At 41.8% G+C, this 72,089-nt stretch overlaps 1 protein-coding gene across 2 annotated transcripts; it reads left to right on the top strand.

Moving 5' to 3' along the window:
• The first annotated feature begins 16,471 nt into the window (after positions 1-16,471).
• On the top strand, positions 16,472-61,527 carry LOC106577131 (probable E3 ubiquitin-protein ligase HECTD2). Of its 2 annotated transcripts, XM_014154887.2 has the most exons (22): positions 16,472-17,177; positions 21,853-21,982; positions 23,149-23,287; positions 23,685-23,787; positions 25,855-25,944; positions 26,111-26,175; positions 26,459-26,504; positions 28,399-28,508; positions 28,820-28,968; positions 29,283-29,406; positions 30,089-30,185; positions 30,332-30,439; positions 32,343-32,475; positions 33,169-33,257; positions 38,249-38,407; positions 39,926-40,000; positions 46,986-47,073; positions 49,588-49,694; positions 58,299-58,414; positions 58,780-58,923; positions 59,201-59,358; positions 61,201-61,527. In XM_014154887.2, exons 1-21 carry the CDS (start codon positions 17,100-17,102, stop codon positions 59,319-59,321), a joined length of 2,271 nt encoding a protein of 756 aa, XP_014010362.2. In that variant the 5' UTR covers positions 16,472-17,099; the 3' UTR covers positions 59,322-59,358; positions 61,201-61,527. The 2 variants fall into 2 exon arrangements, with proteins under 2 accessions (XP_014010362.2, XP_045556911.1); XM_045700955.1 differs by having other exon boundaries at positions 59,201-61,527.
• The last annotated feature ends 10,562 nt before the right edge of the window (positions 61,528-72,089 follow it).

The raw sequence follows: 72,089 nt of genomic DNA, 5'->3' as shown, positions 1-72,089 counted from the left end.
AGCAACCAATCATTCAATCAAATGTATTTATAATGCTCTTCTTACATCAGCTGATGTCACAAAGTGCTGTACAGAAACCCAGCCTAAAACCCCAAACAGCAAACAATGCAGGTGTAGAAGCACAGTGTCTAGGAAAAACTCCCTAGAAAGGCCAGAACCTAGGAAGACACCTAGAGAGGAACCAGGCTATGAGGGGTGGCCAGTCCTTTTCTGGCTGTGCCAGATAGGGATTATAACAGAACATGGCCAACATGTTCAAATGTTCATAGATGACCAGCAGGGTCAAATAATAATAATCACAGTGGTTGTAGAGGGTGCAACAGGTCAGCACATCAGGAGTAAATGTCAGTTGGCTTTTCATAGCCGATCATTCAGAGTATCTCTATCCGCTCCTGCTGTCTCTAGAGAGTTGAAAACAGCAGGTCTGGGACAGGTAGCACTTCCGGTGAACAGGTCAGGGTTCCATAGTCGCAGGCAGAACAGTTGAAACTGGAGAAGCAGCACAACCAGGTTGACTGGGGACAGCAAGGAGTCATCAGGCCAGGTAGTCCTGAGGCATGGTCCTAGGGCTCAGGTCCGAGAGAGAGAGAGAATACTTTAATTCACACAGGACACCGGATAAGACAGGAGAAATACTCCAAATATAACAGACTGACCCTAGCCCCCCGACACATAAACTATTGCAGCCTGAGACAGGAGGGGTCGGGAGACACTGTGGCCCCGTCCGACGATACCCCCGGATATAACCCCACCCACACAGCCCCCACACCACTAGAGGGATATCTTCAACCACCAACAAGGCCGAGTATAGCCCACAAAGATCTCCCCCATGGCACAACCCAAGGGGGGGCGCTAACCCGGACAGGAAGATCATGTCAGTGACTCAACCCACTCAAGTGACACACCCCTCCTGGGGATGGCATGGAAGAGCACCAGTAAGCCAGTGACTCAGACCCTGTAATAGGGTTTAAGGCAGAGAATCCCAGTGGAGAGAGGGGAACTGGCCAGGCAGAGACAGAACGGGCGGTTCGTTGCTGCAGTGCCTTTCCGTTCACCTTCACACTCCTGGGCCAGACTACACTCAATCATAGAACCTACTGAAGAGATGAGTCTTCAATAAAGACTTAAAGGTTGAGACCGAGTCTGCGTCTCTCACATGAATAGGCAGACCATTCCACAAAAATTGAGCTCTATAGGAGAAAGCCGTGTCTCCAGCTGTTTGCTTAGAAATTCTAGGGACAGTAAGGAGGCCTGCGTCTTGTGACCGTAGCATACGTGTAGGTATGTACGGCAGGACCAAATCGGAAAGATAGGTAGGAGCAAGCCCATGTAATGCTTTGTTGGTTGGCAGTAAAACCTTGAAATCAGCCCTTGCCTTAACAGGAAGCCAGTGTAGAGAGGCTAGCACTGGAGTAATATGATCACATTTCAAGATTCAAGATTCTAGTCAAGATTCTAGCAGCCGTGTTTAGCAATAACAGAAATGTATTTATTGCTTTATCTGGGTAGCCGGAAAGTAGAGCATTGCAGTAGTCTAACCTAGAAGTGACAAAAGCATGGATACATTTTTCTGCTTTGACAGAAAGTTTCAGATTTTTGCAGTGTTACTTAGATGGAAAAAAGCTGTCCTTGAAACAGTCTTGATATGTTCGTCAAAAAAGAGCGATCAGGGTCCAGAGTAACACAGAGGTCCTTCAAAATTTTATTTGAGACGACTGTACATGTCACGCCCTGACCATAGAGAGCCTTTTTATTCTCTATTTTGGTTCGGTCGGGGTGTGACTAGGGTGGGTGATCTAGGGTGTTCATTTCTATGTTGGCCTGGTATGGTTCCCAATCAGAGGCAGCTGTTTATCGTTGTCTCTGACTGGGGATCATATTTAGGCAGCCATTTCCCTACTGTGTTTTGTGGGATCTTGTTTTGGGTTAGTGCATGTAGCACCTCTGATGTTATGGTTAGTTGTTTGTTTCCTTTTGTTTTGTAAGTTTCACTAAATAAAATATGTGGAACTCAGAGCACGCTGCGCCTTGGTCCGTCTCTCCACACAACCGTGACAGTACAACCATCAAGATTAATTGTCAGATTCAACAGAAGATCTCTTTTTTTTTCTTGGGACCTAGAACTAGCATCTCTGTTTTGTCCGAGTTCAAAAGTAGAACATTTGCCACCATCCACTTCCTTATGTCTGAAACACAAGCTTCCAGGGAGGGCAATTTTTGGGCTTCACCATGTTTCATTGAAATGTACAGCTGTGTCGTCCGCATAGCAGTGAAAGTTAACATTATGTTTCCGAATGACATCACCAATAGGTAAAATATATAGTGAAAACAATAGTGGTCCTAAAACGGAGCCTTGAGGAACACCGAAATGTACAGTTGATTTGTCAGAGGACAAACCATCCACAGAGACAAACTGATATCTTTCTGACAGATAAGATCTAAACCAGGCCAGAACTTGTCCGTGTAGATGAATTTGGGTTTCCAATCTCTCCAAAAGAATGTGGTGATCGATGGTATCAAAAGCAGCACTAAGGTCTAGGAGCACGAGGACAGATGCAGAGCCTCGGTCTGACGCCATTAAAAGGTCATTTACCACCTTCACAAGTGCAGTCTCAGTGCTACGATGGGGTCTAAAACCAGACTGAAGCATTTCGTATACATTGTTTGTCTTCAGGAAGGCAGTGAGTTGCTGCGCCACAGCTTTTTCAAGGTTTGACTTTTTCAAGAGAGGCTTTATTACTGCCACTTTTAGTGAGTTTGGTACACATCCGGTGGATAGAGAGCCGTTTATTATGTTCAACATAGGAGGGCCAAGCACAGGAAGCAGCTCTTTCAGTAGTTTAGTTGGAATAGGGTCCAGTACGCAGCTTGAAGGTTTAGAGGCCATGATTATTTTAATCAATGTGTCAAAACATATAGTATTAAATATCTTGAGTGTCTCCCTTGATCCTAGATCTTGGCAAAGTTGTGCAGACTCAGGACAACTGAGCTTTGGAGGAATACGCAGATTTAAAGAGGAGTCTGTAATTTGCTTTCTAATGATCATGATCTTTTTTGTCAAAGAAGTTCATGAATTTTTCACTGCTGAAGCAACCTTTCGGTTACTGGCCCAACGCTCTAACCACTAGGCAACCATAAAAACTAAAAGTAGTTTTTATGTTGTTAGTCATTGTTACAAAGTTAGAACTTAGAACTTAAATTGTTAATTGATTGAGTAATAATCTATTTAAACACATCTCTTTAACTTTATGGAAATATAAAATATCCTTAAAGATAACCCCATCACCAATGAATATGGTTAATAAATTGTATTATATCTGTTGGTCAATAAATGACACACACAAACACACACACACGTGCGTGCGCTCACACACACACACTGCAAGAGTCTAATGCAATAACAAAAAAACACCCCTTTTGCAGAACCCCTTTTGATTTGAACGAAATCTTCCATACGTGTTTGCTCATTGTAGAAGTGCTCAAAAAGTGACTTTTCGACCTAAATGCCAAAACATTCAAAGAGACAAAGGTGCTCAAAGTTTACCTATTTTGCATAGCCTACCTTACCATGAGACATCCATGTCTTCATCAGTGTAAAATATAAACTCTTGAGATTACTATAATTTAAAAGCTTATAAACAGGGTTGCCAAACTATTTATAATTTCTTGAAAATAAATTGTAAAAATGCTTAGGCCTATATAAAAACGTGTAAAATCAGATTTTCTTCATGTTAGCATATGTTGCAGTTTAGACCCTATTTTACATCATCTGAGGTTTCTGTGTTGTGCCTGCTAGTGGTGCACAGGTAAGCTGTTTGTTTAAAGCCAATTTATGCTTGATCTGGAAATGTAGTCGAAGGCTCCGTATGGAGGGTGTGACGCAATTGTGGAGTCTCCGGAGGCATGCAGAAGCCAAATTGAGCTCCATACCTCATCGCCGTGCGCCTACACATTTTTTTACAATGCGGAGGGCTCCGTATAACTCCGCATTGACATGATTGGTTAATGATAGGGGGGGTGGGAGGTCCTGTATAAACACAAACTCACTTCCTTTACAACTTCCTTCACAACAGCTCTGCTCAACAGCTCTACGCTGCTCCGCGAAGCAAGAAGTGTGAATGCCCTGACTTCTGCAGAGGCTGTATCACCGTAAATACTGCATGACCAATGCAGACCTCGGATTGACCATGTGGTGCTTTTTACCTACACCAGCCCGCACTTGCTAGTAACTCATCTGTAACCGCCTAACTATATGTGATAAAGTGAAAATGTGAGGCCTGCACCAGACCCTAAAAAGCACTGCATGGTCAAATCGACATCTGCATTGGCCGTGCAGCATTTACGGTGATAAGGCCTCTGCAGAAGTGAGGGCATTCATAATTATTGTGCTTTGTGGAGCAGCACAGAGCTGTTGAGCAGAGCTGTTGTGAAGGAAGTTGCCAAGGAAGTGAGTTTGTGTTTATACAGGACCTCCCGCCTCCAACTACCATCAACCAATCATGTCAATGCTGAGCTATATGGAGCCCTCCACATTGTTACACAATTTGGGAGGGGCACAGCGATGCGGTACAGAGGTCAATTTGGCCTCTTCATGCCTCTGAAGGCTCCGCAATTGCGTCACACCCTCCATATGGAGACTCTGACCACATTTGCAGATCAAGCATAAATTGGCTTTAACACTAATATAGAAAATAGGCTAGCTACAGTCAGAGACAGCAGAACAATTCTTTGACAGGGAGAGCAGGATTTGTTTTTGTTGCCTGAATTAGACATGTTTCTGCTTATAATTTCCGACATTTCAGTAGCCTATTTATAAGTCAACTTGTCTATAATTAGAAACATGCAGCTTCTCTTCTGTCATTATATATTGCCCTAGAATATGAAATAAACGTAACCCCTTGTACAAAATAATGATGTTATAAATCTATAGAATGAATGCTTTTATCTAGTTGACATCGGTCAAGTTTTCTGTCATCTCTGCTTCTTTCGCAGAGCAAAGATGTTTAAGGACCAGGGGATGAAATGCAATAGCAATTTTTTTTTAAATAATACCCTAAAATAATGAGAAAAAAACCCTCAATGTAGCCCATAAATATAAATTGCACAAGAATGACACATTTATGCATTTAAGATATTGTTTTGTCTTTATTCAACCAGCCCTCAAGCCACCGACACTTCGTAAATGACATGGATATCTCATGGTATGGTGGGGTATGCAAAATGTGTGAACTTTGAGCATATTTATCTCCTGAATGTTTCAGATCCAAAAAGTCACTTCCTGACAACTTCCTCCATTGGCAAACATGTATGGAAAGTTTGGTTTATATCAAAAGGGATGCTGTCAAAAAGTGATTGAATTCCAATGGATTTAGCCTACCCTATGATATCACACACTCTTTATGATTTGATTCAACATTTTGTTAAGTGCCTTTTTGAGACTTGAGTCAGCAAAAGCCTACATTATATCGGTAATGCCAGCAATAATTCAGCAGGTGTAGCTGTTTCTTTAAAAAATGATTTACTGAGGACAATGCATAGCAGAATGGGACTGGAATGAGTCGGGTGCAGGATCTATAGTGGTCCAAGTAGATGTGAGGCTTTTTTAGTATTTCCCCCAGAAATGTCACAAAAATAGTTGAGGTTCGTTAGAATAGTTCAGTCTGGTTCTATATTTGTGCAATATTAAAAGCAACTGTTCTCAGTTTTCTTTATGATGGTGGATGTAATGCATCACGTTTTCTTATACTATGTAAGCTACAACCATTACATAATATGCCAGCTTAATTACTCAAACAGTCACAACCAGGCTATGAACTGGAGTAACCTTGTGCTTCTGTGTGCACCTCTGCCCTACACAATGAACAAAGTGTGCTGTAAGAAAAAGTCACTGGAGGCTCTGCGAACAGACTAAGCTCCCACGCTTTTGGGGTTGCTATGAATCAAACTAAATATTACTCCTAACAACCAACCCACCCACCCACCCAGGAATGGAGTGCACCTCCTAACCATCAATAAAATACTGCAGAGACTAGGGTATAACTCTCTCAACAGTATGATGGATTTAACTTCAGCGCTAATACTCTCCTCCACAAAACTAAACCTATTACATTCCTGTGCCTTGCTTTTTATCTGTCATGCTTTGACCATGTCTAATGATGTAAGCTACAAATCAGCTTGATGTCAGTGAAAGTATTCAAGAGAAAAAAATGATATTTGTATATTTTTGTAGTTTGTGCTCAAACAATAGGAGTAGAGGTGAAAGTATAGCATTTATGATCAATTTAAACTAGGTAGAGGACCTCTTCCATCTGCAGTGGGTGGATGTCCATTGATTCCTCCCCAATGTAACCATTGTACGACTCACATTTGGTATAACTATAGTATTTCCACAGAAGTTAATCTATTTTCAAACCACTTATTCAATTAATGTTTATATGTACTTGACTTCCATGTATGAGAGTTGCAAAAAACACATTGTGACATAACCTTTTTTTTGGTGGGGGGGCAATTGGTGATTAACTTAGTTTATGTCAAATAAATCAACCCTAAAATGTACTAGACAAACATACACTGTATTTAAATGATTCATTCTCCCTCCATATAATCTCTCTTATTCAGCAGTATATGAACGGGGAGTAAAAAAAAAGGTATGAGAGAAAATGCTCAAACTGTGACACATTTGAAGGTATGGCCGGGATGCCGCTGCTGTTGATTGGTTCTATGCCTGCACTGTTTTCACACCTGGTCCGCAAACAGTGGCCCAGTCAGGAGCCAGTGGGAGAGAAGGGAGGGATGGAACGAGGGAGGAAGGATGGAGTAGGAACCCTGCCACAGACTCATCCGTTTGGACACAGTGGTTTTGGGATCTCCTTCCGGCGGCCCTTCCCTTCTCTCCACACCCGCACAGCAGAGTCAACAGGCACGACTCACGACCGGGCACATCTGCAGTTATGCAACACAAGGCATAAAGGGAGACGAGAGATCCATATGGACAGTCCACATGTCAGAGAGAGGCCTGAATCAAAAGCGTGTCCTGAAAAGTGAAATTGAAGAGAGTGAGAGTGAGTGAGAGAGTGAAAGGGAGATAGATACACTACATGATCAAAAGTATGTGGACACCTACTCATCGAACAACTCATTCCAAAATCATGGGCATTAATATGGAGCTCGTTCCCCCCTTTGCTGCTACAACAGCCTCCACTCCTCTGGGAAGGCTTTCCGCTAGATGTTGGAACATTGCTGTTGGGACTTGCTTCCCTTCAGCCACAAGAGCATTAGTGAGGTCGGGCACTGATGTTGGGCGATTAGGCCTGGCTCGCAGTCGGCGTTCCAATTCATCCCAAAGGTGTTCAATGGGGATGAGGTCAGAACTCTGTGCAGACCAGTCAAGTTCTTCCACACTGATCTCAACAAACCATTTATGTATGGACCTCGCATTGTGCACGGGGGCATTGTCATGCTGAAACAGAAAAGGGCCTTCCCTAAACTTTTGCCAAAAAGTTGGAAGCACAGAATCGTCTAGAATGTCATTGTATGCTGTAGTGTTAAGATTTCTCTTCATTGGAACTAAGGGGCCTATCCCAAACCATGAAACAGCCCCAGACCATTATTCCTCCACCAAACTTTACAGTTGGCACTATGCATTGGGGGCAGGTAGCGTTCTCCTGGCATCCGCCAAACCCAGATTAATCCGTCGAACTACCAGATGGTGAAGCGTGATTCATCTCTCCAGAGAAAGCGTTTCCACTCCTACAGAGTCCAATGGCGGAGAGCTTTAGACCACTCCAGCCAATGCTTGGCATTGCGATCTCAGGATTGTGTGTGGCTGCTCAGCCATGGAAACCCATTTCACGAAGCTCCCAATGATGTTGCTTCCAGAGGCAGTTTGGAACTCTGGCTCATAGATCGTAACAACAAAAGGAGACCGCGCATGATACAAATGTAAAAGGAATACATTTATTAAACTCAGATTAATTGTCAAACGTACCCAAGCCAACCTATCAAACAGTGCTTGTATACGTTGGACATACTGAGAGCAGGTGTCACTATAAATGACCACGTTATCCAAGTGCACCGTACATCCGTCCTGACCAAAGACAACACAGTTCATGAGGCGCTTAAATGTTGCAGGTGCATTACGCAAACCAAAAGGCATAACTGTATAAGAATACAGTCCAGAATTTGTGATGAAAGCACAACTCTCCCTTGCTCTAGTAGACAAGAGGACCCTTTAAGGAGATTGAACTTGCTCCGAAACTTTGCAGAACCCACTTCAACACAATCAACACAATCCTCCATATGAGGAAGAGGAAAGGAATCCCCAATGTTTCTGAATTTTTCAAACTACCCTCAGAAGCTGAACTCTTCCTCATACAAAGTATGAGGCGAAAAGGAGTCTAGGGCAACTGAGAATGCAGAAAGGGCAGAACTAAGTTAACTATCACCTGACTTAACAGGAGTCGATGCCGATGAACGATGGTAGTGAGGTTTCAACAAATTCACATGAAAAAGTTGGGAGGCCTTCCTGCGCTTAGTAGTTGCAACCAGATAGTTCTGTTCAGACACTTTGCACACCACTCTGAAAGGCCCAGTGAACTTAGCCTGAAATGCAGAACCTACAATTGGTAACAGAGCTAAAACCTAGCACCAGGGCTAAATTGTCTACGTTCAGGCCGACGGTCATAAATATGCTTAATATTTACTTGTGCACTTTCCAGTTTCTCTTTTTCCATTTCACCAGCTAAGAACACTATTACGAAAACCATTAACATAACCAAGTAAATTTAGTGGTGACTCTACTGTTCCCCAGCTGTCATGCAACACAGCCAGAGTTCCACACACTGCATGTCCAAAAAACTGATAATTTGGCTAAATCCTACACTCTCCTGGACAACTTCTCTAGCTGCCAACAGTAACCATGGCGAACCTTCTTCCCAATCACAATCTAGCTCTATACAGTATGCAGGCAGGAGAGACTTTAGGGTTTGATGAAAATGCTCCAACTCATCCTGGGACTGTACATGACTGGTTCTGCTAGACACAAAGCTGCTGTAGCACTTGTGCAAACATGAAATGTTTGACTCCTCAGATGCAATGAGAACAGGGGTTTGACTCCTCAGGAGCAGGGAGAACAGGGGTTTGACTCCTCAGGAGCAGGGGTTTGACTCCTCGGGAGCAGGGAGAACAGGGGTTTGACTCCTCGGGAGCAGGGAGAACAGGGGTTTGACTCCTCAGGAGCAGGGAGAACAGGGGTTTGACTCCTCGGGAGCAGGGAGAACCGGGGTTTGACTCCTCAGGAGCAGGGAGAACTGGGGTTTGACTCCTCAGGAGCAGGGGTTTGACTCCTCGGGAGCAGGGAGAACCGGGGTTTGACTCCTCAGGAGCAGGGGTTTGACTCCTCAGGAGCAGGGAGAACCGGGGTTTGACTCCTCAGGAGCAGGGGTTGGACTCCTCGGGAGCAGGGAGAACAGGGGTTTGACTCCTCAGGAGCAGGGGTTTGACTCCTCGGGAGCAGGGAGAACAGGGGTTTGACTCCTCGGGAGCAGGGAGAACAGGGGTTTGCTGTGTAGCCACATAAGGTGGTGGCACCCAAGCCCTGTACAATGAGATCAATACCCTCCACTGGTAGATGAGGACGCACCACAAAACACACATTTCACAAGATCTGAGTCAAGTTGCTATGTATGCACAGGAACAGGAAAAACAAACAACCCTATCCCACGAATGAGTGTAGAATCACCTGTATCCAGTGGCGACCCTACATTTTTTTGCATAAAATAAAATGTAAATAAATATGTGTATATATATTTTTTTTCTTTCTTTTTTTGGGTGGGGCTTGCCTGTTATGTATGTTATTTTGGCATTAATACGTGTCAAATATCAGTTTGCAAACAATGTAAAACAAATATATATCATTGAGTTAATAAAGCCACAAACAAACTTGGTCTCTTTTTTGTTTTCTTGAGTAAGGCAGCTCTAAAATGCTGGTGTTTCAGCCTAGCTCAGTGCTTTCTGTGGTGGTGGGGCAGGTCAGCAGAAAATAGGAGCATTGCACCGTGATTGGCTCAGTATTGCATCATGATTGGCTTAGTGTTATGTCACTCATGGGGACACATGTCATCCGCCTTTAGTAAGGGTAGACATCAAGAATGTGAGCCCTTTGGGTCCTGCCATAGACTTAGATTAGAAGTGCCCTTCCAAGAAGCCTCAAGGTCATTGGCCACAGATAAAATGATTTCAAATCACATATCTACAGTAGCTTTGATTGGACTGATTGGATTTACTTTCAAAATTTTAGCTAGCAGTCATCATCATAAATCAAGTAGACAATCTACTGGCAAATCCATTTAAACCTTGTTATATGAAGAGAAATAACGAAGACAAATTGTAGATAAAATGTATCGATGCTCATTGGCCATAAAGATTAGACAACAAGTTGGAAATTGCAAATTCAACAATGAGTCGTTTGGAAGGAATCAGTGGCTAACTGCAAGCGTTGCAAAGAAATCACTAACGTTAGCCTGCTATTCAATGGAGTGGATGTGTTTTTTTTCCCAGAGTTCCCACCATGAATCCAGAGAGAGCCAGACTTTGTTGACAAAGTTTGATGACAAAATTTGCCACCTTCACAAGATGAGTCCAAAAATGTATTGTGTGCTGCTGCGTAAATGATGTAATATGCAAGGGAGAAATGTATACTGTAGCTAAGAAAGTAATACTAAGTGTATGTTGTGTAGTAAGCTGTTAGTAGCCCATGTACCTCACCCTAATAATTTGGTCTATTTTCACCAACGCGGTATTGTAAACACATTGTTCATGGCCCAGTGTGGGCTTGTTTGGCTACTTTTTTGTACAGTTTTGACAGTGCTACTGCACACACAGTGCTACTGCACACACAACATTCTATAATAGAATTGTGTTATTTGAGGTGTCAAATTAAAAGCTTATTTAACGCGTCAAATAGTGTTATATTACGGTATCTTTTTTGACACACAAAGACCCAAATGGCGTTCAATGGGCCTCACCCTAATAATTTCACCTACTGTTCTAACTTGGTGGTGCACATTTAGCCTATAACCTGTTTTAGAGAAATGTAATCATCGAATATTGTAAGAGCCTTCATTGTCTGTTTATATGCCCCCTTTATTTATCCTACGGTTCTGACTTCTACAGGGAGTACACTGTAAGAACGGCGCATGTTCTAAATTCTGTTGCTGTTCAAAAGTGCTGAACAAATAGTTATATTGACTACGTCCATCGTCGCTTGCTCATTAATGTCTTAATCAAAATTACAGATTGCCTCTTATCTGTTTCTCGTCCCCTTATGTCATAGTTTGTACATCTCAATTGTCAGTAGAAACCACATTTGTTTAAGCAAGTCTGCCATATCAGCTATGTTTTTTGTTTAAAAGGCAGTAAATGAGGCTGAATGAACTGTTTTGCTGCCAGACAAAGCTCTGCTGAAAGCCAGGTGTAACAGTGGTAAGGTTTTGGCCACCAGAATCTTTAGCTTTCAGGACATACATTTTTCCAGTGTCCCTTACCTTGACAGTAGTTACAAACTCTAATTAGATCATTTCTACCTCGTATGCCACGATCAACCTTAGGAAAATATTGATCTGCTCCCAATGTTGAAAACTTTTGGCGAGGGGAGAAGTATTCTGTACTTTCTTATAAAGTACTTTATAAAAAAGCTTTTATGGATCAAGACATACTCATCTGATTAACTCCTAGTCAGTCAGCAGTTCTATCTTGTGCTCACTAACACGCTCTGGTACTGAATTCTTAAACTGCTCAAGAACCAGCAGATCAGACAATTCCTCAAATGTATCTACCTCTGAGGCAGAGCACCAATGATTAAACTGAGACACTAAATTACGTGCAAATTCTACATAGGTTTGCTTGTCACCTCATTTCCAATTGCAAAAACACTGCCTATAAGCCTCTTGGACCAATTCTTCGGCTTTTAACACTGCCGGTGTCACCGTTTCATAGACTAGCGTTACCAGTTAACACACACTGTAGCAGTAAAGTACGATCTGCATCAGACCAGATTCTACTACTCGTCAAACAAAGAGAAAAATGTTTCTCGGTCCTTCTCATTAAACTTAGAAAGTAAACACATTTCTTACAATGTCCTCAATTGGATAGTTGGTTACTGGCAAAACTGATGACTTGACTTAGCGTACCCTCTCTGACTAGGTCTAGTTTATACTGTTCCATCTGTCATTTTACCAACCCAGTTTGTTTAATCTGCTCTATTTCTAGTTGTAGCATTATCTCGTCACTCAAAACTTAAACCAGCGACACCTAGTGATGCAACTGGTGTAACAAACTGTGGCTCTCGAACAGTTAGGATTCCTTCCTCAACTAGTTAGGCTTTTAGACTGGCTTTCATAATATCTTTCAATCCAATATTGTGGTGTTCAGTAATCTGTGCCATCTGCTCTTTAGTGCACTGCTCCAAAAGTGCTTCAGATGGGCACTAAATAAACTTGTCTACATTACTAACAATGATAAAATCAAATTACCAATTTCAATTGAGACAAGCCTACACAACTAGGGCTGGTACATAGTGTACACTAATGTGAAGGACAATCAACTCAAAATGGAACCTCCCCGGCCCCATTCTAACTAATACGCCTATCAAACTGACTATCTAATCTCAACCCTAGTCTTCGTGCAGATACTGGCAGGGGGTATTTATGCACTGGCTCCATCGGAAACAGAAAGACAAACGGCAATCCAGTGACTGATCTGAATCCAAGGAAGTGCTCCTGAGGCAATTTATCACAAATTGGCTCTACCCGCGGTCTCCACGACACTAGAGAGAAAACAAAAATGGTCACTGAAACCTATAAGGGGATATGTGGTCCTACCAACTGAAGTGGCTATCCTTACCAAATCAATGTAACAGCACCTAAAACCGCAGTGATTAGGAAATAGGTACAAACAAATGGCTTTGTAGGCCAACATCCAGGGGACAAAAGCTGCTTCCCTTCCAGAATCCACCAAAACAAAACCCCTGAAGCCTACACAATTAAGGAAAACCCCTGAAAAAATGAATGCTCCCAAACTTTGGCTTTAACGAAGACTGCCAAACAAATAGCACCACATTGCACTTAAAGAACTGTAGCAACACAGCTGAACCCAATCTAGCACCAATTACTACCCCTACACAGTGCTCCAAGCGAACCATGCACAAAACAGGGAGTCCAAACCAAATGCCAACCAAACAAAACAAAATAGCCAATTTTACAAATAATATACTACTAAAACTGCCATATAAGCAAAATCTCCAATTGGTCGAGCCCCCACTGTGTTACGACATGACTCATAGTTCATAACAAAGGGAGATTGCGCATGCTTTAAATGTAAAAAGGAATATATTTATTAAACTAAATATAAAAATGTAACATAAGAGGTGGACAACTGTAGGACCAGTAGTATGTGGCTGAGTGGAGCAGGTGGTAAGAAGTAAAAAAAATTAAAAAAAATAACAACTGCTGGAAGCCAGCCTGCCAGTCAGGGAAGAGAGAGAACGTTGGCTGATGTAGTCACCCTTTATAGCCTGCAGACCAAGCCTGCCCAGGTGTGCCACATCAGCTGACGATCCTCCCAGCTCTGCCCACTGGGCTCCTGCAACAAGTGGACTACCAAACAGGAGATCACAGCAGACATACGGGGAGGGACATCACAGTAGTGAGTGTTGCAACCAAGGACAGATGTTTACACGCTTCAGCACTCGGCAGTCCCGTTCTGTGAGCTTGTGTGGCCTACCACTTGGTGCCTGAGCTGTTGTTGCTCCTAGATGTTTCTACTTCACAATAACTCACTTACAGTTGATCAGGGCAGCTCTAGCAGGGCAGAAATTTGACAAACTGACTTGTTGGAAAGGTGGCATCCTATGATGGTGCCACGTTGAAAGTCAATGAGCTCTTCAGTAAGGCCATTCTACTGCCAATGTTTGTCTATGGTGTTTGCATGGCAGTGTGCTATGGCTGAAATGAACGAATCTACTAATTTGCTTTTGTATATACTGTATATTGTAGATAGATAGATGATAGATAGATAGATCTTTCTCTGGAACAGGGGTGTCAAACATATACCATTATAACACATTTTTAGTGCGCCAATGGGCTAAGACCAAATGTGACCCCGGGGAAAAATGAGTTTGACACCCCTGCTATAGAATATGACAGTAGCCTAATCAATATTGGTGAGTTTAATTACAGGATAAGGATTTTGCTGTTATAATGGTGTGTGGTACTTGTTGCCAAATAATGACATTAACATACACTGAACAAAATGTAAACGCAACAAGTATAGTGTTGATCCCACGTTTCATGAGCTGAAATAAAAGATTCCAGAAATGTTCCATGCGCACAAAAAGCTTATTTATCTCAAATTTGTTTACATCCCTGTTAGTGAGCATTTCTCCTCTGCCAAGATAATCCATCAACCTGACAAATGTGGCATATCAAGAAGCTGATTAAATAGCATGATCATTACACAGGTGCACCTTGTGCTGGGGACAATAAAATGCCACTCTAAAATGTGCAGTTTTGTCACAACACAATGTCACAGATGTCTCAAGTTTTGAGGGAGGGTGCAATTGGCATGCTGACTGCAGGAGTGTCCACCAGAGCTGTTGCCAAATAATTAAATGTTAATTTCTCTTCCATAAGCTGCCTTCAACGTCATTTTAGAGAATTTGGTGGGAACGTCCTCACAACTGCAGACCACGTGCCCAAGACCTCCACATCCGGCTTCTTCACCTGTGGGATCCGGATCGTCTGAGACCAGCCACCCGGACAGCTGATGAAACTCTGGGTTTGCATAACTGAAGAATATATGCACAAGCTGTCAGAAACCGTCTCAGGGAAGCTAACCTGGGTGCTCGTTGTCCTCGCCAGAGTATTGGCCTGACTGCAGTTCGGTGTCGTAACCGACTTCAGTGGGTAAATGTTCCCTTCGATAAACCACTGGCACAAGGGAGAAGTGTGCTCTTCAACTGTACCGGGCAGATGGCAGAATGATGTTGTGTGGGTGAGCGGTTTGCTGATGTCAATGTTGTGAACAGAGTGCCCCATGGTGGCGGTGGGGTTATGGTATGGGCAGGCATAAGATACGCACAATGAACACAATTGCATTTTATCTATGGCAATTTGAATGCACAGAGATACCGTGACGAGATCCTGAAGCTCAATGTCGTGCCATTCATCTGCCACCATCACCTCATACAAGCATTTCGCTACACTCGCAATAACATCATGTGAATGTGACCAATACATTTTTATTTGATTTGATGTTTCAGCATGATAATGCACAGCCCCATGTCGCAAGGATCTGTACACAGTTCTTTGAAGCTGAAAATGTCCCAGTTCTTCCATGGCCTACCATGGTCACCAGACATGTCACCCATTTATTTTACCATGTCAATATCTATTTGTTGTCAATATTTTGTTGTCAAACTGGTGGCAGTTGCAAAACAAGTAAATAGTTGGACGAGTTGCAGAGGTAACTGAAAATAATACTTGTTAATTAGATGCTTTTTTCATTAATTAGGCTGTTTTCTCTTGAACCATAGGGTCTGTCTACTAGAAACTCATAGACTATATGAACACAGATATAAAAACATGAATACTATAAATGAACACAATTTTTAAAAGTTATTCAAGTATAAATTACCAAAGTTACAATAGATTGCCATAGATTTTCTGTTAATTACTGACGATTCCAGTAACTTTGGTAAATTATCGGTTGCTTTGCAACCCTAACCGTGAACAAAGAGGTTGTGAGTTCAAATCCCAGGTGTGGGGGAGAACGTTTCTTTGGGACCATCAGGCGAAGTCCTGACAACTGATACACAGAAATGTTCCTGCAACATTCCCATGAAAGTGTCTAGAACATCAATATCTTATATTATAAGAACATTGCAACCATGTTCTGTGTATGTTGAGTGTGATGTTAATCTCTTGTGGACAGATTCCAGTGTAAACAAGAAGTGACAACTTTCATGAGAATTTTACTTATGGGTAACAAAGATTAGTGTGATGTTGATGGTATGTCCTCCTAACCCACAGAAAACTGGAAACACAAATGTTCTTGCAACTTTACCATGAAACTTGCCTAGAACATTGATATATTAATATTCTGAGAAGATGGCAACCATTTTCTGTGAATGTTTGGTGGGCTGTTGATGGAATGTTCTCCTAACCCACAGAAAACTGGAAAAATGTATGTTCTTGCCATGTTCCCATGACACGTGTCTTCAACAATATCTTAATATCTGACAAATTGGTAACCACGTTCTGGGTAAGTTCTATTTTAAGGGAATGGTCTCTTGGAAACAATCCTTGCACGTCACAGGAACATTCCTATGAAAACGTTAGTTAATGACCTAATGAGACTCTTAAGGGAACACTTTACTAAAGTTGTGGAAACGTTTGTTGTTAGCTGGGTAGGGGAGTTCTGCAAACTGCTGCGAAACTGGCATATTCAGGACTTCCCAGAGCGCCACGAATTAAATATCCCATTAATAGGGTATGACTTTTAGGGCGCAAATATCTAGGTTATTTCTCTAATTATGGATGTTAGTTAAATTGCCCCGATGACGCAGGATGTCTCATCTTGGAGACTGCCTCCGTTTCCAAGCTCGTTTCCATGCACCGCCTTCTAACAACATGGCGCCAGTTTACAGCGGTGCTGCCTTCCAAAGAGATGCTAAAAAACGCACCGTAAGAGGAAAATATGATTATTGAAAGTAACAGGTAACTACAAAAAGTATAACGGTACCGTAGTTCTTATAAATAATGCTCTCTTATAAATAATGCTCTTTTCATGCAAAATTCTGGAATTTGCGTGCAGCAACAGTTTGTTAGTGACAGGTTGCGCATGAGCCCACCTGCCAGAGAAACTGTGACGACGGTGGACCAATATGAATCTCCTGAACCTGACAATATAGTGGACGATATCCTTTGATAGAGACCTGCAATATTATGTCTATTCTTCGACAGCGAGGTAACGCGTAAACGTCTCCGTAGACTCATTGTAGTGCAATAAATAACTGTCTCTTAAAAAAAAAAGCTCACACTATAATGAATGAAGAGAATTATGCGCAATCGGAGGTGGAAAGGGAAAAGCTCCCTCCAATATGCCATACGTCACCAACTATGGTAAGTGCAAAATTGTTTACATTCAATCAGAAAATGCTTACAACTTGTTGCTGTAAAATATAGTTAATTATTTGAGCTCTTTTCTGTAATGTTTTTTTCTTACACAATATTTCCTTTATTCAACTTCATCCTAAAGACATTCCTGAACTGGCCCAGTCAATCAATGTGCAGTATTTATTTTGCAGTATGGGCTACTATTATAATTTGTTATTGTAAGCATCCCTACTGTAAATGGCATTATAAACTGGGTGGTTCGAGCCCTGAATGCTGATTGGCTGACAGCGTATTCAGGGGTATGACAAAAAATATATTTTTACTGCTCTAATTATGTTGGTAACCAGTTTATAATAGTAATAAGGCATCTTGGGGGTTGTGATATATGGCCCATATTCCACGACTAAGGGCTGTGTCCAGGCACTCCGCATTGCGTCGTGAAAAAGAACAGCCCTTAGCCGTGGTATATGGGCCATATACCACACCTCCTCAGGCCTTATTGCTTAATTCTCCTATGGAACAAGACGCTTAGTGAATTAATTCACAAAGTAAGTGGACTCAAGGACTTAAAGTATCAGAATAGGACCTATACCAATAATCCACACAGTTCGGTGAACCAGGATATTTGTCATTGGAAAAAGCATTGACATTTGTTCCCCAACAGTCCCCCTCAAAAGAGGAACATTGGAAGAGTTTTTTTAAAGGGGCAATCTGCAGTTGCTACATCAGTTTTTGGACTTATAAATGAATTGATTCTTGAAGAATATAACTTGTAAATTCCTCATGAGCTTAGTTGAACTGTCATACCCCATCAGAACCCAAAATATAAGCTTGTTTGAATCCAATGTTTGTAAACATTGTAAATGTAAACAAACAAATGCTTAACTATACTTTTTGTATCTTGGATGGTCAGTCCTTGCATCAAAAGCTTTGTCTATGTATTTAAGAGTGGTTAGATTTCTCCAGGCCAATCCCTCAACTTTTTACCGTGCAGAGGCGGGTGGGACCGCTTTGTTATTGTTTTGACTGCGGATTTCCCCTTTAACTATCCAATATGGAACCCATCATTTTTCATACTATTGTAGGCATAATGTCTGGAAATGTCATAATGCTGCTTCTCGCTCTCTTGCTCTCTCTTTCTTTCTCCCCCTCTCTCACCCACCCACACACACACACACATTCCCACCAACACACTCATCACACGGTAGCATCATTGTGGTGATGTAGATAGTAAACGTCCTGGAAGAGCAACATGGGAAGAGATTTAGGAGTGAGGCAGACTTTTCCACAGACACAGACTGTTATTCTCTCATAAAGTGCTGCATTTTGGCACAGCCATGAATAACAGAATAGAAGGATAGGAGTGGTCGAGGAGGGAGGAGAAGAGGAAAGAGGAGAGTGATGTTTTTATCCAGAAGTTAGGGTTGTAATATAAAGAACAATTCTGTAATTCAGAGGAGAGGAGCCACACCAAGAATTGCTTAGCCCGTGATACAGTATGTGTTATTGTGTCACATCATCATTTTCAGACGAATCTAGGCCTAATATCTGGAAATGTCGTAATGCTGTTATATCTGTCACACACACACACACACACACACACACACACACACACACACACACACACAAAGTCCAGCCCAGCCTGGCCCTGTGTGTCATTACACATTATGCTGAACACAGCGACTGCCTCGTGTGTCTCGCCTCACTATAAATAACACATTATTCCTGTTTTTCCTCCGTAAACAAAAACATTATTAGATCCTCTGAGTCCGCTTGGGAAAGGAAATGTTTAACTGATTTTTTTAAATACCAAACGCACACTTAAAGCAACACTAATAAAGTTTAAACAAACTAAGCAGTTATTTCGAACGCATGGAAAGTATAACCCAGAAGTTATAGGCATTTCTGGTTATTAATGTTGTTAGGAGAAAAATGTGACCTTATTATGAGCAATGGGTAAACTACAACTCTAAAATCAACTGAAAGGTTGGTGTGTGTCTAATGTATGTGTGGTGTGCATGCGCGTACTGTTCTTCTTTTCTTTAAGAGGGTGTCCCGTGTAGCTCAGTTGGTAGAGCGTGACGCTTACAGTGCCAGGGTTGTGGGTTTGATTCACATGGGGGACCAGTACAAAATAAATAAAGTCTTAACACTAAGTACTGTAAGTCTCTCTGGATAAGAGTGTCTGCTAAATGACTAGAATGTACAAATGTAAATGCATACTTCTTTAAGAGCGTTTTAATATGAGAGATGGAGAGATAATACACACTAGGTGTATCTCTGTGTGGCAGCCTCTTTTTGTATGTTAATGGGGTGTGCTGTTTGGAGATATTGTTCCTGTCTGTGTCTCAGATGAAGAGTTTGTTTGATCTGCCCTTTTGTACACACGAATGTTGAATAGAATCCATTGGATCGAATTAGACAATGGGATAAGGGGGAGGAGATATCTTTTATCCCTCTGAAATTAAGCATCTACCATATTCCACTGAGGTGTATTTTTTTTATAGATGTCAGTTTGATTAGCACAAACTGACATGTTTTTGAAATTGTGCTAAACAATAATTTTTAAAATATGAGACATTGGAGACAATATTACTGTCTGTATCAGAGTAACTCCATGTGGAGTGCTAATGGCATAATCAGGGAAGATCTTTATGGATGTAATTCTAATCTCAGTGATCTCATTAGGATTGTCTGGACTTGAGAAGTCCCTCTCCCTCTCTCTCTCCCTCTCTCCATGTCATCTGTAAGACGTGTTTTCTCCCCCTCCTCTTCGTTCGGTGGAGAGTTTTAAGGTGTCAGGACCTGCTGCTGTGCATATGCTGTTAGTTGGCCCTCCTCTCTCTCAATCTGTCCACTGCACTCAGTTCCTACCTCCCACCCTGTCTGCTCTCTGCTGCTAGGAGACCTCACCTTGCTGTCTGTGCTACCGGAACAGTTGGCTATAGGCATTGGTGAGAGCAGCAGCAAGAAATAGGAAATTGACATCATATATATTTTCTAAACTGGTTGTTGGATTCACCTTGGGTGGAAAAATCACGTGTGCCACTTAACTGAATGAAATAAACGCCAATTATATGATATGGTTTTCTGTCCCTATGATTCATGTTGATTCATGAGTCCAATGTGTGGGCCTAATAGGGTTTCCTCTGGCAAAGGATAAAGTGCAAATCTTTTTTTATTCACAAAATAACGGTAGCAGTAATAGCAGTGGTTAGGATAAATAATGTTGGCAAAAATGGACTTACAAAAACAAACAAATTATGACTAAATAAATAAATAAACTTCTAACAAGAAATTGAGGAGGCGAGGGGTACAACCTAACCACATGGGGACACTCTCCCCAACAGAGTTTACAGAACACTGGCAGAGCCAGGTACAAATACCTTGTGCCACTTCCTGGGCTAAAACATAGCCATAATGAGCAGTGGTGCACAACTGGTTGAAATCAATCATTTAGCCAACACAGTGGCTATAGAAAACTCTAAAAGCAGACTAACTAGTCTATCATGGCATCACATTCATAGGTGTGTGTACACTTACATGTTCGCGTGTCCAATTGGAGCTCTGAGAAGCAGCAACAAACAAGAACACACACAGTAATCAACCTAAATAAATGCACAAACTGAAGGAAAATAACTTCACTTGATTAACAAACATAGGCTAATGACAAGACGGAAGTTTAATAGCAACAGAGCTCATGATTCAGACATTCAATTATTAAGAAAGTGGGGGCAAATCAGACTTAAAGGCCCAGTGCAGTCAAAATCGTTTTTCCTGTGTTTTGTATCATATTGTACAACAGCTGATGACACTAACACTGTAAAAGCGTGACTTTTTTTATCAGTGTTATTTCCTGATATTTGCTGGTTTAAAATACAATTTACACTGGATCTTCTAATCAGCAGGTTTTGCATGGGTGGACATCACCAGGCATTATAAGTTAATAGACCAATAACAAAGAGTTCTAAACCTCTCTACCAATAACAGCTAGTTTTCACTCCCTTAGGCCCCTCACTCAGACTACTACCAAACAGTCCTAGAAAAATGATTGCTTGAGAAAGTGTTTTTTGCTAAAAAGCTATTTTAGTTTCTTTTTGACTATTTTAATGGAACAATATTACAGTAAGGTACCTAGTTACCCAGAAATTATTTCATATTAAAATAAAAATGGCTGTATTGGGCCTTTAATTCAAGTGCACACAATGGAGAGCAGAGCTTGAACTTGAGCACGCCTGTCACCATGACAAAGTCAGGTAGCCTTGTGGTTAGAGCGTTGGACTAGTAACCGAAAGGTTGCAAGATCGAATCCACGAGCTGACAAGGTAAAATCTGTAATTCTGCCCCTGAACAAGGCAGTTAACCCACTGTTCCTAGGCTGTTATTGAAAATAAGAATTTGTTCTTAACTGACTTGCCTAGTTAAATAAAGGTAAAATTAAAAAATCATAATTCTGGAGCAAAGTTAACCTCTAATTCCTATATGAAACATTTCCCAACAGTACAAACTGTAGCAGGAGTTCCATGACTCCATAGCTGTTAAAGTGTAAGACTCAAAGGCCCTTTGAACTCTGAGCCCACTACAAGAACACACAGGCATACATACATACATACATACATAAGACACAACTGTACATTGTTTTCAGTTTTCCTCCCATAATGATGTCATCTTATTGTGACAGGATTTGGGGCGTGGTGCGAAACATCCCTTTCCCTCCCTCAGCACGTTCATCTCCTCCCTTAACCAGCGGAGGGAGACGGGAGGCCGGTTCAGCGTGGGCACAAACCAGTGTCTACCAGGTGGACGACATGGTGAGTTAACAACACAGGGCAGATTCACACACTGTGGTGGTCTACAAAGACACTGGAGAAACGTAGCCCTCGCGTATCCTACAAGAATCTCTCCTCTTTCCCACCAGATTCCTGATGGGCTTCCCTATACTCACACAGAAGCTGGTCTCTCCACTGGATACAATGATATGTCACTCACCACTGTACAGCAAAGGAGACATTGTTTATTTAGTTAAATGAAAAAATGACAGTATATTAAAGAACAGTTGTCAGGCCTGCAGTGCACACTCTAAATCTATTTAGTCACCGCTGCTACTGATGCCAAAATAATTATGCGAACATCTCTGTCAAATGAAAGCCATATGAAGGCTTATTTTCATGGCGTATACATGTTGGTGGAGAGTAACCGTGCAGCAAGAAAGCATTTCCAAGCATTTGTCATGTCAAATGTAGTTGTTTAGATTCCTTGCCTGATTTATTGTTATGCACAAACTATATGATTGCTCTGCCGTTTATGCAATCAATATGTTCCATCACTTGATATTTGTGTAACCTCACAAAAATGTAAACTCTGCTACCAATGTAAATAAATACATGATATTTGGCAGAGTTTAAGATTTTCTTCTTCTGATCTTCAAATGAGATTTCTATGCATAAAAGGGTTTTGATAGGAAAACAAAAGCATGGGCAACATGAATAGGATGAGATGAGATGGGTCAGCTATCTGAGGTAATGATGGACGTCATCAATTGTCATGACCTGGCAACAGCCATCAGAAATAGTTTAACAACTTCATTGTGTCTTCTTGTGAGAATGCTGTCATTAGTCTGAATACACTGTTTTCTTGGCCTGTTAGGTCCTGAAAAAGATTGGTAGAGACAATAATGTGTCCATACTTAACGGAAAGTCAGTGTTGGTTAACTAAGGTCATGCAGTGAATGTACTATGTGATTACAGACTGATTGGGTTGAGTTTAATTAGTGTTGTTAGTGAAGCCAGTCTGAGCAAGTCGCAATCTAAGGATCTCGCAATCAAAGCCTTGTGAATCATGTCCATTGTGGAAGCTATGTATGTCGTCTTTGCAAGCAGTAAAAAATATATTTACATATCTGCCACAGTACACAATAGTCATGTGTATGATACTCTGTGTAAAGGGAACTAAATATGTGGGTCTTGTAATTTCCCAGGGAGGGAGCTACCTCCTATTTGCAGTGATGTGAGGCAGAAACAGAGGATCTCCATCGACACACTTCCCCCCGAGCTGAAGGCCCCGTTCCCCTCTGAACCTGTCATCCCCCTCCGCACTAAGACCATCAAAGAGTTCCAGTGAGTAACACCACCTCTCCCCATGACCTCCATTTGACCTTGTAACAGTGAGCAGCATTCCTTATGATCGTCACGACTTCCCACTGGCCACAGACGTCATTTCAACGTCTTGTTTTGATTTAAATTTGGTAGTTGTCAACTAACGTAAATTCAACATGAAATAACATCATGTCATTGGATTTAGGTTAAAAGTTGGGTGAATTTTCTTTAAACATTTCCCTTATGTTGATGACTGTTTGCAAATCCAATCAGTTTTCCATGTTGATTCAACATCAACACATTACATTTATTTGTTGAATTGATGTGGAAACAACGTTGATTCAACCAGTTTTTGCTCACTGGGCTATGATTCGCTGTGACAGTGATTTATTGATGGATTCTTTCCTCTGTGTTGCAGGGAAGACATGGAGCGAGCCACAACCTCAGGGGACTGGAGAGATGTGAGGGATTTCTACCTAACCACCTTTGACTCCTTTCTCGAGATCAATGCTGCCTTCAAGGTAATGGCTCATGCAGGCATTTTGTTATTATGTTGTGAGTTATGCTTTCCCCAAACATACCTTATCAATTTTAGAATATTCTAAACCCTTTGGTTTAGTTCCTCGTATTAAATTATTGATATTTGCAGCACCTCTTTCTCCATTGTGAATTCTCTTAAGGAAAGCATGCAGAGCATGTGTTCTGGAAAGTGTTATTCATGAGGAAACCAACGGTGCATAAGAGAGAAAAGCTGCATTCGGAAAGTACTGACCTTGACTTCTTCCAAATTTTATTACGTTCCAGCCTTATTCTACTTTTTTTTTTTTTTTTTAACTCATCATCAATCTACACACAATACCCCTTAATGACAAAACAAAAGCTGCTTTTTTGCAAATTTATAAAAAAGAAAATCCAGAAATATCATATTTACATAAGAATTCAGACTGTTTACTCAGTACTTTGTTAAAGCACCTTTGGCAGCGATTACAGCCTCGAGTCGTCTTATGTATGACGCTAAAAGCTTGGCACACCTGTATTTTGGGAGTTTCTCCCATTCTTCTCTGAAAATCCTCTCAAGCTCTGTCAGGTTGGATGGGGAGTGTCGCTGCACAGCTATTTTCAGGTCTCTCCAGAGATGTTCGATCGGGTTCAAGTCCAGGCTCTGGCTGGGTCACTCAAGGACATTCAGAGACTGGTCCTGAAACCACTCCTGCGTTGTATTGGCTGTGTGCTTAGGGTCATTGTCCTGTTGGAAGGTGAACCTTCACCCCAGTCTGACGTCCTGAGCGCTCTGGAGCAGGTTTTCATCAATGATCTCTCTGTACTTTGCTCTGTTATTCTTTCCTTCGATCCTGACTAGTCTCACAGTCCCTGCCACTGAAAAACGTCCCCACAGCATGATGCTGCCACCACCATTCTTCACCGTAGGGATGGTGCCAGGTTTCGTCCAGATGTGATGCTTGGCATTCAGGCCAAAGAGTTCAATCTTGGTTTCATCAGACCAGAGAATCTTGTTTCTCATGTCTGAGAGTCCTTTAGGTGTCTTAAGGGCAAACTCCAAGCGGGCTGTCATGTGCCTTTTACTGAGGAGTGGGTTCTGTCTGGCCACTCTACCATAAAGGCCTGATTGGTGGAGTGCTGCAGAGATGGTTGTCCTTCTGGAAGGTTCTCCCATGTCCACAGAGGAACTCTGGAGCTCTGTCAGAGTCACTATCGGGTTCTTGGTCACCTCCCTGACCAAGACCCTTCTCCCCCTGATTGTTCACTTTGGCTGGGTGGCCAGCTCTAGGGAAGAGTCTTTCTTGGTGGTTCCAAACTTCTTCTATTTAAGAATGATGGAGGCCACTGTGTTCTTGGGGACCTTCAATGCTGCAGAAATGTTTTGGTGCCCTTCCTTAGATATGTGCCTGGACACAATCTTGTCTCAGAGCTCTACAGACAATTCCCTCGACCTCATGGCTTGGGTTTTGCTCTGACATGCACTGTCAACTGTGGGACCTTTATATAGACAGGTGTGTGCCTTTCCAAATCATCTCCAATCAGTTGGATTTACCACAGATCGACTCCAATCAAGTTGTAGAAACATCTCAAGGATGATCAATGGCACCTGAGCTCAATTTCGAGTCTCATAGCAAAGGGTGTTTTTAAATTTTTTATATATTGGCAGAAATGTCTACATTCCTGTTTTTGCTTTGTCCTAATGGGGTATTGTTTTTAGATTGATGTGGAGAAAAAAAATCATTTTTAATCCATTTTAGAATGAGGCTGTAATGTAACAAAATGTGGAAAAAGGGAAGGGTCAGAATACTTTCCAAATGCACTTATAAGGTCTGAACCTTGTTTTGTTGGCATCGAGCAAGAATGGTTCAACACACACCACCATTGTTCAACACACACACACACACACACACACACACACACACACACACACACACACACACACACACTATATGTCCTCACTGCAGACAAGCCCAGGGTTTGGCTGTAGCAAGTACCTGTTGTTTGAGCTGTTGTTAAAAAGGCCTGAAATAAAAACATTTTAACAATGAGAAAAGTACAATTTTCCCCTCCTTTTCCTCCTTTCTTAGAGAGAAGCTAACGCCCCATTTAACACAACCGAGGATTCTGGAGTCAACTCAAAATATTTGAATGCTGTTTATGATGCTTTACTCTGCACAGTAAGTACTGCCAACATGACCTTTCTATGGAAAAGGATATCGTATGACAAAACAAATGAAGTCCTATTCAGATTTTTTACCATGAAAGTGCTTCCTGAAACTAGCAGAATTTGGGTCATATTCATCCGATTTAGAGGTTAACTCATGTTTGTTTGTGTGGTTTTAGCCCCAAGACATCCAGAAATCAGTGTTGAAGGGAATCATTAACAGCCTATTGAGAGAGTGGAAAGGGTGAGTGCTGCTTTCAATTTATACCTCTACTACCATTTACTGTTACTATGCTACCTGTTGTTACGCTGCAGCAACCATTTACCATAAATAGAGCATTGCTTATGAGAACTAAATTACATTCATACAGTTGGGCATCTAATTAAACACAACATTTATTTTCAAATTTGTTGCCACATTGTGCTAATTTGGGGTAGCCTAAATAATGAAATATGATGTCTCATTAGGCTGACTGTATACATTTTGATTTCCTCCTTTCACTGAAAACGATGTGTTGTGTTTTCAGTCCCAGAACGAAAGATGACCTGAGGGCATACTTCATCTTAGTTCAGGTAACATTTACTCCTTAAGCTAACATCTTACTAAATACATGCACCAGTACATTTTGTTTGTAAAAGTTTAATTTTATAATGTATAAATAATGTTTTCTGTTTGATGCTTTGTCTTTTGTGTTCAATTACCTTGTGAAAAAGCTTGGATTGGTGCAAATGCTCAGTAAATCCCCATTTTGTTAAACAGTTAATTTCAGGACAGAAATAAATGGCTATAATGCTCCCGTCATCAGATTTTTGGTTTCCATTAATCCCTGTCATTTCCTGTGGAAAGTGGGTTATTTTGTGCTTTCCAAACCACCACTGCCACAGGCTTAAAGGGACTGTTAGGGTCCCATATCCCCTGCGGTATTCTAGCCTCTGTAGTATTCTAGCCTCTGTAGTATTCTAGCCCCTGTGGTATTCTAGCCCCTGTAGTATTCTAGCCCCTGTAGTATTCTAGCCCCTGTGGTATTCTAGCCCCTGTGGTACTCTAGCCCCTGTAGTACTCTAGCCCCTGTGGTAATCTAGCCCCTGTGGTAATCTAGCCCCTGTAGTACTCTAGCCCCTGTGGTACTCTAGCCCCTGTAGTACTCTAGCTCCTGTGGTACTCTAGCCCCTGTGGTACTCTAGCCCCTGTAGTACTCTAGCCCCTGTGGTACTCTAGCCCCTGTGGTACTCTAGCCCCTGTGGTACTCTAGCCCCTGTGGTACTCTAGCCCCTGTGGTACTCTAGCTCCTGTGGTACTCTAGCTCCTGTAGTACTCTAGCCCCTGTAGTACACTAGCCCCTGTAGTACTCTAGCTCCTGTGGTACTCTAGCCCCTGTAATATTCTATCCCACTGCAGTCGCATGTGAAGTGATACAGAGGCAGCCGTTCTGGCTCATTGGATTCAGTGGCAGGACTTCTTTCTGCTCTCACGTCAGTTTGAAGATAGTTCTGGCTGTAGTGCAGTGAGTCTCTGTTTGTTTTGGTGGTCTAAGTGTCTGTGTTTTTCATAGAGAGACAGTAGTTATTGGTTTTGGTCTGATGTCTAGATGCTTATATCAGATGGTAGTGCGTTTTGCTGGTTCAGTGTGTCTTGTTTCATTGTGTTGTGGCAGTGGATGTTCTTCTATTCCAACAGTACACTGTGTCTCTGTTCTTCTGACACCTGGGCACTTTTTACTGCAGCAGTAGTTCTGTCTGTTGGTCTAATGCCTAGCTGTACAGTACAGTGGCCAGGTTAAGCAAGACAGGCTGGAATCCTTAGGCCTCCTCCCTCTCCATACACCCCATTGACTCCAGTCGTATGTCAGTCCACAGCAGCAGCAACAACTACTCTCTGTGCCCCGAGCTAGCTGTGTGAGTAGAGTCGTTGATTTCACTTCACCTGTGTCACTTCACATAAAATCTAGTAACCCTAGTCCGTCTAGGGAAAATGCTAATGTTGTCATTAATTGAAATACTCTGAGTAAGTCTGTACTTGCTGTAACTAACAGTGTAGGACAATTGTAAACAAGATAGGCTATAGAAATTCTGTTTTGTGTTCAATTTCCTGTATATAAGTGTAGGCCTATTCTCTTGTTACACGTTCGTGTAAAGAATGTGGGTGGATGTTTGACTGGGAGATACACAGCACACGTCTGATCAGCCAGATCCCTGATGTCATGTTCCTTGTTCTCCATGGAGACTGGGTGAGGTCATCCTGGATTGCTGGAATGTCGGTTTCCTGTGTGATACTGTTCTTTCGGAGAGGCTGAATGTTTTATGGTTTTCGCTGAAGTTCAGTGCATAGAAACCGATTAAATAGACTGGACCATAGTCAGCTTTTAAAGCTTTCTCTTGCCTCTCTTTTCTCTGTATTGGTGCAAGGCAATTTTGCAGTACATTCTGAATTTTTTGTACAGATGACATGTGTTTATTTGTTTTCTAGAATCCTCAGTATTCCAGCACCAGTACCTATGTGATCTATGCCCACCTACTGAGACAGATAGCTGCCCTGTCCGAGGCTGACCACCATTTCCTAGTGCACTGGTTTAAAAAGTAAGTGCAGTCTGCAAAGTGTGTCTTAAAGCCTCACCCATGCATGGATTATAAAACATTTATTACTATAAACCATGTGTTTGTTTCACAGTAACACAGCCCGCAGTTATGAATAGGGGTTGAGTAGTGAAGTATTTGATCTTCATAGAGGTGACTAACACCCAGCCTGTATCCAGTTTGAGTAGGCGTTACACAGTCTCTCCCTGCACGCTGTCACACCCAAACACTACCTAAAGTTCACTATGGCCTGTGGTAACCTAAACGTAGTGTGTGTTTGCGTGTAACACTTCCTGTTCCTCGCCCCTCCCCAGACTGTCTCCAAGGCGTTTCAGGCAGCTGGTGGAGCGTTTTCTTCACTTCATCTCCACTCGTCTGTTACCTGCTCCTCCTGATGAACTGCCCCCTCTGACCAGGTGCTCCTGGTGGATCCCTGCTGCCACCAAGGTCCTCGCCCTCTTCAGTAAGTCATGTCCACAACATCAGGAACAGGGTATTTTACCCGGTGTACCCCTGGAGCTGTTCAGTGGATTCTGGGTAACCCCACAGTGCTACAATATGAGCCTTGTGTTATCCAGTATGTGCTGTTAATCCTGATACACATACCAGAGACAAAGTGATAGTGTCATTGTTCAAGGGAGGCTGTAGGTTCAGGTGCTGTCAGGATGGTGTTTTTTCATGCATATAGAATCTCTACCTAGATTCTATCTCGGGTGTAAAGTCTTTTAGACATGTGTAGATAAACTCTAATGCCCTTGTATACCCTGTCCCCACCAGATGCAGCTAACAGCATATCCACGCCTCCTATCATGTCCTTCACGGACTTCTACAACATCACCTTGGACCACATCGACATCATGGAGCAGTACCGCACCTGGCAGAGCCACGGCAACTCCAACAAGTGAGTCCCTAGTTTACAGGATCAACACTCGGATCCCATATTCAGGGTCCAGTGTTTTTCCTGACCAGGACATTTTCTGAGCCCTTCTTATAGGCCATAACTTATTGGTTAAACTTCTTCCAATTCTGAACGTAGTTAGGAAGTCCTGCTGGGAAAATTGTAAACCACAGCATGTCGTTTTCCCATTTCCCATATCAGCCAGTGATTGACAGCACATGGTACTGAGAGCAGAACACACGGTACATTAGATATACTTCTCATAAGCTGCACATGTTTTTCCTTTCTCCCTGTGTGTCCATTCCAAGTTTTTGATGATACAGCTCCCTCTTGTGTGCCATACATCATATGAACAGCTAAAAGTGCGAATGCAGCGCTACTGAAGGATAGCTTTCCCCAGCTCTCCTCTCGCTGTGACAACCCTCAGTGGAACAGCTCTGTGAGTCAGAGCCGAAACTCAAAACAAAGCACATCACGCCTCCATATGGTGTGACCGTCAAGGGACACATATTATGGAGAGAGAAGGATATTGCACAATGATTCCTCTTTCTAAAGATGGAACTGATTGTGGAGCAGTCCAGAGACTGTGGGCTACTCTCTTCCTCTTTACGGAAATCCTCCTGCGTCCATATTTTATCATCTTCTTCCCAAGTGCATTTTCTTCTTCCTATCTTCTCCTCCTCAGGTTCTCTTTCTGCCAGTTCCCATTTATCCTGTCAACGGTGGTGAAGAAAGCCATCATCCAGAGAGACTCAGAACAGCAGATGATAAGCATGGCCAGAGTGAGACACAGCCTATTATCTTCGGTCAACTTTCCTCTATCAACACAGTTGTCCCTGAGCTGTGCATGAACTGAGATGCATATGGTGTACAGTGACCTGCATTCATATTAAAACCTTTTCGTTATGTGTTTTTTCTCTCTCTACAGCAAAGCCTGGTGAACAAGGTCTCTCGCAGGCAGAGAGTGGACATGAACCTGTTGTTCCTCAACATCAACGTACGACGAGCCCAGCTACTCAGCGACTCATTGGATGAGGTAAGACCTAACGCAACAAGCGTTGGGTGTGGTCGAGACGTTGTTAAAACACTGTCCTCAGTAAAAAAAAAATATATATATATCTTTATATATATATCTCTTTATATATCAGTTGAAGTCGGAAGTTTGCATACACTTAGGTTGAAGTCATTAAAACTAATTTTTAATCACTCCACAAATTTCTTGTTAACAAACTATAGTTTTGGCAAGTCGGTTAGGACATCTACTTTGTGCATGACACAAGTAATTTTCCAACAATTGTTTACAGACAGATTATTTCACTTATAATTCACAGTATCACAATTCAGTCAGAAGTTTACATACACTACATTGACTGTGCCTTTAAACAGCTTGGAAAATTCCAGAAAATGATGTCATGGCTTTAGAAGCTTCTTATAGGCTAATTGACATCATTTGAGTCAATTGGAGGTGTACCTGTGGATGTATTTCAAGGCCAACCTTCGAACTCAGTGCCTCTTTGCTTGACATCATGGGAAAATCAAAAGAAATCATCCAGGACCTCAGAAAAAAGCTGTCATACCGCTCAGGTATCTCATCCTAAAGATGAACGTACTTTGGTGCGAAAAGTGCAAATCAATCCCAGAACAACAGCAAAGGACCTTGTGAAGATGCTGGAGGAAACGGGTACAAAAGTATCTATATCCACAGTAAAACGAGTCCTATATCGCCATAACCTGAAAGACCGCTCGGCAAGGAAGAAGCCACTTTTCCAAAACTGCCATACAAAAGCCAGACTACGGTTTGCAACTGCACATGGGGACAAAGATCGTACTTTTTGGAGAAATGTCCTCTGATCCGATGAAACAACAATAGAACTGTTTGGCCATAATTACCATCGTTATGTTTGGAGGAAAAAGGGGGAGGCTTGCAAGCCACAGAACACCATCCCAACCGTGAAGCACAGCATCACGTTGTGGGGATGCATTGCTGCAGGAGGTACTGATGCACTTCACAAAATAGATGGCATCATTAGGAAAGGGAAAATTATGTGGATATATTGAAGCAACATCTCAAGACATCAGTCAGGAAATTAAAGCTTGGTTGCAAATGGGTCTTCCAAATGGACAATGACCCCAAACATACTTCCAAAGTTGTGGCAAAATGCTTAAGGACAACAAAGTCAAGGTATTGGAGTGGCCATCACAAAGCCCTGACTTCAATCTTATAGAGAATTTGTGGGCAGAACTGAAAAAGTGTATGCGAGCAAAGAGGCCTACAATCCTAACTCAGCTACACCATCTCAGTCAGGAGGAATGGGCCAAAATTCACCCAACTTATTGTGGGAAGCTTGTGGAACGCTACCCGAAACATTTGAACCAAGTTAAACAATTTAAAGGCAATGCTACAAAATACTAATTGAGTGTATGTCAACTTCTGACCCACTGGGAATGTGATGGAAGAAATAAAAGCTGAAAAAGATGATTCTCTCTACTATTATTCTGACATTTCACATTCTTAAAATAAAGTGGTGATCCTAACTGACCTAAGACAGGGAATATTTACTAGGGTTAAACTGAGTTTAAATGTATTTGGCTAAGGTGTATGTAAACTTCCGACTTCAACTGTGTGTGTGTGTGTGTGTGTGTGTGTGTGTGTGTGTGTGTGTGTGTGTGTGTGTGTATATATATATATATATATATATATATATATACACATTTCCTCTTTATGAAGTTATCTGGTTCTAATGGTGACAGAAACCACATAACACTACAGCACAGAGCCGTTAGTGGACCCATTGCCTCCCCCTCTAAAGCCCATCTGGTATTTTGCTCTGGAGGTTCTGTCACCACGGCTTGATTTGGAAAACTGTCCTGGCCGTAAAACGCAGGGTTTGTTTCTCCCCTACTCCCCTCCCCCTCTACCCCTCCCTCGCCTTGTCCAGCTGAGCAGGAAGAGAGCAGACCTGAAGAAAAAGCTCAAGGTCACTTTCGTAGGAGAGGCGGGGCTCGACATGGGCGGCCTCACCAAGGAGTGGTTCCTGCTGCTGGTTCGACAGATTTTCCACACTGACTATGGTGAGACATGGAATGCAGGACAGAATATATTGGCCTCAATTAGCAACTTTCACATAGAATCCATATATTGCTTAAAACCCATGCAAGATTCATCAAATGTTTCTCCCTCTCATTTGAGATACTGGAAGAAATGGAAAGCAAATCAGCTTTTATTGAAATCTCAGCAGAATTAGAATATTAGCCATAAAGCCATTCTCACACTGCCAATAAAAACCTAATAACTGTGAAACACTGGCGTGAGCTTGTTGCTTTTGGAGTCATTGAGTCTCTCTGTCCTCCAAGCCCAGTTATTCTTTCCATAGATACATTTTCAGAGATGTGGGCTGCTTGCCTAGACTGTATGAAAACTGTGCCCGCTCATTAAAAACGCGAACCAACCCATCTACACTCAAGTTTTTTTTTTCTTGTCAGAAAGTTAATGTTAGCTTTTTGTTTGTCAGCTTTTCATAGCCCAGCTATAAAGGGCACAATAATGTTTCATGTTTGAAGGTCAGAGTTTTCATCTGGTTAAGGAAACTGTTGAATGCACCTGGGAATGTTTTCGGTCAACTTTTAGAATACTACTATATATAATATTATTAGACTAGACATTGAACAGACGTTTGTGTTACATTAGGCCTGTGGAGGGGTTTTCCCAGTCCCATTTATGCTCCTTTCACTGGATTATATATCAAACTTGTTTTGTTTTTTCAGGCATGTTCACCTACTTGAAGGATTCCCGTTGTCATTGGTTCAGCAGCTGGAAATGTGACAACTACTCAGAGTTTCAATTGGTCGGGACTGTATCCTTTCATTCCTAACCCAGGAATTACTGTGTCAACGGTTTCAGATATGCAGCAATCTGCACCACACACACAGATGAGGCAGTGCTGGAAACCCACACTGGAGAAACTGATACTTCATGTATTTGCGATGCTATAAATCAGTCTAACTATTGCAATATATGCTTATTATCTATATTTAATAGGACTTAGATGATATGTTCACTGAATGATGTAAACCCCTTTTGCGAGACAGAATCTTCATGATATAATGTTAAGCATGAGGTTGTTTCCTGCGTTCAATAAGTAAGAGATACGAAAAAGTAACATTTCAAACCACTGAACATAACATTCCTAACACTCCTGAGATAAAGCTGATCTGGACAGCTGGTCTGTCTATATGTTAGGATGCCAGCGGCCACCTAATCATCATATTGACCTAGTAATGCCGTTACATTCATATGTCATGTCAGTGTAAGCCAACGTAATCTGACAACTTGTCCTCACTTAACCCACTGTACATTCCTATTTATCTATGAATGTTAAACCTGTTGTGTTTTAGTTATATATAGTTATACATATTTATTACATATACTTATATTGTAAACAGCCTGGAGTGGGCAATATCCTTTATCTGTAGATAGTCGTCCTTTGTCTCTTAAGCCCTCATGGAGTACTCATGACTTGCAAACTTTGACCTAGAATTGTCCTCTCTTGACTTGATCTACTGGGTTGTAGTGGCTGAAGAAGACACTGTCGATACAGAAATGGAATCCATGGGTGTGGTGGTGTTAGTGCTGTTAGTGTGAGATTTTAGGAAATTAAGCACTTGTTCTCATGCATACCATTTGTATGTCTCTGCATCCAGTTTGAAGGAAGTTGCTAACTAGCGTTGGCGCAATTGCTAACTAGTGTTAGCGCAACTTCCAGTCATTGCGCTAACACGAGTTAGCAATTGCGCCAACGCTAGTTAGCAACTTCCTTCAAACTGGATGCAGAGACATACAAATGGTACCCAGAGTCAGATGAACCATGGATAAGTGGAAAAATCTCACTATCCATTTAATATTTTGTTAACTTTCACCTCAGTAGTTGGAATCATATCAAACATTTTGAGTGAATCTGTCACTGTAAACGTTTGCCCCAGGTGTTGTACAGACTGAACAAAGAAATTGTTAAAAGTAGTGGAAGTAGCTATCCTCGACCAATCTTCCATCAACTTTCAGTTTTATATCTCCCTTAAATGTCCCATGCCTCTTAAACAAATTTGGAAAAAACATAGTTTACAGTCACCTTTCGCCTCATTTATGACGTTAATGAAGAAGTCGGCTTTAGATTTTCTGAGCTCGAGGACGATCTTGTTGAATATCTTTGTCAACATCTAGTCCAATTGTTACTGCTTTCTGTAATGCACCATCTCTGTTTTCATTAACTGCCATTGGGTGTCAATTCATTGAAGTAAATTGCATTAGTGCGTTTTCAAGAGATGGCAATAAAACGTTTTAAAGAAATAGACTGAATACGTTTTCCCTTATGTATGTTTCAAGGGAGTGATGTATTACCACATTGCGAAGTAGATCATATTCAGTTTATTCCTACCTACAGGTGAGCCGGTGCTTGTCAAAGCTCTGTGTTACATAACATTAGTCTGTGGCCTAGCGGGGCTGGGTGCTAGCTAAGTGCTAAATTAGCCAACCTGTTCCCGTAGTCTTGGCAGTCTGTCAGGCGGTCATGGAAAGAACATAGGAAGAAACTTTGAGAGGAACCAGGCTCCAAGGGGTGGCCAGTCCTCTTCTGGCTGTTCCGGGTGGAGATTTAAAGGGATAGTGTGAGATTTCGACAATTAAGCCCTTTTTCTACTTGTCCACAGTCAGATGAACTCATGGATACCATTTGTATGTCTCTGCGTGCAGAATAGGCCAAGAGTTATAGATCTGAGACTACATCTGAGGCCTCTGAATCCCTCTCCTACTCGAGAGCTCAAGGCAGTAAAAGGCAGCCTGTCAAATAAAAGCCAGATGGATGAGGAAGGACCCTCTTATAGCTCACAGACTTTGATACGGATGGTGGATCACAGCCACTTACCTCTGAGATTTGTTTACACTGAAAGTGTATTTCCATGATGTTAGAGTTGTGCTTTGCACGGTGCAGAGACGGTGCACACTGCATGCTGTTCCTACTTTGTGCATGTTGTTTGGAGTTTTTACACTTTGCAGTAGTCTTGTGCTGGAATTGAGCCTGCATATTGCTTTAACTTGCAATGGGATGGATAGAGACACGTGTTGCAAAACGAGACTACAGGGAAAGGTTCAAAGGAAGAGATATTCAGACGGAGGGAGATTTTGACAGAGAGAGATTGTAGAGACAGACATTTGAAGGTCGACAGTTTACATGTTACATTTTAGTCATTTAGCAGACGCTCTTTACCAGAGCAACTGACAATAGTGAGAGCATACATTTGTATACTTTTTTCAAACGGGTCCCTTGTTGCAAACGCCATGCTCTACCAACTGAGCCACATGGGACCACTGACATTACCGCAATGAGCCACACAGTTGTCTTGGCATTACCTCTCTGATTACCGCCCCCTGTCACAGACATAATGTCAAGTAGTCTGTCTGTTAGCGTATCTACAACCAGCTCCTGTATTGATATAGCCTTCCAGGCTACTGTCTCTCAAAGCACAGTATATACAGCTCAGTATGAGCCCTTTAGCCGACCACACTGAACAAAAATATGAACGCAAAAATGTCTAAGATTTTACTGAATTACAGTTCATATAAGGAAATCAGTCAATTGAAATGAATTAATTAGGCCCTAATCTATGGATTGCATGACTGGGAATACAGATATTCATCTGTTGGTCACAGATGAAAAAGCAAAGGTAGCGGCATGGATCAGAAAACCAGTCAGTATCTGGTGTGACTATTTGCCTCATGCAGCGTGACATCTCCTTCGCATAGAGTTGATTGTTGTATGTGGAATGTTGTCCCACTCCTGTTCAATGGCTGTGCGAAGTTGCTGGATATTGGCGGGCACTGGAACACGCTGTCGTACACATCGATCCAGAGCATCCCAAACATGCTCAATGGGTGGCATGTCTGGTGTGTATGCAGGCCATGGAAGAACTGGGACATTTTTATCTTCCAGGAATTGTGTACAGATCCTTGCGACATGGGACTGTGCATTATCATGCTGTAACATGAGGTGATGGCTGCAGATGAATGTCACGACAATGGGCTTCAGGATCTCGTCACGGTATCTCTGTGCTTTCAAATTCCCATCAATAAAATGCAATTGTGTTTGTTGTGCGTAGCTTATGCCTGCCCATACCATAAACCCAGCGCCACCATGTGGCACTCTGTTCACAACGATGACAACAGCAAACCGCTCGCCCACGGTACAGTTGAAACCAGGATTCATCCATGAACTGCACACTTCTCCAGCGTGCCAGTGGCCATCGAAGGTGAACATTTTTCCACCGAAGTCATTTACGACTTTAAACTCCAGTCAGGTCAAGTCCCTGGAGAGGACGACGAGAATGCAGATGAGCTTCCCTGAGACTGTTTCTGACAGTTTGTGCGGAAATTCTTCGGTTGTGCAAACCCACAGTTTAATCAGCTGTCTGGATGACTGGTCTCAGATGATCCCACAGGTGAAGAAACTGGATGTGGAGAGCCTGGGCTGGCGTGGTTACATGTGGTCTACGGTTGTAAGGCCAGTTGGACGTACTGGCCACCCGATACTTGTTTAGTAGAGAAATTAACATTCAATTCTCTGGCAACAGTTCTGGTGGACATTCCTGCAGTCAGCATGCCAATTGCATGCTCCCTCAACTTGAGACATCTGTGGCATTGTGTTGTGTGACAACTGCACATTTTAGTGGCATTTTGTCCCCAGCAGAAGGTTCACCTGTGTAATGATCATGCTGATTAATCAGCATCTTGACATGCCACACCTGTCATGTGGATGGATTATCTTAGCAAAGAAGAAATGCTCACTAACAGGGATGTAAGCAAATCTGTGTACATAATTTGAGAGAAATTAGCTTTTTGTGCATATAGAAGATTTCTGGGATCTTTTATTTCAGCTCATGAAACATGGGGGACCAACATTTTATATTGCGTTTTATATTTTTGTTTAGTATATTAGGTCTTTGCCCTCAAATTCCCCAAAATAACGTTGTGTGAAGCTCCTTCCCTCAGTTTTGCCTAATATTGTACGGTGAGATTTCCAACTGTTGAAGTACTTGGAAAGCCAATGACATTAGAGTTTCAGAGTAGGTGGCGGTGTATTACCTTCACTACGGCAACCCCGTTGAATTTCTCATGGTTCTGTGACTGTGAAAGTGTGTTCACAAAAGTGTGTATGTGTGCATGTCTTAGAGTGTTGTGCGTGTCTGTGCAGTTTGCATACATGTGTGTTTGTGTGGGTACTCTTGAATCCAGGCACCCACTGTACCTGCAGTTAACACATTATAAAGTGATCTTTGTGTGGGCTTTAACTCTGAAATACATCCAGAGTGGCTCCCTCATTTGGAGGCAATATGGAGACTAGGCAACTAGGAACGTGTGTGTGTGTGTGTGTGTGTGTGTGTGTGTGTGTGTGTGTGCATGCGTAGTTAATGGGATAAATGTCCTGTCCACCTGCTGGGTTTTGTGGGGAAGGGGCGGTGGCTGACGTAGTCTGAACACACACAGTAACACAATGTAGTCATTTACTCTGTCCTGGTGTAATTTAGAAACACTCTTCGTGCAGTCTGGTCTCTTCGTGCTTACTGGGCATTAGCCCAAACATTCACAGTTGTATGGTACTGTACGTTATGTTCAAGTTTCCTGTATTATTGTGTTGCGCTAATACATACATTAATGTCACTGAGTCTGTGTATTGTTAGAAGGCTCAGGATAATAGCTTTTTGATATAAGACACTGATCCTGCTTTGGTGAACACTGATCACCTAAAATGGCCTGATCTGTCTGTTAATCAATGTCTGGTCCTTGACTCTGTGCCAGCTCATGGGTCTCGCTGTGTACAACAGCATTGCTCTGGACATCCACTTCCCTCCTTACTGTTACAAGAAGCTCTTGACTCCACCCATTGTGCCATGTGACCAGAATACACCCATCGGCATGGCAACCGCCACCCTGGGCGACCTGCAGCAGGTTATGCCGGTATGTCTTCTTTGATTGGTTCATCTGAAGCACAGCATTTAGAGTAAGAAATGTACTCATTAAGGATAGGTGTCCTCAATAGTAGGTCAGTCAGCCTACAGACCAGTGAGGATCACAATACCCTGTTTAACCAGCTGGGGGAACCACAGTTTAGCTTTTCTTTCTTTACTCCCAAATGTTTTCCTTTGGTCTGGATCCAATCTCTGAAACTCATCTGAATTCATAAAAATGTATCAGTATTGTTCATTCATTTTGTCCAATGTGAAACAACTCAACAGTCTCTTATTCTAAAATGTACACACCCATTGCTGAGATGGTGTTTCTCTGTGTAAGAATTTGCTTTTAATTGTTAAACTGTGCCAGATGTTTGCCTCCTAGTTTCTTGGGGCTTTTTTCATAGTTTCATAAGAGTGGGGTGTTGTTCTCTGCCCTGTCTGTCCTAAAAAACCTTTGTTTTAATAACACTGTGGCTTTGATGAAGCAGGGTGGCTGGCCTGGCATACTCCCAGTGCCACAGTAATGCTGCCCTGGCTCCCTTTGGGGCATGAAAGGCAGGCACAGCCATGCCACTATACCACTGATCAGAGACTGTCAGTTCATCTTATGTAACTGCTTTGCAGCTGGGCTGATTCAAGTAGATGGTTGAAAGTCACTTTGCTGTACAGTCCCATCTGCAAAGGCAATTGACCTTTTGCTAAGCCCCGCCCCCCTTGGTTACTATTGCAATCTCTGACAACAATTTCATGGCAAGCCTATTTCCCCATATGAACCACTGGTGAAATCTCAAACTGTGTTTTTAATAAATAATTAAATTAAACACAGATTACCCCATGCTAATTAGCAAACTCTCGTGTATGTTGTGGTGGACTGTCATTACAATTGCTAAATGGGAACCTGGTAAAATTGTTTGTATTGTGGCTAGCCACTGAATGTCTCTGAATTCACTGTCCATGTGTAGCCAAAGCTACTAACCATTTTTCGAGCCAGCTAGTGCTTTCAAATCGTATCGTGGTGTCGACAGCAGATGAGAGTTGTATTAATAACATGGCTGACTTAGCTAGCTAACATACATTTTTAGAAAACTGGCTAGCTAGCTAGTGTTAGCAAAGTTGGGTAGTCAATGAGAAGCTAGCAAACAATGTAACAAAAGTATAATTTCAGATTTTAAAATACTCCAACAGACTCTGCATTTCAGGAATCACAGTACCCCTGGTGCACTGTTCAATTATCTAACCAATAGTTTTTTGTTGTTGTTAAACTTAGTTTTTCCCACTGCCCTCACTGGCTTACATGTGTTTCACGTGTGTTGAGTGGCTTGCTGAATACAACAGCTGATTAGCTTTAGAACAGAAGCTTGCTAACATAACATGCATATTCATACAGCACACATAGTAATACATGACCCATGTCACGCTGTGTACAACATACAACACAACACATTTGAAACACATTGAAACACAATTCAAAGGAAATAATAAAAGTGTAATTATAAAAGTGACAAAGTATTTGCTATTTCAGGATCTGGCTCATGGGCTTGGAGAGCTGCTCTGCTATGAGGGCAATGTGGAAGAAGACTTCTATCTGACCTTCCAGGTATGGACCTCTCCTATGTATTAACAGTGCAAGGCCAACAGTGCACTATAGAACAGGACACATTGAGCAGGACAAGTTCACCAAATTACCCCAGTGAGAAATATGTAATTAAAAAAGTTCAAATGTACATAGATCAAAAAAATAAAAGGATCTTGGGCCAATTAGTTTGGCTAAAGTGTTCCCCAAACCTTCAGAAGGTTTTGGCCTCACAAGGTTTTAATTACATACTCCATCAAGATGACCGGGTGCTGTTTAATGATTTAAAGAGTGACTCAGTTACATGACTTCATCAATTCAGTATTACAGTATGGTTGTTAATAGGTGGTGTGTCACAGGTAATAGGGCTAGGTGTCATAGTGTGTGGGTATGGAGGGTCTGAAGGCTGTGGAAATGCATTCTCTCATGCCCTCCTCAAGACTAACACTCCAGTGTGAAAAGCAGTGACTATCACTGTGTCCGAATTGCCATTGGAAGCAGTGGGATCTGGGTAAGGCTTTGATTTTCATCATTAGTGATCATGAAACTTAAAGACTGAATCTGCGGTAGAGGTAGAAGAACGTCAGAGGTCAAAATCAATCCATCACCACTAATCATGTTAGGTGGTCACACCTCTGAACTATTATAAAATTGTGAGATAATGATTTTGGAAATGTGCATTTTGGCCTCTGAGTCGAGGACCAAGGTTTCAGGGTCTTTCACCCTTTTACTGAAGCAGAGATATAATCACTGACCTGTATTCAGTTCCCAACCACCACCATCCATTACCCCTCTATGCTATATCTATAGACATACACTCATTGGCCAGTTTATTAGGTACACCCCTTTCAATAAAATGGTTCGCTCCTACAAACAGTGGCCGTGGCTTGCTATATAAAGCAGGCATCGAGGCATTCAGTTACTATTCGTTTAAATGTTAAAATGGGCAAAACGAGTGACCTAAGTCTCTGAGCGTGGGACGATCGTTGATGACAATGTTCCAGTATCTCAGAAACGGCCGGCCTCATGGGCTTTTCACGCACGACAGTGTCTAGGACCCTCAAACTCAACTCTTCACCTCGAAGCCAGTTCCACTGCGCTTTTTCATTGTTACCTTCTAATCAGGGACAGATTTTAGACCTGGGAAACCAGGTGGGTGCAAATAATTGTCAGGTAGAACAGAAAAACAGCAGGCTCCGGACCTCGTAGGGTAAGAGTTGAATACCCCTGGTCTAGGGTTTACCGAAAATGGTGCGACAAACACATCCAGTCAGCGGCAGTACTGTGGGCGAAAAAAGCTGGTTGATGAGAGGTCGAGGGACAATGGAAAAAATCGTGCAAGCTAACAGGCAGGCCACAAACAGGCAAACAACGGTGCAGGTACGACAGTGGTGTGCAGAACGGCATCTTGGAATGCACAACTCATCGGTCCTTGTCATGGATGGGCTATTGCAGCAGCCGACCACACCAGTTTACACTCCTATCAGCTAAAAACAAGAAGAAGCGTCTCCAGTGGGCACTTGATAACTAACACTGAACAATATAGGAGTGGAAAAACATTGCCAGGTCCGACAAATCCCCATTTCTGTTGCGTCATAGTGATGGCAGAGTCAGGAGTTGTTTGTAAGCAGCATGAGTCCATGGTTCTATCCTGCCTGGTGTCAATGGTACAGGCTGGTATCGGTGGTGGAATGGTGTGGGGAAGGTTTTCCTGGAACACGGTAGGTTCCTTGATACAAATGAAACAACGATTCCATGCCCCGAAGAATTCAGGCTATTCTGGAGGCAAAGTGGGGTCCGACCCTAGATGGGTGTACCTAATAAACTGGCCACTGAGTGTATATCATATACATATCATATAGACATACAGTGCGTTCGAAAATTATTCATACCCCTTGACTTTCCACATTTTGTTATGTTAGACTTATTCTAAAATGGATTAAGTACATGTTTTTCCTCATCAATGTACACACAATACCCCATAATGACAAAGCGAAAACAGGTTTTTCAAAATTGTTGCACATTTATTAACCCTTTCACACGTACAATCACACGGGGTGTGATCGTTCTACAGTGGTCCCTGAAGCGTACGATCACACCCCGTGTGATTAGAACACTCATTTAGAACACTCATTTAGAACGGCCCGTTTCGAATGACGCAACAATCAACATTTGAGCTGGCCACACTTTTTTCAGAAACTATTTACACAAACACAGTCCTTACAAAGTTATGTCCAGGATGTGAGCAGTTTATTTTTGGATGCAATGTTCAGATATTCACAGAAGTATCTATAGCATAACACAATCATCCTAACCGGAAAAATGTAGGCTACATTTGTCCTAGCGCTGAGGAAAGATTGACGCAACACAAGCGGTCATATTTTCTAACTATCGGCTGACATAAACTACACTATGAATTAGCTAATAGCAATTACTATGTATAATTAATCACATCACGGGTGAGCTCACCGTTGATCAAAATAATTGAGTAAAACACTTTCTAGAAATCGAAAGTAATCCGACGATTAGTTTCAGCGCGCAGCCATGCTTTTTTACCTCACAGAAACCGAAGATAATAAGAGAAGACAAGATGAGTTGTTGAAGGGGTGTGGTCTACCATCATTCACATCCCACATTCACTTCCTGAAGTTCTCAAAAAATGAGTGAACCCTTACTCACCTCATTTTGTTATAGCATCTTTGGTCCGACAGACGATCAAGTGAAACCCAGAATGCATTGTATGTCAACAAACATGGCTCCATACACAAAGCTGGAATTAGCTTAGCTCATCATAATCAGTACAACCTTCAAAACATTATTTTACACACATACTATGCGCCCTTTACAATTTATGCAAAAATCGGAACGCATGATTTATCACGGGTAATTGAAAAACGTAAATAAAATAGTAAATATATCAATAATACCACACAAAACATTTTCTGATAGTGATTTATTGATACAAATTGCGCGTTTAGGCAGTCAATCACGGTAACCTCTCACTCCCACTCTGAGCCATTCAGTGTTGTTGTTTATGTAACAATCACATTCTGGAATGGAGAGAACGTTCGAACATCACGTGCATAAAAAAACTCACGCTGGGGCGACCGTTAGAGATATTTGGAACTCACGCGTGAAAGGGTTAAAAAACAGAAATACCTTATTTACATACAGTACCAGTCAAGTTTGGAAACACCTACTCATTCAAGGGTTATTTATTTGTACTATTTTCTACATTGTAGAACAATAGTGAAGACATCAAAACTATGACTTTCTCTCAAACAGCTTCACCTGGAAGGTTTTTCCAACAGTCTTGAAGAAGTTTCCACATATGCTGAGCACTTGTTGGTTGCTTTTCCTTCACTCTGCGGTCCAACTCATCCCAAACCATCTCAATTGGGTTGAGGTCAGGTGATTGTAGAGGACAGGTCTGATGCAGCACTCCATCACTCTCCTTGGTCAAATAGCCCTCACACAGCCTGGAGGTGTGTTGGGTCATTGTCCTGTTGAAAAACAAATGATTGTCCCACTAAGCGCAAACTAGATGAAATGGTGTATCGCTGCAGAATGCTGTGGTAGCCATGCTGGTTAAGTGTGCCTTGATTTCTAAATAAATCACAGACAGTGTCACCAGCAAAGCACCATCACACCACCTTCTCCATGCTTCACGATGGGAACCACACATGCGGAGATCATCTGTTCACCTACTCTGCGTCTCACAAAGACATGGCGGTTGGAACCGAAAATCTAAAATTTCGACTCATCAGTCCAAAGGACAGATTTCCACCGGTCTAATGTCCATTGCTTTTGTTTCTTGGCCCAAGCAAGTCTCTTATTATTATTGGTGTCCTTTAGTAGTGGTTTCTTTACAGCAATTCAACCATGAAAGCCTGATTCACGCAGTCTCCTCCTGAACAGTTGGTGTTGAGATGTGTCTGTTACTTGAACTCTGTGAAGCATTTATTTGGGCTGCAATTTCTGAGGCTGGTAACTCTAATGAACTTATCCTCTGCAGCATAATTAACTCTGGGTCTTCCTTTCCTGTGGCAGTCCTCATGGGAGCCAGTTTCATCATAGCGCTTGATGGTTTTTGCGACTGCACTTGAAGAAACCTTTCAAAGTTCTTGACATTTTTTGCATTGACTGACCTTCATGTCTTAAAGTAGGACTGTCATTTCTCTTTGCTTATTTAAGCTGTTCTTGCAGTAATATGGACTTGGTCTTTTACCACATAGGGCTAGCTTCTGTATACCACCCCTAACGTGTCACAACTGATTGGCTCAAATGCATTAAGAAGGAAAGATATTCTACAAATTAACTTTTAACAAGGCACACCTTATAATTGAAATGCATTCCAGGTGACTACCTCATGAAGCTAGTTGAGAGAATGCCAAGAGTGTGCAAAGCTGTCATCAATGCAAAGGGTGGCTACTTTGAAGAAAAAGATGGCTACTTTGAAGAATCTCAAATATTTATTTAACACTTTTTTGGTTACTACATGATTCCATACAGTGAGGGAAAAAAGTATTTGATCCCCTGCTGATTTTGTAAGTTTGCCCACTGACAAAGAAATGATCAGTCTATAATTTTAATGGTAGGTTTATTTGAACAGTAAGAGACAGAATAACAATAAAAAAGACAGAAAAAACGCATGTCAAAAATGTTATAAATTGATTTGCATTTTAATGAGGGAAATAAGTATTTGACCCCTTCTCAATCAGAAAGATTTCTGGCTTCAGGTGTCTTTTATACAGGTAACGAGCTGAGATTAGGAGCACACTCTTAAAGGGAGTGCTCCTAATCTCAGCTTGTTACCTGTTTAAAAGACACCTGTCCACAGAAGCAATCAATCAATCAGATTCCAAACTCTCCACCATGGCCAAGATCAAAGAGCTCTCCAAGGATGTCAGGGACAAGGTTGTAGACCTACACAAGGCTGGAATGGGCTACGAGACCATCGCCAAGCAGCTTGGTGAGAAGGTGACAACAGTTGGTGCGATTATTCACAAATGGAAGAAACACAAAATAACTGTCAATGTCCCTCGGCCTGGGGCTCCATGCAAGATCTCACCTCGTGGAGTTGCAATGATCATGAGAACTGTGAGGAATCAGCCCAGAACTACACATGAGGATCTTGTCAATGATCTCAAGGCAGCTGGGACCATAGTCACCAAGAAAACAATTGGTAACACACTATGCCGTGAAGGACTGAAATCCTGCAGCGCCTGCAATGTCCCCCTGCTCAAGAAAGCACATATACATGCCCGTCTGAAGTTTACCAATGAACATCTGAATGATTCAGAGGACAACTGGGTGAAAGTGTTGTGGTCAGATGAGACCAAAATGGAGCTCTTTGGCATCAACTCAACTTGCCGTGTTTGGAGGAGGAATGCTGCCTATGACCCCAAGAACACCATCTCCACCGTCAAACATGGAGGTGGAAACATTATGCTTTGGGGGTGTTTTTCTGCTAAGGGGACAGGACAACTTCACCGCATCAAAGGGACGATGGACGGGGCCATGTACCGTCAAATCTTGGGTGAGAACCTCCTTCCCTCAGCCAGGGCATTGAAAATGGGTCGTGGATGGGTATTTCAGCATGACATTGACCCAACACACGGCCAAGGCAACAAACGAGTGGCTCAAGAAGAAGCACATTAAGGTCCTGGAGAGGCCTAGCCAGTCTCCAGACCTTAATCCCATAGAAAATCTGTGGATGGAGCTGAAGGTTCGAGTTGCCAAACATCAGCCTCGAAACCTTAATGACTTGGAGAAGATCTGCAAAGAGGAGTGGGACAAAATCCCTCCTGAGTACGAGAGAAAAAATTAAAAAAATAATGAAATGTATGCATTCACTACTGTAAGTTGCTCTGGATAAGAGCGTCTGCTAAATGACTAAAATGTAAAATGTGAAATGTAAATGTAAAATGAGATGTGTGCAAACCTGGTGGCCAACTACAAGAAACGTCTGACCTCTGTGATTGCCAACAAGGGTTTTTCCACCAAGTACTAAGTCATGTTTTGCAGAGGGGTCATATACCTAATTCCCTCATTAAAATGCTAATAATTTTATAACATTTTTGACAATGCGTTTTTTTTCTGGATTCTTTTGTTATTCTGTCTCTCACTGTTCAAATAAACCTACCATTAAAATTATAGACTGATCATTTCTTTGTCAGTGGGCAAACGTACAAAATCAGCAGGGGATCAAATACTTTTTTCCCTCAGGGTATGTGTTATTTCATAGTTTTGATGTCTTCACTATTATTCTACAATCTAGAAAATAGTAAAAATAAAGAAAAACCCTTGAATGAGTAGGTGTGTCCACACTTTTGACTGGTACTGTATGCCTTAGAATTGTTATATCTCAGACAGTTCCTTGGACTTCATGGTATAGTTTTATGCTCTGACATGCACTGTCTGTTGTGGGATCTTATATAGACCGGTGTTTCTTTCTAAGTCATGTCTAAACAATTGAATTGGCCACAGGTGGACTCCAATCAAGTTGTAGTGACGTCTCAAGGATGATCAAAGGAAATTGGATACGCCTACGCTAAATTTGGAGTGTCGTAGCAAAGAGCTGTGAATACTTAAAGTATATGAATGAGATTTCTGTATTTAATTTTCAATATATTTGCAAAAATTGCAAAAAAATGTTTCACCTTGTCATTATGGGGTATTTTGTATAGGTGGGTGAGGGACAAAAATCGATATAATCCATTTTGAATTCAGGCTTTAACACAACAAAGTGTGGAATAAGTCAAGGGGTATGAATGCTTTCTGAAGACACTGTATCATATGTTCTATATTCTTTATTCACCAGCTGAGTTCAACACCAGAGCAAATACATGATCTATACATTATCTATCTGCTTTCTGATTACAGTAGGCTATTTTTAAGCCCACATGTTTACCGTAAGTGAATGTTGACCATAAACTAATAAGCTTTGGCCTTTCCCAGGAAATCCACTCTCATCATTTTAAGATAATGACTGTATCATTGTATCTAGGTTTTCCAAGAGGAGCTCGGGGTGGTCAGGTCCTATAACCTGAAACCTGGAGGTGACAAGATTCCAGTCAACAAACAGAACAGAAAGGGTGAGTAGGCCAATACTGTAGATTAATATATGAAGGGTACAGGATGTGCACAGGATGTGCTTTGTTTTGTTCCATCCCATCTCTAACGCAGCTGATTCAACTAGTCCTGTTCGTCAATTTAGACCACACCACAATAAAATCACACGTCGGGCCTCCGGGACCACATTTCTGTTAGAAAATCGGAGATGTGCCGTTCACTTTAAGCTAATTCCCCTTTCTGTGTATTTGTCTGTTCCCCATGTTATGTCACAATTCTCCTCTACCTGATGTCTAGTCAACTTACCCTTATACATACAGTGCATTCGGAAAGTATTCAGACCCCTTGGTGTTTCCACTTTTTGTTACATTACAGCCTTATTCTAAAATGTATAAAATATTTTTTAAATGTTTTGAATACTTAAGTGTGATATTAAAAAATATATATATTATAAATTAGCTTTTTTTGTTGCTTTGTCATCATGGGATATTGTGTGTTGATTGATGTGGGGGAAAAAACTAGTTAATCAGTTTTAGAATGATGCTGTAACGTAACAAAATGTGGAATAAGTCAAGGGTTTTGAATACTTTCCGAATGCACTATATCGACCTCTATCACTCTAGTATCCCTGCACATTGTTAATAAGGTATTGGAACTGACCCTGTATATACAGTTGAAGTCGGAAGTTTACATACACTTAGGTTGGAGTCATTAAAATACATTTTTCAACCACTCCACAAATTTCTTGTTAACAAACTATAATTTTGGCAAGTCGGTTAGGACATCTACTTTGTGCATGACACAAGTAATTTTTCCAACAATTGTTTACAGACGTATTATTTCACTTATAATTCACAGTATCACAATTCCAGTGGGTCAGAAGTTCACATACACTAAGTTGACTGTGCCTTTAAACAGCTTGGAAAATTCCAGAAAATGATGTCATGGCTTTAGAAGCTTCTTATAGGCTAACTGACATAATTTGAGTCAATTGGAGGTGTACCTGTGGATGTATTTCAAGGCCTACCTTCAAACTCAGTGCCACTTTGCTTGACATCATGGGAAAATCAAAAGAAATCAGCCAATACATCAGAAAAAAAGTCTGGTTCATCTTTGGAAGCAATTTCCAAATGCCTGAAGGTACCACATTCATCTGTACAAACAATAGTATGCAAGTGTAAACACCATGGGACCACGCAGCCGTCATACCGCTCAGGAAGGAGACGCATTCTGTCTCCTAGAGATGAACGTACTTTGGTGCGAAAAGTGCAAATCAATCCCAGAACAACAGCAAAGGACCTTGTGAAGATGGTGGAGGAAACAGGTACAAAAGTATCTATATCCACAGTAAAACGAGTCCTATATCGACATAACCTGAAAGGCCATTCAGCAAGGAAGAAGCCACGGCTCCAAAACTGCCATAAAAAAAGCCAGACTACGGTTTGCAACTGCACATGGGGACAAAGATTGTACTTTTTGGAGAAATGTCCTCTGGTCTGATGAAACAACAATAGAACTGTTTGGCCATAAGGACCATCGTTATGTTTGGAGGAAAAAGGGTGCAAGCCGAAGAACACCATCCCAACCGTGAAGCACGGGGGTGGCAGCATCATGTTGTGGGGGTGCTTTGCTGCAGGAGGGACTGGTGCACTTCTCAAAATAGATGGCATCATGAGGAAGGAACATTATGTGGATATATTGAAGCAACATCTCAAGACATTAGTCAGGAAGTTAAAGCTTGGTTGCAAATGCATACAAATGCAAATGCATGCAAATGCATACCAAGCATACTTCCAAAGTTCTTGCAAAATGGCTAAAGGACAACAAAGTCAAGGTGTTGGAGTGGCCATCACAAAGCCCTGACCTCAATCCCATAGAAAATGTGTGGGCAGAACTGAAAAAGCATGTGCGAGCAAGGAGGCCTACAAACCTGACTCAGTTACACCAGCTCTGTCAGGAGGAATGGGCCAAAATTCACCCGACTTATTGTGGGAAGCTTGTGGAAGGCTACCTGAAATGTTTGACCCAAGTTAAACAATTTAAAGGCAATACTACTAAATACTAATTGAGTGTATGTATACTTCTGATCCACTGGGAATGTGATGGAAGAAATAAAACCTGAAAAAAATCACTATACTATTATTCTGACATTTCACATTCTTAAAATTAAGTGGTGATCTTAACTGACCTAAGACCGGGAATTTTTACTAGGATTAAATGTCAGGAATTGTGCAAAACTGAGTTTAAATGTATTTGGCTAAGGTGTATGTAAACTTCTGACTTCAACTGTAGCTTCTTACTTTCTCATATTCTTATTTCTTATTTTATTTCTCGTGTGTTTTAGTTCTACCTTATGTTTAGTGCTACGTTGATATCGATTACTGCATTGTTGGTTTTGGAGCTTGTAAGAAAGGCATCACACTGTACTTGTGCACGTGACATTGAAACTTAAGACTTGAAAACTGAAACTTGTTTGAGTATGTGTCTCAATTTGTGGGTGCTTGAGTGATTCATGAAATTATTTTCTTCCTCTGCAGAGTATGTTCAGCTGTACGCTGGTTTCCTGCTTAATAAGTCAATTTACAAGCAGTTTGCAGCCTTCTATCGTGGCTTCCACAGTGTGTGTGCGTCAGACGCTCTGATGGTGAGTCAGGACTTCTCTGGGCTTTCTGTGGGGTTAAGGTTGGCTTGGCTCCCAGGTTCTTGGAGGGTTACAATAAGTTATTACAATAAGTTATTCACATCACTGTGGTCAGAACCTCCAAATGAAAGTTCTAATACAGGTTTTATAGTAAGGAGGAGATAAGCTAATATTAATATGTGTGCCTCACTGGAGGCTGGTGAGGGGAGAAGGGCTCATAATAATGGCTGGAATTTATTCCATTCCAGCCATTACTATGAGCCTGTCCTCCTCAATTAACGTGCCACTAGCCACCTGTGGTGTGCATGCATGCGTCTCACAGATACACAATTGTATGAAGAAGTCTCTCTTGACTGTCAATGTAAATATACACAACTTCTACCCACCTGTCCCCTCCTGTTCCCCATGACCCCCTCTCCTGGGGTATATTTTGCACTGACTGACATTGCTCAGATACTGTATCCCCCCTATATTGTGAAACAGGACCGTATAAGTGGGTCAAGAATAGAGGTGATGAGGTGATTAGTTATTTAGACAGCCTATAGGGATTAGGGCCTCCCGGGAAGAATGTTTTTACTTATCTCGTTACTGCAGCACAAATCTAACACAGCTGACTACCATTGAATACCGATCAGCCAGAGACACAGAACAGCGTATGTTCTCCCTGGCCCAGACTTGGCCAGCAGGGTAGCCTCATATTTATTTATTTATTTATTAACCTTTATTTTAACAGGGGAAACAAGCTGAGACCAAGTCTCTTTTACAGTTGTGCCCTGTGATACAACAATAAAAACAACAATTAATAAGAATTTTAAACCAAACAAAATTAAAACATAAAAAGTACAAGATGGAGATGAAAAACATTAAAATAAATTAACATCTATAAGAAATACACACATTACAAAAACCAATCACAGTTTAGATTAAAAAGTTCCTGTAATGTGCATTTAAACTGTCTTACAGGCACCAAAACATCTAACTGGAGTTCTCTCTGAAATTCATCCCATGAGTGTGAAGCATGATATTCAAATGCCGTTTTGTCTAACTTAGTGAATCCGGGGTATCTCTAACACTAGCATGTCCTGTGACCGAGTCTGATAAATACTGTTTGACCACTGGATTTTTTAAATTAAGATAATTAGGAAGTTTCTGTAAGACCGCTTTATAGACAAGTATCAACTAGTGTCTGGCCCTTCTAAAAGTCAGGGAGTCCCAGCCAACCGAAGTGTACAAAGACAATGATGTGTGCAAAAGTTTTCATTAGTAACAAAGCGCAATGCTGCATGATACACTGCATCCAATTTCTTCAGTACTGATGCTGATCCATGCATATATAAAACATCACCATAATCAAGCACTGACATAAGTGACCTATACAATTTCCTTTCTGTGCTGTGATGACAGACAAGATTTATTTCTACAAAAAAATCTAATTCTCAATTTCAGCTTCTTTACCAGCTCAGTTATACGAGTTTTAAAAGAGAGATTATCATCTAACCAAATTCCAAGGTATTTATAGGTGGGAGCATGTTCCAAAAGAGAGCCATCATGGTTAGCATTGTTCAGATTTTTGAATTGTATACTTTTGGATCGTGAAAATACCATATACTTAGTTTTACTTGAATTATGCACCAGCCTAAGATCTACAAGTGCATCTTGAAGCAATTGAAAGTCAAATGCTTGAGTGAGTTATGGGGCTGTGGCATATAGTGCTGTGTCATCAGCATAGAAATTAAAGCAGCATTGTTTTCACTGAGATACAGATATCATTTATGTATATAGTGAATAATAAAGGACCTAAAATCCAACCTTGTGGGACTCCTTTGTGAACAGTGACAAAATCTGATTTTACCCCATCTGCAATAATAGCCTGAGATCTATCACTGAGATAATTCTGAAACCATAAACATGTATCTGAGGCCGACCCCAATGAGGTCAGCCTCTTCAGCAGAAGAGAATGATCAACTGTATCGAAAGCCTTCGACAGGTCAACAAACAAAGCAACACAGTTCAACTTCTTATCCAAAGCTCTTACAATATCATTTATAACCAGTGTGGTGGCTGTGATGGTACTGTGCCCCGGTCTAAAACCGGACTGAAATTTGTTCAGTATGCAGTTGTCAGACAAGAAAGAGCACAGCTGTACATTTACCAATGACTATCATTTTTGCAAGACAAGACCGCATAGAGATTGGTCGATCATTATCAAGGTCACCAGTATCCCCACCTTTGTGCAGAGGCAGCACATAGGCAGTTTTCCAAATCTTAGGTATGACCCCAGAGGTCAACGTGAGCTTAAAAATATGAGTAAGAGCACCAGAGATAAGTGGTGCAGCTCTAGCCAGCAACCCTGGGTCAAGTTTGTCAGCCCCTATCGCTTTCTTAGTGTCTATGGCTAGCAAGGCATCAATAACTTTCTCCTCTGTGAAGAGGCTTCATGAGAAACCCTGACCATCAGCGTCCGCATACTCATGCATAATGCCTTCATATGTATCTTTTCTTCCTTCATTTGTGGTTGGCATTTTCTCAACAAGATTGCCTGCTGCAATGAAGTGATTGTTGAAGGCATTAGCAATGGTGTTCTTATCAGTAATGAGTCCAGTATCCAACCCTATCGCATTTGGGAGTGTAGAGTGCATATTGTTCTTTTTAACTACTTTCCAGAATTTGGCTGGATTCCCATAAGTCATTTTAAACTAGTCACATAGTAATCCGATTTTGTTCTTCTGACAAGTCTGATGCACAGGTTTCTCAGCTGCCTAAAAGTCAGCCAGTCAGAGCTAGAATACGTTTATCCAGCCTGAGCCCTTGCTACATCTCATTTACAAATAGCATCAGAAATGTCAGAATTAAACCATGGGTTTGATCTATTCTTTACTCTAACCTTAGTGTATGGAGCGTGTTTATCGGCAATGGAAATAAAAACACTAGTACATTTTTCGAACGCCAACTCGGCTCCATGTATATTACAAATAGTAATAATGAATCTATGGGAAAGATCCTGTAAGAAAGCTTGTTCACTAAAGTTTCTGTCATTTCTTTTCGTGATAATACAAGTTTTGGCCCTATGAATTCTGACATCTCTAACACACGCAATGGGGCAGTGATCACTGACACCTAGTGGAAATACTCCCCTAGCTCTATATTTCTCAGGTGCATTTGTTAGTATATAATCAAGCAATGAGGACATTGTAGGCACCTTAAGATTTGGCCTTGTTGGCTCAGTGATTAATTGTGTGACATTTACCTCAGTACAAAAGTCTTTACAACTGTCTGAGTCCTGTGTTTTACAATCAAAGTTAAAATGACCTCAGTTGATATAAAAATGGCTAATAATTCTGTTAAATGGCTAAGTATATTCTTACTAGCAGAAGGTTGGCGATATACTCCAACAATTGTAACTTTACAGTTGTTACCTAATGTAAGACTTAGAGCTAACACTTCAAATTGATTTGGAATGGAGACAGATTTAATTGGTGCAATGGAGAGGTAATTTTTTGCATAGATAGCCACTCGTCCCCCTCTACTCATCCTGTCAGCTCTAAAAACATTGTACCCGTCCAGTGCAATATCTGCATCATTAGAATTCCTTGATAACCAAGTTTCAGATAAAACAAAGAAATCAGGACTAGCCTGAGAAACTAAAATCTTATTAAAATCAAAATTTGACAATATACTACATATATTCAAATGTAAAAACCCAAGTCCCTTACAGTTTTTAAAAACATGTGGATTGTTGATATCGACCGGGGTACTTGATGTGTCTAGACAAGTATAATCGCCAATGTGAACCAAGTGAATGGGGACAAGATTACTAAGTACATTACCTCTACATTTATGACGGAGCCGTGAGGGGAACGGCACCTCCGTACCTTCAGGCTCTGATCAGTCCCTACACCCAAACGAGGGCACTGCGCTCATCCACCTCTGGCCTGCTGGCCCCCCTACCTCTGAGGAAGCACAGTTCCCGCTCAGCCCAGTCAAAACTGTTCGCTGCTCTGGCACCCCTATGGTGGAACATGCTCCCTCACGACGCCAGGACAGCGGAGTCAATCACCACCTTCCGGAGACACCTGAAACCCCACCTCTTTAAGGAATACCTAGGATAGGATAAAGTAATCCTTCTAACCCCCCCCTAAAAGATTTAGATGCACTATTGTAAAGTGGTTGTTCCACTGGATATCATAAGGTGAATGCACCAATTTGTAAGTCGCTCTGGATAAGAGCGTCTGCTAAATGACTTAAATGTAAATGTAAATGTAAATGGTAGTCTGATACAATACTTGCAATACTGGGACTAGCCCTATATCATTTTGATTGTTTAAGTACCTTTTCGATGTTGGATGATAGCAGGCAGACGCCATTTTCACCCAGATGAAATCCATCATTGACGAAGTACCTCTGTTTTTGGAAAAAACTATCAAAATTGTCAACAAATGACGTGCCCATGTCTTTAGAAAGGCACATTAGCCATAGATGAAAAGACCACATACGACTAAAACTCTCAGTCCCACAACGGCGAGGAGATGGGATTGGTCATGAGATAACGATTCTGTTTCCAAGAGCAACAAGAAGTTGTTTGAGTCTCTCAAACTTCACTCCCATAATGTCATTTGAACCAACGTGCAACACAACTGTTGTCAGGTCAGGAATCTGCTTCTTGACTACTGGTAAAATTCCAATTAAGTCAGTGACTTTAGCACCTGGAAAACTAAGTGTGCATGTATCTTGGATTGACACTTGCTTTGGCTTTTGGAATCTATGGGGGACACTTATGTCTCTCATGGGCTGTTGCCCTTTGACAGTGGCCATAGATGTATATCATTAGGGGTGAAAGTAAGCCGGAACGGTCCAGTACGGAGTACCGGCAAAATAAATAGTGGGGAAAGCAGTACCGGTAAAACATGAGCCTATCACAATAATTCAAACATAGTATCATTACCACATGTCAGTCACATGAAAAATGTACGAATAGACTCCAAAATGCAGTGTGGCTCGAAGGTAACAGAGACATTTTGCCAAGGCAGAGATGAGTGGCCAATACCAAGACACCCGCGTACAGCAGTGTACCATTCAATTCAGGTTACAAGACTTGTGTAGGCCGAGTCATGACAATCACCGAATGTCATTCAGAACACTTTTTGGTGTTTTGTAAGTGATGCCTCTTTGCATTCATGAAATGGCACTGTATGAATGCTGGAATTATTTTAGAGTGGAGTAGCCTATTATTTGGAATAGTAACTGAACTATGGACACTGAATGTAGGCCTCACATATAGCCTATTCTAATATTAACTCCTGAAGAATTAAGTGTTCCTCGCAGTAAAATTATAGACCAAATGTGAATTGTCTCTCGGGAACAGAAGCGGAGAAATATATATATTTGTTGTTTCAGCATCTTGAGAGAATGCTAATGAGAGTTTAGGGACCTGTTGTGGAGACTACAGTGCCATTTCTTTCAGGGACATTAAAAGCTGACAGTATTTTATTTTCAACCACATAATATATGCATCAAGACTAACTGAAATACTATCCAAAACATGTTGGATCTTTTTCACAGCTTTTAATTTCCTTCCTTAAATGTCATTTGGAAATATCCCTGGTCCCTAAACGTCCTCGCTCCGTGAGAGAAGCAGAAATGAGAGAACTTTACCAATGTCAACTAGATTGTTAATGATGCATTGGATTTATGACATCATTCTGGCGAGCAAGGCTTTATTTAATATTCTAGACGAGCATCAAGTAATGACCGAAGAGAAGCTGCATCAAGTAATGACAGGAGAGAAGCTGCATCAAGTAATGACCGGAGAGAAGCTGCATCAAGTAATGACAGGAGAGAAGCTGCATCAAGTAATGACAGGAGAGAAGCTGCATCAAGTAATGACCGGAGAGAAGCGGCATCAAGTAATGACCGGAGAGAAGCGGCATCAAGTAATGACAGGAGAGAAGCTGCATCAAGTAATGACAGGAGAGAAGCTGCATCAAGTAATGACCGGAGAGAAGCGGCATCAAGTAATGACAGGAGAGAAGCGGCATCAAGTAATGACAGGAGAGAAGCGGCATCAAGTAATGACCGAAGAGAAGCTGCATCAAGTAATGACCGGAGAGAAGCTGCATCAAGTAATGACCGGAGAGAAGCTGCATGTACATAATTATATACAAGTTGACTAACAAAAATCTTACCAAATGTTGGAAATTAGAAGCAGAAAAATATCTAAATGAGGCTTAAAAGCAATTTTTTCCTGCACTGACTGTCTTTCCGCCGTCCCGGAGTAACATGCCCAGGTAGCCTACATGAGCCTTTCTAAATAATGTTTAACAATCAGATGAAAACATCAAAACTGGTTGTGTTTATGCCACATTAGAAGGTGGGTTAATACGTTTTAAAAGTTAAATGACAAATCTTTACTATTAAGCCCATGGAGATCTTATTAAATTAATAGGGATTCTATATGTATTTCTATGATTAGGCCCATAAAATCCTATTCAATTAATAGGGATTCTATATGTATTTCTATGATTAGGCCCATAGAATCCCTATTAATTAAATAGGATCTCTATATGTATTTATATGATTAGGACCATAGAGATCCTATTCAATTAATAGGGATTCTATATGTATTTCTATGATTAGGGCCATAAACATTTTAAAAAAAGTTTGTGCACACATAGGATGAAATTAAATCTACTTTCACCTAGTGGATCATGATCATGAGCCTTGGTACAACTCTGTGTCTTCGGGCTATAGATGTCTGGACACAGCAGGGTGAGGATGATTGACAGGCACTGTGGAGCGTGGGCCAATAGTCTTGTCTACTTCTGCTCAGCTCACTGTGTGAAGCTGGATACAGTCCACACTGAAACATACTAGAACAGAAACATATTAGATCTAAATCAAGTGTCGACTTCCTCTATCCAGGATGTGTTGCTGTGCAAATCAAACACTTCTGAAAGCGCTATCTGGAGAGCACAGGCGACTGGTGGCATCTTAATTGGGGAGGACGTGCTAATAGTAATGGCTGGAACGGAATTAATGGCATGGTATCAAACACATGGTTTGCATGTGTTAGATTGCATTCCAGCCATTTTTATGAGCCGTTCTCCCCTCACCAGCCTCCTGTGCCCAGAGAGCCACATTCTGCAATAGATGGAATTCCATCCGAAATTACTGTAATTCTACAACAGTACCAGTCAAAAGTTGACACACTTACTCATTCCAGGGTTTTTCTTTATTTTTACTATTTTCTACATTGTAGAATTCCATATGTGTTATTTCATAGTTGTGATGTCTTCACTATCGTTCTACAATGTAGAAAATAGTAAAAATAAAGAAAACCCTTGGAATGAGTAGGTGTGTCTAAACTTTCGACTGATACTGTGTATGCTTACTCATACTGTACATTCCTGAAATACTTTAGCTAAAATACAATGGAATCAATTATATGTTCAGATTTCCTCCTGACAGAGAGGTAATTTAGTGTATGTTACCTGCCTTGTAATTAAACAAACAAAATACTAATGTTGGTGGTACATATCTGTTTGTCAGAGACACTAAAGCGTCCTAGAATAGGCATTCAGTATTGGTTGAAAACCTGCTGACATTGAAGAAGTTGATGACCTACAGAATAGTTTGGATTTACAGATGTAGGATCTTTAATTTGAGCCAGTTTGCTACAGCAGGAAAATAATGCTCAGCAAGAGGAAATGTGAATAATTATGTGGATTGTCATTCATATTTGTAGGGGTTCACACATGTTTCGTAAGGGAAATTACAAACTTCAGAAGCTTTTTTTAAACCTCAAATACAGTACAAGTTTTATATTTCAAATTAAAGTAAGATCCTTCATCTGTATTGTAACACACTGAGTTAATAAGTAAGATTATTGTTAATATTGGTGCAACTCCAGGATCTGTGGCTGGTTGACTATGTTCAATGTTGGTCTGTCCACAAGTGTACACACACACACACAGACACTGTGGGTATGGTCTACACCCTGCCAAGTTACTGTATGTCTGAGCCAATCCTAAACTAGTTAAGATCAAATATTTGTGTTTAGGCTCTTGCCAAACTTTACATTACCACCAAGATGTATGGTCATGTAGAATATATGGTAATCACTGTGAAGCAATGTATGTGCATGGACTCAAACACAATATTGATAGACAAGATAAAGCACTGGACTTAAAAAGATCTCATCGTATGTATTGTTGGCATTGTCAGCAAATCCCTCATGTCAGGGACCTAGTCAGAGCTCTGTGCTCAGCTGTGTGATATAAATCCCTCATCTAAAGCTATGTCTCAAACTAAGCCCTGGATGCATAGTCCAATATGTGATGTTACTGAATTACAGTAGGCATAATATGAGACTGTGTTATGTCTAGATCACAGGAGGTTGGTGGCACCTAAATTAGGGAGGACGGGCTCGTGGTAATGGCTGGAGCAGAATTAGTGGAATGGTATCAAATACATCAAACATATGGTTTCCATTTGTTTGATTCCATTCCATTCACTCCATTGTAGACATTATTATGAGTTGTCCTCCCCTCACCAGCCTCCTGTGGTTTATACTATAGGACACTCCTTAGTGATGATGTTTTGGTTGTGCAGCTGCTGAGGCCAGAGGAGGTGGAGATGCTGGTGTGTGGGAGTCCAGAGCTGGACATGAGCGCCCTACAGAGAGCAGCTCAGTACGAGGGCTACACCAAAGCTGACCTCACAGTACGGTAAGGGTCATGCACACAAACACCCAGTGCACCCAATCTATTCAACTATGCATACCTTTTTCATCTTTCGCCTCGCCAGCAACCCCTGATCCTACTGTGGAGTACAAATATCCAATATCACAAAGCCTACAGCAACAAGCCATTATGACACACCCATGCAGTACTATAGGGCCTTTCACTCTGTTGGAGGAACCTAGAGCTGAACTCTTCATACCTCCTCCACTCTCTGGATACTTGCAGCCAGCCAGTACCCCCTTAAGTTGCTCCGCTCCCTTCCAGGCCTGTTTACTCCAGCTGCACACCCCACCCCCCTTTCCTTACAGAAAAGTCACGTTGGCTATGTTTTTTCTTGTGTGTGTGTTTAGCTGTTTTTGGGACGTGGTGCTGGCTTTCCCCTTGGAGTTGCAGAAGAAGCTGCTCCACTTCGCCACAGGAAGTGACCGTGTCCCCGTGGGAGGGTTGGCTAACCTCAACTTCAAGATCGCCAAGATCGACGTGTCCACTGACTGGTACTGTACAGTCATCTCATCACTCATTGCCTCTTACTCTCACATATATCCAACCATATAGAACAATATCTAAATAGACCAGCTATTATATGTTGACTTAATTAACTGGTTGACTGCAAATGCTATATGTTGAGCATCATATTGTATTGTAGAGTATAAGTAGAGAGATATTTAGTGGTGTCATTGTAATCTGTTATAATGCAGCCAGGTTTAGTGCAATGGCAACAGAAGGGCCCTTACAGTAATTGTTTAGACAGGTTATCCTTGTCTGTTTCAGGTTACCCATATCTCACACCTGCTTCAACCAGATCTGCCTCCCACCTTATAAAAGCAGGAAGGAACTGAAGCAGAAGTTAACCATCGCCATCTCAAACGCAGAGGGCTTTGGCTTAGAGTGACTCAGTCTGCAGCTATGAGATTCACAGTAAGACGAGAGTAGGTGATTCCTTTCCAAATGTACTTTAGAATTACATTCCTTCAAAAATAGAATTTGATATAGACTACATGACCAAAAGTATGTGGACTCCTGCTCATTGAACATCTCATTCCAAAATCATGGGCATTAATATGGAGTTGGTCCTGCCTTTGCTGCTATAACAGCCTCCACTCCTCTGGGAAGGATTTCCACTAGATGTTGGAACATTGCTGCAGGGACTTGCTTCCATTCAGCCACACGAGCATTAGTGAGGTCAGGCACTGATGTTGGACGATTAGGCCTGTAGTCGGCGTTCCAATTCATCCCAAAGGTGTTTGATGGGGTTGAGGTCAGAGCTCTGTGCAGGCCATTTAAGTTCTTCCACACCGATCTCGACAAATCATTTCTGTATGGACCTTGCTTTGTGCACTGGGGCATTGTCATGCTGGAACAGGAAAGGGCCTTCCCCAAACTGTTGCCACAAAGTTGGAAGCACAGAATCGTATTGAATGTCATTGTATGCTGTAGCGTTAAGATTTCCCTTCACTCAAACTAATTATTATTTATCCTCCAACAAACTTTATAGTTGCCGCTATGCATTCGAGCAGGTAGTGTTCTCCTGGCATCAGCCAAACCCAGATTTGTCTGTCGGACTGCCAGATGGTGAAACGTGATTCATCACCCCAGTGTGCTTCAGAGTCCAATGGCAGCGAGCTTTACACCACTCCAGCTGACGCTTGGCATTGCGGATTGTGATCATAGGCTTGTTTTCGGCTTCTCGGCCATGGCAACCCATTTCATGAAACTCCCGACAAACAGTTCTTGTGCTGACGTTGCTTCCAAAGGCAGTTTGGACCTCGGTAGTGAGTGTTGCAACTGAGGAGAGACACACTTCAGCACTCGGCGGTCCCGTTCTGTGAGCTTGTGTGGCGATTCATTTGAAGGGGTGTCCACATACTTTTGTGTATATATAGTGTATTTTTGTGAGGTCAAAATGTGTATTTTCTTAGCTTGATTTGTATTACACTGTTATAAATATTCAAAACTAAGGCTTTGCTGGTTAAAGAATGTTACTTGTGTCATGAGATATAGATTGTCTTGTGAGGTCCAGGATGTGTATTTGCTGCCTGTTGATGGGCACAGCAGAATCTTTCACTTGTTTGGTAGTAATAAGAAATGCGAGCTCCTGTTTCTATGGTAGCAGTGGAACCATGACTGTGTCTGGTTGTGTGTTTGTTTATCTCTCTAACTATTACGGTAAGTAGCTTTTTGGCATTATTTCTGCCTGCCTGGTAGACTGCCAATGTAAAGAGAATCCTTTGGTCAGAAACGTTGTGCAGGATCTTCGGTTAAACAAAGCATTATCAACATAAATCTGAAATGGAAAAGGCACATTCATTAGCGTTATCATTTAAGCAAACAGAGCATTACATTTAAGTCAAACCCAGATTGGTTGGGAAATTCAGTATCTTCACACCATCATGCCTTCAACAACTTTCAGGAAGCTAATAATAGATGTTTGATACATGTATCATAGAAGTAGCCTGTGACTGTTAAAGCCTCCCTTTCTAAGACTGATATACTTGTATCAGAACTAATCAACCCGTTGGCTCAAAATGATCACATCTGCTCATTAGACTGAAAACTTACCAACATATTTCTTCTGTTTATGTTTTACTACACTAATCTGCCTATAGAATTGAATCTATCACTTTCTTGTCTTACAAAGTAACTAATCATAAGTCAATGTCATAGTCTGTCACATTAATTCATAATAATGCATGTCCTCTGACTATTCTGACTGTAGAGCTACACGGAATGTACAAAACATTAAGAACACCTGCTCTTTCTATCACCCAAAGGACATCTAGCCAACTTGGCACAACTCTAGGAAGCATTGGAGTCAACATGGGCCAGCATCCCTGTGGAGCGCGTTCGACACCTTGTAGAGTCCATGCCCCGACGAATTGAGGCTGTTCTGAGGGCAAATGGGGTGCGACTCAATATTAGGAAGGTGTTCTTAATGTTTTGTACACTCAGTTTATAATGTATATCTTTAGAGCAAGTCTATGATGTGTAATGTAACTAACTGTTGATGATGTTATGTTGTGTTTCTATTTATTTGTGAAAATTACTGTCTAGCCCCAAGTAATAAACTTATCTTTGAGGTTTTTACGCTCAGAAATGAAGTTGTCTGATGGTAAATCTTTTATGTTGTGAATATGAACGATCTGACAATGTGTACAGGGCCAGGTTAAATGTCCAAGGTTGATTCCATTTGGCACAATCTCTGAGCTGTTATCAGGTGTTGTTTTGCAAAACAGATATTGTAATTGGTTTGATGTGGCAAATGTGGCTCCATCCAACTTAATACCCCATATCTATATTTCAGCCTCACACAACCATATCTGAGTTTGAATTACCATAAGCCGTAATGTAACAGGTCAAAATGGCCTGCCTGAAGATGTAGTAGCACAGAGGACTTGACACCCTAAGAGAGGGGTAGAGGAACATGCTGTAATTTTCAGAAATGTCTACTAAGTCAGGTCCCGCATTCTGACAGTTGACTGATACACAGCCAGGGTCATAGGCCACCAAAACATCATTAATGGCCCAGTGCAGTCAAATTTGATTTTCCTGTGTTTTATATATATTTCCATAGTATGACGTTGGAATAATACTGCAAAATTGTGAAAATGAGGCCCTTTTAGTGTAAGGGCGGTTTCAAAAGACTATCTTAAATGTCAGACTGTTTTGGTGGGATGGAGTTTTGACATGGCCAGGCAGTAAATTAGTACATAGAACAATAAGAAAGAGTTCCAAACCTCTCACTCAGACCACTCACAGACCGTCCTAGCAAAATTCTTGCTTGAGAAATTGCTCTTGGCTAAGAAGCTATTGTTGTTTCTTTTCTACCATTTTAATTGAAAACAATCACAGTAAGGTACATAATTGTTACCCAGAAATGATTTGATATTCAGATAAAAATGGCTGCATTGGACCTTTAAAGCATGTTGACGAGTGGCTTGTAAACCAGTGTCATATATAGAAAGAGAGAGTGATAGAAAGGGAGAGAGTGATGAGAAGGAGTAGCATTGTCAACACAAAGTTCATGATCCGCTGCAAAACACTTTGTCCCTGCAGCTTAAATCAAGTGTACCAGAATAAGAACCATCTGTGCTTACAGGGTGACCTAGGGAAATGAGCCAGACAGAGGTGGGATGAATCATTTACACGTTAGGGAGCATTGTTTAAACAACATTTAGTACAACTTTTGAAATAGCCACATACTATGCACAATAATCATAGAACAACAAATAAAAAAATACTTATTAACATGACTTCATTATATCCAACTTCAGTTGTGACTGCTCTGGGTTGTTCTCACATGATGCAGTCTAACCACAAGTTGTTGTGATAAAGCATAGACTTAAGTCCCAGGAATATGATTTCCTCCGTGCCATGGCCATGTTTTAGAACACCTTGGTGGTGATTGTAGTATCTGACATCAAATCAGTACCCACAATTTGGTTTGCAAAGGGAGGGTATATTACTGGAAACTTTCTAAGTTTACCAGTAAACTACCAGAATTTTGGTATCTTTCAAGAATTGCATGTAATCTATCACAAAACCCTTTTGGGTACTTCAGATTATCACAGGTGTCTGTAATTATCTCCGGCCCTCTGTGTGGACTTGCCACGTAAAAATAATGAAATCAATAAAATGATTTTAAAACAAAAAATAGAATGACAAAGCTGTGAAACATTATCCTAAATATAAACCATGAACTAAGTGAATACCATTGGTGTTTAATATGATGGTTTCAGCATGAAATATCCTTTATAATTTTTAAACACTTATTTGACTATGTCAGTATGTATTTGTTGTCAATGTTTTTGTGTCAAACTGTTGGCAGTTGTGGAAAAAGTCAACAGTTGAAAGAGTTGCGGAGTTCATTGAAAATAATGCCATTGTTGATTTAGATGCTTTTTTCATTGATTAGGCTATTTCCTCTTGAACCATATAGTTTATCTACTAGAAACCCACGGACAAGATGGACACAGATATGAAAAATGAATACGATATGTATATTATTGAAATAGAAATTACCAAAATTACAATAAATCGCATAGATTATCTGAATTACCGAAATGACTGAAGATTCCAGTAAATGACCAATAGCTTTGCAACTACCCACAATCCATGTTTGTAGAGCAATATGTTTGCTATAGCATAACACTGTTCAGCATAATTCCTGTCCCCACTCACCACTTTCTACCTCAGGAATATGAAGTTGACTTTGTTTTTACGAAATAAAATTTGGGAGTACATGGGTGGTGAAAAACTGACAGGCAGGGAGAACTCCTATACAAGGAGCATTTAACATGCTCCACCGTTGCTGAGAGTTTTACATGGATGAGGAAGTAAATAGTGCCTACAAGATGCATTATCAGGTTCCACTTGAGTTTTGCAGTGTGCAGAGGCATAAAAAAACGAATGAATCACTTTGACCTTTAAAAGGTTCATTGTCATTTAATCAATCTCCTGATTACTCAATTTGATTAGGTATAATACAGACTATGGTATGATTCAGATTATACCAAATCCCCTTCTGAAGCAAAGGTATGTGTCTATAAAAACAAGACAGGATTGATGACTAGTAAAAGAAGGGAACATCCCCAAAGCTGTGCTCACTGCTGTTCATTGCCCGAGAATAGCCAACTGACCCTTGTTCGGGTTCACGAGGACATCACAACATTACAAACAAACACGCAACCCGTTTGGTTATGTCATCTCCTGCCAGCCAGAGCTCACAGATATGCTCACCAGTGAAATAAACACGCTTAACCACTAGGCTACCTGTCCGCCCCTAAACAAACATCATCCAGCCATTGTATGGCCTTGTCATCGTCTATCTCCTGCCAAACCAAATTGAAGTTTAGAGGAGCTCGGTGTAACACAATATGCACCCATGATGTTCCTCATATATAGGCATACCCTTGAAGTAAAAACGAATAGTCTGCTCTCTCAATAATGTAATTGCACCACAGTTGATCACACTTGTTTTGTAATCTCACAGTACTGAGATTAGGATTGGCCTTCACACTGGGGCATATACTGTATTTCTATTTACTTATTCTTCTACACTCCCCTTCATATTTATTTGGACAGTGAAGCTACAATTAAAAATGTGTCTCTATACTGTACTTCAGCCTTTTGGATTTGAGATCAAGAGCTCGATTCAATCGGTAGCGCTGAAGGCCTGCGCGGCAGGCAATAGAAATGTAAAGACAATATTCCTGCGTTCACGGTAAACACTGCATATGTCGGCTCAATAGGAAATTACCTTTACATTTGAATCGCGCTACAGTGCGGATCTTCAACGATACGGATTAAATCAAGCCCCAAATTATTCGTGATGCGACGGTACAGAATGCCACCTTTCATTTGAGGGTTTTAACTTTTTTTTATGAGGGCATTTTATGTGTCTAGTTGCCCCATGTAAAGAATTCATAACTATTTGGACAAATTCACTTGTAGTCAAAAGTTGAGTATTTGGTCCCATATTCTTTGCAAGAAATGACTACAGCTTGTGACTATACTATATTTGCAGTTTGTTTCGGGTTATGTTTTGCCCAATTGTAACTGAGTGCGGCATGATGACTGGAGTAATTTAATTTCGAAGTGAGTAGAGCATATATTTCTGAACACTTCTAAATGAATCCTGATAATGCCATGATTAAAAGGGAATTACACCCTGGCTCTGCCACAGTATATACTCATTACTATATTAACAGTGTTACGTTTTTATCATAAACATCACAATTATCCAAACCACAAGCTAGAAACTTTTTAATTTCACTGGTAGAATCAGGAAGTTTTGACTTACCTAGCTAATGCACTCCTACCCGCTAAGGTAGATGGGGCGTGCCCACAAAGTTGGATGATGGCTTGTACTTTGAATGAACAGCACACAGCAATCTCAAAAATATGGGTTATCTTTCACCGTTCTACCTACCAGAGATTTACACCAATGCTGCCAATGGCTTGCGGTTATCAAGACTGATGCGGTGACCAAAGATTATCAGAGGGATTTTCAGGCTGAACTGATGGGGAATACATTTTGATGACAGCTGATTTTACCATTGATTTATTATTATTTATTTTATTCACAACAAAACCTATGATTCTCAATTAGTCAACTAACGCTAGCTAGCCTAGTGTAACAGTGTTGCTTCCGTCCCTCTCCTCACCCCTACCTGGGCTTGAACCAGGGACCCTCTTAAAACATCAACAACTGCCTCCCACAAGGCATTGTTAGCCGTGGCATTTGTGGAGCGATAGGTAACGATGCTTCGTGGGAGGCAGTTGTTGATGTGTTCAGAGGGTCCCTGGTTCGTGCCCAGGTTGGGTAAAGGAGAGGGGACGGAAGCAACACTATTACACTAGCTGGAATAGCTAGGTAAGTTAGCTAGCTAACGTTACAGTCCTGTGTTGAACTCTGAAAGCCATCAGCGAAATCATATACAGTGCATTCAGAAAGTATTCTGACTCCTTGACATTTTCACATTTTGTTACTTTACAGCCTAATTCTAAAATGGATATAATTGTTTATTCACCTCATCAATCTACACACAATACGCCATAATGACAAAGCAAAAACAGGTTGACATTTTTTTTGTTGCAAATGTATATAAAAAAAAAAAAACTGAAATATCACATCTACATAAGTATTCAGACCCTTTACTCTGTACTTTGTTGAAGAACCTTTGGCAGCGATTACAGCCTTGAGTCTTCTTAGGTATGACTCTACAAGCTTGGCACACCTGTATTTGGGAGTTTCTCCCATTCTTCTCTGAAGTTCCTCTCAAGCTCTGTCAGGTTGGATGGGGAGCATCGCTGCACAGCTGTTTTCAGGTCTCTCCAGAGATGTTCGATCGGGTTTATGTCCGGGCTCTGGCTGGGCCACTCATGGACATTCAGAGACTTGTGCCGACACCACTCCTGCGTTTCCTTGGCTGTGTGCTTAAGGTCGTTGTCCTGTTAGAAGGTGAACCTTCGCCCCAGTCTGAGGTCCTGAGCGCACTGGATCAGGTTTTCATCAAGGATCTCTCTATACTTTGCTACGTTAATCTTTCCCTCGATCCCGAATAGTGTCCCAGTGCCTGCCACTGAAAAACATCCCCACAGCATGATGCTGCTACCACCATGCCTCACCGTAGGGATGGTGCCTGGTTTCCTCCAGATGTAAAGCTTGGCATTCAGGCCAAGGAGTTCAATCTTGGTTTCATCAGACCTTGGTTTCACTCTCATGGTCTGAGAGTCCTTTATGTGCCTTTTGGCAAACTCCATTCGAGCTGCCATGTCCCTTTTACTGAGGAGTGGCTTCTGTCTGGCAACTCTACCATAAAGGCCTGATTGGTGAAGTGCTGCAGAGATGGTTATCCTTCTGGAAGTGGCAAAATAATGTAAATGTAGCAAATGAACACTGGAGTGATAGATGTGCAGAAGATGAATGTGCAAGTAGAGATACTGGGGTGCAAATGACCAAAAAATTAAATTAATAACAATATGGGGAGGAGGTAGTTGGATGGACTATTTACAGATGGGCTATGTACAGGTGCAATGATCTGTAAGCAGCTCTGATAGCTGATGCTTAAATTTAGTGAGGGAGATATGAGTCTCCAGCTTCAGTGATTTTTGCAATTCGTTCCAGTCATTGGCAGCAGAGAACTGGAAGGAAAAGCGGCCAAATGAGGAATTGGCTTTGGGGGTGACCAGTGAAATATACCTGCTGGAGCGAGTGCTATGCGTGGGTGCTGCTATGATGACCAGTGAGCTGAGATAAGGTGGGGCTTTACCTTATAGATGACTTGGAGCCAGTGGGTTTGGTGATGAATATGAAGCGAGGGCCAGCCAACGAGAGCATACAGGTTGCAGTGGTGGGTAGTATATGGGGCTTTGGTGACAAAACGGATGGCACTGTGACCGACTGCATCCAATTTGCTGAGTAGAGTGTTGGAGGCTATTTTGTAAATGACGTTTTACGAGGGTATGTTTGGCAGCATGAGTGAAGGATGCTTTGTTGCGAAATAGGAAGCCGATTCTAGATTTAATTTTGGATTGGAGATGCTTATTATAAGTATGGAAGGAGAGTTTACAGTCTAACCAGTATTTGTAGTTGTCCACATATTCTAAGTCAGAACCGTCCAGAGTAATGATGCTAGAAGGGCGGGCAGGTGTGGGCGATCGGTTGAAATCAAATCAAAACAAAGTTTATTTGTCACGTGCGCCGAATACAACAGGTGTAGTAGACCTTACAGTGAAATGCTTACTTACAGGCTCTAACCAATAGTGTGAAAAAAAGGTATGTGTGTGTGTGTGTGGGGGGGGGGGGGGGTAAGTAAAGAAATAAAACAACAGTAAAAAGACATTTGAAAATAAGAGTAGTAAGCTATATACAGACACTGGTTAGTCAGGCTGATTGAGGTAGTATGTACATGTGGGTATGGTTAAAGTGACTATGCATATATGATGAACAGAGAGTAGCAGTAGCGTAAAAAGAGAGGTTGGCGGGTGGTGGGACACAATGCAGATAGCCCAGTTAGCCAATGTGCGGGAGCACTAGTTGGTCGGGACAATTGAGGTAGTATGTACATGAATGTATAGTTAAAGTGACTATGCATAAAGGATAAACAGAGAGTAGCAGGGGGAGGGCACACAATGCAAATAGTCCGGGTAACCATTTGGTTACCTGTTCAGGAGTCTTATGGCTTGGGGGTAAATACTGTTGAGAAGCCTTTTTGTCCTAGACTTGGCACTCCGGTACCGCTTGCCATGCAGTAGTAGAGAGAACAGTCTATGACTGGGGTGGCTGGGGTCTTTGACAATTTTCAGGGCCTTCCTCTGACACCGCCTGGTGTAGAGGTCCTGGATGGCAGGCAGCTTTGCCCCAGTGATGTACTGGGCCCTACGCACTACCCTCTGTAGTGCCTTGCGGTCGGAGGCCGAGCAATTGCCGTACCAGGCAGTGATGCAACCGGTCAGGATTCTCTCGATGTTGCAGCTGTAGAACCTTTTGAGGATCTCAGGACCCATGCCAAATCTTTTTAGTTTCCTGAGGGGGAATAGGCTTTGTCATGCCTTCTTCACGACTGTCTTGGTGTGTTTGGACCATTCTAATTTGTTGTTGATGTGGACACCAAGGAATTTGAAGCTCTCAACCTGCTCCACTACAGCCCCGTCGATGAGAATGGGGACGTGCTCGGTGCTCCTTTTCCTGTAGTCCACAATCATCTCCTTAGTCTTGGTTATGTTGAGGATAGGTTGTTCTTCTGGCACCACCTGGCCAGGTCTCTGACCTCCTCCCTATAGGCTGTCTCGTCGTTGTCGGTGATCAGGCCTACCACTGTTGTGTCGTCAGCAAACTTAATGATGGTGTTGGAGTCGTGCCTGGCCATGCAGTCGTGGGTGAACAGGGAGTGCAGGAGGGGACTGAGCACGCACCCCTGGGGAGCTCCAGTTTTGAGGATCAGCGTGGCAGATGTGTTGCTACCTACCCTCACCACCTGGCGGCGGCCTGTCAGGAAGTCCAGGATCCAGTTGCAGAGGGAGGTGTTTAGTCCCAGGTTCCTTAGCTTAGTGATGAGCTTTGAGGGTACTATGGTGTTGAACGCTGAGCTGTAGTCAATGAATAGCATTCTCACATAGGTGTTCCTTTTGTCCAGGTGGGAAAGGGCAATGTGGAGTGCATCATCTGTGGATCTGTTTGGGCGGTATGCAAATTGGAATGGGTCTAGGGTTTCCGGGATAATGGTGTTGATGTGAGCCATTACCAGCCTTTCAAAGCACTTCATGGCTACGGACGTGAGTGCTACGGGTCTGTAGTCATTTCGGCAGGTTGCCTTTGTGTTCTTGGGCACAGGGACTATGGTGGTCTGCTTGAAGCATGTTGGTATTACAGACTCAATCAGGGACATGTTGAAAATGTCAATGAAGACACCTCCCAGTTGGTCAGCACATGCCCGGAGCACACGTCTTGGTAATCCATCTGGCCCCGCAGCCTTGAGAATGTTGACCTGTTTAAAGGTCTTACTCACATCGGCTACGGAGAACGTGATCACACAGTCGTCCGGAACAGCTGATGCTCTCATGCATGCCTCAGTGTTGCTTGCCTCGTAACAAGCATAGAAGTGATTTAGCTCATTTGGTAGGCTCGTATCACTGGGCAGCTCGCGGCTGTGCTTCCCTTTGTAGTCTGTAATAGTTTGCGAGCCCTGCCACATCCAACGAGCATCGGAGCCGGTGTGGTATGATTCAATCTTAGCCCTGTATTGATGCTTTGCTTGTTTGATGGTTCGTCGCAGGGCATAGCGGGATTTCTTGTAAGCTTTCGGGTTAGAGTCCCCGCACCTTGAAAGCGGCAGCTCTACCCTTTAGCTCAGTGCGAATGTTGCCTGTAATCCATGGCTTCTGGTTGGGGTATGTACATACAGCCACTGTGGGGACGACATCCTCAATGCACTTATTGATAAAGCCAGTGACTGATGTGGTGTATTCCTCAATGTCATCGGAAGAATCCCGAAACATGTTCCAGTCTGTGATAGCAAAACAGTCCTGTAGTTTAGCATCTGCTTCATCTGACCATTTTTTTATAGACCGAGTCACTGGTGCTTCCTGCTTTAATTTTAGCTTGTAAGCAGGAAACAGGAGGATAGAGTTGTGGTCGGATTTACCAAATGGAGGGCGAGGGAGAGCTTTGTACGCGTCTCTGTGTGTGGAGTACAGGTGATCTAGAATTTGTTTCCCTCTGGTTGCACATTTAACATGTTGATAGAGATTTGTTTGAACTGATATAAGTTTCCCTGCATTAAAGTCTCCGGCCACTAGGAGCGCCGCCTCTGGGTGAGTGGTTTCCTGTTTGCTTATTTCCTTATACAGCTGGCTGAGTGCGGTCTTAGTGCCGGCATCTGTCTGTGGTGGTAAATAAACAGCCACGAAAAGTATAGCTAAGAACTCTCTAGGCAAGTAGTGTGGCCTGCAATTTATCACAATATACTCTACTTCAAGCGAGCAAAATCTAGAGACTTCCTTAGATTCTGTGCACCAGCTGTTGATTACAAATATGCACTGACCGCCCCCCCTCGTCTTACCGGAGTGTGTTGTTCTATCCTGCCGGTGCAGCGTGTATCCCGCTAGCTGAATATCCATGTTGTCATTCAGCCACGATTCCGTGAAACATAGTATATTACAGTTTTTGATGTCCCGTTGGTAGGATATTCGTGATCGTACCTCGTCTAGTTTATTGTCCAATGATTGCACGTTGGCGAGTAATATTGATGGTAACGGTAGCTTTCCTAGTTGCCTTCTTCGGGTCCGGACGAGGCATCCCACTCTTCTTCCTCTGCATCGCTTCCTTTTGCGAAAAATTGGGATGTCTGCCCTGTGGGGTGTTTGGAGAATATCGTGTGAGTCCTGCTTGCTGCTGTTGTTGTTGTTGTTGAAAAAATCTTTGTCTATGTCACAAAAAGAGCCGTGTTGAATAGACCAAACTGCAACGGGAATATGGATGCTCATATTTTAATTCAAAACAAGGAATAAAGCATCCACTGGAAAAACAATACACACGACAGGAACAGTCTTACAGGCATACAAAACGCAGTGCAAGAATAACTACCCACAACCCCAAAGAAAAACACACACACCTATATAGGACTCCCAATCAAAGGCAACTCAACACACCTGCCTTCAATTGGAAGTCCCAATCACCAACACAAACATTCACACACACAAAACTGCCACCTCCTGACCCCAAAACTAATACAATAGCTCCATCTGCTGGTCAGGACGTGACAGTCTAATCCGAGGTGAGTGATCGCTGTCCTGATATCTAGAAGCTCTTTTCTGCCGTAAGATACGATTGCAGAAACATTATGTACAAAATAATTTACAAATATCGCGCGAAAAAAACACATAATAGCACAATTGGTTAGGAGACCGTAAAACGGCGGCCATCTCCTCCGGCGCCATTCCTCATAATAGGTTGAAGAGCATGCATTTAGTTTTACTTGCATTTAAGAGCAGTTGGAGGTCACGGAAGGAGAGTTGTATGGCATTGAAGCTTGTCTGGATGTTAGTTAACAAAGTGTCCAAAGAAGGGCCAGAAGTATACAGGATGGTGTCGTCTGTGTAGATGTGGATCAGAGAATCACCAGCCGCAAGAGCGACATAATTGATATATACAGAGAAAAGAGTCGGCCCGAGAATTGAACCCCGTGGCACCCCCATAGAGACTGCCAGAAGTCTGCCAGCTACAAATGACTATTGTAGCTGGAAACGGCAGATTCTTTAATGAAATATCTACATAGGCGTAGAGAGGCCCATTATCAGCAACCATTACTCCTGTGTTCCAATGGCATGTTGTGTTAGCTAATCCAAGTTTATCATTTTAAAAGGCTAATTTATCATTAGAAAACCCTTTTGCAATTATGTTAGCACAGCTGAAAACTGTTTTGCTGATTAAAGAAGCAATACAAATGGCCTTCTTTAGCCTCTCTGGGACATGTGGAACGCCTCTACCATCTGAGGCAGGAGACGAGGAGCGTCCAGGATTTCGCCCTGGAATTCAGAACCCTGGCAGCTGGTACGGGATGGAATCACAGGGCCCTGATTGACCATTACCGCTGCAGTGTGCGTGAGGACGTCCGTCGGGAGCTGGCCTGCAGAGACACCACCCTGACCTTCGACCAGC

Source organism: Salmo salar, chromosome ssa18 (assembly GCF_905237065.1).
Source record: "Salmo salar chromosome ssa18, Ssal_v3.1, whole genome shotgun sequence".
NCBI classification, from domain to species: Eukaryota; Metazoa; Chordata; class Actinopteri; order Salmoniformes; family Salmonidae; genus Salmo; species Salmo salar.
Note: the sequence above shows the minus strand (reverse complement) of the source record. Positions and strands in the feature narration are given on the sequence as shown.

Coding starts and splice junctions, on each gene's coding strand:
- LOC106577131 (XM_014154887.2), top strand. CDS start 17,100: ATGAATGAAGAGAATTATGCGCAATCGGAGGTGGAAAGGGAAAAGCTC. Junction 28,969..29,282: donor CAAGGTCCTCGCCCTCTTCA/GTAAGTCATGTC, acceptor TGTCCCCACCAG/ATGCAGCTAACAGCATATCC. Junction 38,408..39,925: donor ACCTGCAGCAGGTTATGCCG/GTATGTCTTCTT, acceptor TTGCTATTTCAG/GATCTGGCTCATGGGCTTGG.